The sequence below is a fragment of the Neodiprion virginianus genome, chromosome 7 (genome assembly GCF_021901495.1).
Source record: "Neodiprion virginianus isolate iyNeoVirg1 chromosome 7, iyNeoVirg1.1, whole genome shotgun sequence".
NCBI classification, from domain to species: Eukaryota; Metazoa; Arthropoda; class Insecta; order Hymenoptera; family Diprionidae; genus Neodiprion; species Neodiprion virginianus.
Window position 1 is genome coordinate 7,361,431 of NC_060883.1, and position 70,828 is coordinate 7,432,258.

General features: G+C 37.0%; 5 protein-coding genes across 10 annotated transcripts; 1 reads left to right on the forward strand and 4 right to left on the reverse strand.

Annotated features, from left to right (window-relative positions):
* Positions 1-2,369: 2,369 nt before the first annotated feature.
* LOC124309660 (uncharacterized) lies at positions 2,370-12,215 on the reverse strand. 5 transcript variants are annotated; one of them, XM_046773510.1, is made up of 5 exons: positions 11,808-12,215; positions 7,675-7,779; positions 7,158-7,463; positions 5,235-6,849; positions 2,370-3,617 (listed from the first exon to the last, which is right to left on the reverse strand). In XM_046773510.1, the coding sequence occupies exons 1-5, from the start codon at positions 11,988-11,990 to the stop codon at positions 3,487-3,489; spliced, it is 2,340 nt and encodes a 779-aa protein (XP_046629466.1). In that variant the 5' UTR covers positions 11,991-12,215; the 3' UTR covers positions 2,370-3,486. The 5 variants fall into 5 exon arrangements, with proteins under 5 accessions (XP_046629466.1, XP_046629463.1, XP_046629467.1 ...); XM_046773507.1 differs by having other exon boundaries at positions 2,370-3,586; positions 5,089-6,849; XM_046773511.1 differs by having other exon boundaries at positions 3,361-3,586.
* Positions 12,216-12,351: 136 nt separating this feature from the next.
* On the forward strand, positions 12,352-17,014 carry LOC124309661 (nurim homolog). 2 transcript variants are annotated; one of them, XM_046773513.1, is made up of 4 exons: positions 12,352-12,727; positions 15,194-15,677; positions 15,907-16,070; positions 16,602-17,014. In XM_046773513.1, the coding sequence occupies exons 1-3, from the start codon at positions 12,595-12,597 to the stop codon at positions 16,028-16,030; spliced, it is 741 nt and encodes a 246-aa protein (XP_046629469.1). In that variant the 5' UTR covers positions 12,352-12,594; the 3' UTR covers positions 16,031-16,070; positions 16,602-17,014. The 2 variants fall into 2 exon arrangements, with proteins under 2 accessions (XP_046629469.1, XP_046629468.1); XM_046773512.1 differs by having other exon boundaries at positions 15,907-17,014.
* On the reverse strand, positions 16,506-34,848 carry LOC124309659 (dynein axonemal heavy chain 6). Its single transcript, XM_046773506.1, has 51 exons — positions 34,771-34,848; positions 34,568-34,696; positions 33,806-34,486; positions 33,575-33,721; positions 33,266-33,442; positions 32,681-33,001; positions 32,501-32,611; positions 32,232-32,368; positions 31,952-32,142; positions 31,779-31,894; positions 31,526-31,671; positions 31,267-31,412; positions 31,073-31,205; positions 30,843-30,981; positions 30,623-30,700; positions 30,371-30,505; positions 30,106-30,291; positions 29,730-29,931; positions 29,344-29,525; positions 28,968-29,191; positions 28,613-28,824; positions 28,213-28,468; positions 27,905-28,096; positions 27,336-27,560; positions 27,011-27,266; positions 26,756-26,946; positions 26,430-26,602; positions 26,177-26,360; positions 25,920-26,091; positions 25,678-25,839; positions 25,394-25,570; positions 25,079-25,275; positions 24,775-25,020; positions 24,458-24,695; positions 24,073-24,375; positions 23,810-23,995; positions 23,523-23,695; positions 23,067-23,427; positions 22,764-22,997; positions 22,548-22,688; positions 22,261-22,451; positions 21,740-22,182; positions 21,459-21,659; positions 20,544-20,642; positions 20,302-20,444; positions 19,910-20,080; positions 19,346-19,525; positions 19,168-19,263; positions 18,847-19,047; positions 17,706-17,823; positions 16,506-17,388 (listed from the first exon to the last, which is right to left on the reverse strand). The coding sequence occupies exons 2-51, from the start codon at positions 34,622-34,624 to the stop codon at positions 17,159-17,161; spliced, it is 9,861 nt and encodes a 3,286-aa protein (XP_046629462.1). The 5' UTR covers positions 34,625-34,696; positions 34,771-34,848; the 3' UTR covers positions 16,506-17,158.
* On the reverse strand, positions 34,732-38,515 carry LOC124309029 (dynein axonemal heavy chain 6-like). Its single transcript, XM_046772245.1, has 13 exons — positions 38,328-38,515; positions 38,074-38,158; positions 37,756-37,885; positions 37,479-37,680; positions 37,271-37,412; positions 36,952-37,191; positions 36,695-36,856; positions 36,489-36,583; positions 36,200-36,407; positions 35,919-36,088; positions 35,450-35,851; positions 35,097-35,328; positions 34,732-34,920 (listed from the first exon to the last, which is right to left on the reverse strand). Exons 1-13 carry the CDS (start codon positions 38,513-38,515, stop codon positions 34,732-34,734), a joined length of 2,445 nt encoding a protein of 814 aa, XP_046628201.1.
* Positions 38,516-39,605: 1,090 nt separating this feature from the next.
* Positions 39,606-47,011, reverse strand: LOC124309030 (uncharacterized). The gene is made up of 11 exons (XM_046772247.1): positions 46,979-47,011; positions 46,773-46,833; positions 45,386-45,585; positions 42,645-42,749; positions 41,777-41,941; positions 41,397-41,645; positions 41,181-41,323; positions 40,700-40,846; positions 40,312-40,595; positions 39,810-39,974; positions 39,606-39,709 (listed from the first exon to the last, which is right to left on the reverse strand). The coding sequence occupies exons 1-11, from the start codon at positions 47,009-47,011 to the stop codon at positions 39,606-39,608; spliced, it is 1,656 nt and encodes a 551-aa protein (XP_046628203.1).
* Between the last annotated feature and the right edge of the window lie 23,817 nt (positions 47,012-70,828).

Genomic DNA, 70,828 nt, shown 5'->3' on the forward strand with positions numbered 1-70,828 from the left:
TAATTAGGAATACTAATGTTATGGAATACATCGAGCGCGCGTCGAATAGAATCCCATTTCGAAGTGAATAATTCTTCTCTTTTCATATAATAGCTAATCTAGTAATATAGGTAAATAGGATGGTTGGAGGTGTTCGGAAATGGTAGGACATTTCAAAAGTTAAGGCTGACACCCACTGCACCGCGGCGGACCGCGGCGGACCGCGGCGCAGTTACCGTGAGATGCGCCCACTATAGTCGCGTGACCACCCGCCGATACTGTTTCTACGAAAAAGAGATATTTATCAATTATCTGATGACCACGATTTGTCTCAGTCGTCATGGGCACACAATAAATAATCATGCATATTTGCCACTACTTCTTGATTACTCATTATGGATAGCTCAGATGAAGAAGTGTTTAACACGAAAAAAAATTACTAACAATTGTCCATCATAAATTCGATAAAAAGGAAAAAAGGATTAAAAATCAACCGACAATGCTCATCTTTCGCCAGAATTTTTGTTTCTACCTAAACTATTTCAGGTGTGGCTCGTTGGAAAATCGTGAATTTTTTTATTTTGAAACACCCTATTATACATATAATATATGTATAGTAAAAATGAAATAAATTTTAGCTCAAAATATACTCTCTCATTTCTTATGCATAAAAATTAATACGCAAAATAAAAAACAGTCTTCATGAAATCAGCATCATACCCGAACAATGAGAAAAAAATAAATTTTTTACATAAAATAATCCGTTGATCATAACTTGTTGTTCTAAAACTCACATTTACTTAAATTTCTTTAAAAATGAAGTAATTACTTGCGTAACATTTATTTAATATCCGTAGGATTTATTTAAGATGTAAAAATGAATACATTTATTTTTCGCAAGAACAGCGGAGAGAATGAAAAGAATCCTTGTAAACCATAACCATTTACATCAAAGTAACGCAGGTTTCCCTATTTTTATACTTGGGATGAATTTCGGCATCGGTCGGGTGTTCACACTAGACGACGGCGATGCGCGGCGATGCGCGGCGCACCGCCGAAATATTCCCAACGTGGAACTCGCGAAAAATTGCCGCGGTCCGCCGCCGTCTAGTGTGAACACCTAAATGGATAACTGTATGAGCGAAAATTTCGCCGCCGTCCGCCGCCGTCCGCCGCGGTCTAGTCGGCGTCAGCCTTAATTTTTCGCTGAAATTTCTCCGACTTACTCAATGCCCAGAGGAAGTGGCACAAATGTAGCGATTAAATGCCCTGTGACGCAGAGGCACACAGCGTCGATATCACAAGCAGTCAATCAAACAGTCCCTCTTTTTGGTTGACTTTCACGGCCCATTTCAAAAGTACCCAAATAGACTCCCACGAAACAAGAAAAAAAAATTGATTCCCGAAATGAGATGCGCTTGCAAACATCATAGGGTAAAGGCGAGTGATGATTAGAAATTCCAATTAATTTGGAATTTTTTCGGGCGTCATACCAACATAGGAAAAATCCTTGGGGAAACTAAGAAATTTACCGGTTGACCATTTCGTGAATTGGCGTCGAATGCCCCTTATAAATCTTCAGTTAACGCTGCAATAAAAAAGTGGAATAACAGAAAGCTGCAAAGCGACTTTATCGATGTTGATTTTCTTTTATCTGCCGAAAAATCAACTCTGAGAAATCAGAACATACAAATTTGTGCCAAGATATTTCAAACGTGTTGTTTACAATTAACTACAAACGAAGTGTTGCATTAAATATTTTATTGAATCTGCATGTCAGAGCATGTGGCGAATTATGTATATAACAGTGTAGATATATACTTGTGTATATGCGTATATATATATATATATACCATATATATATGTGTGTGTGTTTGTATGTATATGTATGTATTTGATTACTTCTATAAGATATAATATAGACTCCTATGTTACAGCCAAAATTTTATGAATCATTTTCAGAATACAAGAAAATAAAATGAAATGTAATTAAAATTGAGAAAATTATACATATAGATTTAACAAAACAGTTTACATTAATTAGTTTGCTTACTCGAAGGATCAGCTAATTCACGGTAGCTTTTTTCGAATAGAAAGCAATTCCTGAAATAAACGTAAAAAGTTGTGTCAATTTAGAACAGAATTCGTTCAATGGAACAACAAAGTTTTCTCACGTTTTCATACAGGAGAGATGTTTTGAAATCATAATTGTTGTTTCAACATTTTCATGTGATGTCACTTAATTTTCTTCATTTGTTTTACCACAACAAGAGAATCAATGAGTTTTACTTTTAAACAAAAGTAACGGTCGGCTGTTCATCGATAGATAAAATTAGCTACAATAACAGTATTAGTAGTGTACATCTACCGTATATAATAATTTTTTTTTCCTTTAATAGATTAATACGCTGTGAATATATCTATACTTCTATTTTAAAACCAGTGTTTACTATCTGTTTAATTACGCTATTCAAAGGTTTTGAATGCAAGTATTGGCTTGACTGAAAATCAACCTTGTGCCGGTGCATTGTGCAACTTAAAAGGCCTTTTCACATACGTGGTTGCGGTGGCAATTTGTTGGTGCAAACAACAGTGATACTAAAAATTGACTAAGAAGATCTGATGCAGAATACCCAGGCAGCTTGGTAAGTTCAATTACTAGGTGTATTCACGATTTATCCTAGGTATTCTGAAAATATTTTAATGTACGATTGTAGGCAATAGGTATATTATTTTCTCTAGACTATCTGGTGATTTATTATTCAATATGTATAATGGTTTTCAACAAAGATGCGTGGATACATAAAGTAAATGTTTTAATAACGTTTCTTGGCGTATAGAATTTTGACGTATGGTTCTAGTAAAAAATACATATTTTGCACTACTACTCGAAGTCTATGAAATTAATGGATCCCAAGTTATAACTTTGCATCCGGTACTGAAGTTTGTTCATTTGTTGGTGAATATGTCATTCATTTATTAAGCATATCATTTGTTCTTTTCTGTCATTTCCCCAATTTTCAACACAGCCAATGTTCACAGTTTATAATCAGTTAAAAATCCAATAAGATTATCAATATACTATGTTTACCATGCGAAAATATCTCAAATTTTAGCAATCGGCGTTCAGTTTTTATTGAAAATACTTGTCCTGCTGAAATAATACGTATGCAGATATTCGTATGCATCAAATTCTTATTTTTATCACAAAAATTGTTAGTCAAAATGATTTTTAACCAGGTACTACTACTTGATTTTTGTTTAGTGTAAGATTGCCGGTATGCGTACGTATGGTTTTCATGTTTTTTTTTTTCAAATCTTTATCGTAACATCATTCGAAAGCAATGTTTATACACATCAAAATTCGTACTAAGTTAAAAGTTTCTCATTAATACCTTATATTTATTACATATCATCATGATAATACATATTTTTTACCATTTTATTGTACCAACGCACTTATCACTCTTGACATATCGAATTTGTATTCATGAAGAAGTCGTGCGTTCAATTCAACGTTGGTGAATCCCATTTCTTCGAGAACACTGAAGTATCTTTCAATGTCCGAGCCAAGAATGCCATCATCCACATTTTCATAAGCACCTCCCTATAAGATGATATTTGATTATTTTTTCTTTCTTTGCGAGGAAAAAGGAAAAACTAAGTTACACATATTTTCACACAACAATAAATTTAGTGAAGAATAGATAATCTACTCGATCGAAACAAATCAGTCATTTTATAACCAAAGAAGAATACCACAAATAAAGGAATCAAAAATAGCAAAACTGATAATAACTATTATTGGAAAGTGAAATCGGGACACCAAAAGCAAAAATGGTAAAGCATTCGGAGGGAAAACACCATCAAGTTCGTTCTGTAACTCATTTTCAACTAGGTTGACTATGATTCAGGTCCGAATGCTCTACCACGTTTTCATACTCAGATAAAGTAAGTCAAAGCTAAGTATATCCATTTGACGATGTAATAGCAGATAGATATACATCAGCTGATATGCTTTAAAGTAATACAGACTATAATAAAACATTATCCAAAAAAAACGTACGATACTGTATTGTCAATTATATCCAGTGTTATTATTACGGTGGAAAAAAAAAAAAAAAAAAAAACACGCAGGAAGGTAGTTATTATATGTTATAATTACGAAGTGACAACCGTATTTATGGCAACCGCGTTTCGGACTATAAGAGTAAAGAAATTCAAAGTTCGCAGTAGCAGATGTGACTCCCTTGGAGTGAGAAAAGGGCAAAATTGTTAAAATGATTGAAACACGTTATAAGCAAATACCAGTAGAAAGAAAATCATACAGCAGTATTTCTGACGATTGCGGAGCAATAGAAATTCAAGAGATACTAAATTGCAAGAAAACTGTGTGTTGTAAAAAATTACTGTTTCAGAAATTTTCAAATTATCTTGTTCTGCACGTCAGAATTATTATGGATGTCGAATTGTGCACGTTTTGTTGGGTTTTGTATGCATTCTTGGAAATCCAGAAAATTCACCAAACATCGCACCACCACAATCGCAATTATAAGAGATTTGAAAATTTGATACAAAAACTAGACGTTTCAAGTGAAAATGCATGTGTAAAACACTTGGGTAGATTTCAAAACACACTGAATTGTTAAAAAAGATTTTACACCCTAGTAAATTGTCTGATCTGGAAATACTGTTGTATTTATTTCAAAAAGAAAGCGGTACTTTTTCAATTACGAATTTCTGGCTGACTGTCTATAAGAGATCTTCATAGAATAAAAAACGAGTTTCAATTACAAAAGTACAATGTATAAATTTATTGGAGGGATTAAAATCAGGTATATAAAGGATGTAAATAAAGCATAAGTTGTCCGACTTGAGTAATTCTCTGTGAGTACGCTGTTATCACTGGATTTTCGAGTTATGAAAAATGAAGTGTAGTGAATTGAAGGTTTGAGTAATTGTAGGTTTTTTTTTGTTTTTTTATACTTCATTGTCAATATCGTTAGGGGGGAAGGACCAGCCATGGGTGCATTCCATCTTGAATAGCTCAATGAGGGTTCTGGTGGAATGGGAAAATTTAAGGACATCTAATTCGTTGAGCATTATTACCGATTGCATACTGCGAATTCGATCAAAAACTCGGCGTGCGGTTGAATAAGCGCTCGATGCGACGGTTACTGCACCAGATACCAACGTCTCAGGTAAAATATGTACAGCGTCGTTAGACGCACGACCAATATCTGGAGACGACTCACGGGTTTCGTTTTCGACGCTCGACTTCTGCGATTGTTCGGTGAAAACGCAGGCTGAACCTTCGCTGGTGAATTCCCTTCGATATTTTCCGCCCGTATCGTTCGTTTGTTTATCTTCGCCTAGTTCCGATTGGCAATCCCTTACGCCAAGGTCGTTTTCGCAGGATGTATACTTGGTCTCTTCGAGACCTTTCGAAGCATTGTTATCAATGACCGTGTATTTTGGATCTGTGTGACTTGTTTGCGTCTGAACTGGCGTGAAGGTGTAAACGCCGTTACCTGTAGTGTGAGAACTGTGGGAACTGAAGCTGTGCGTAGTGTCGTTTGTCATTCCCGACGTGAACTCTGTTTGTGATTGAAAAGTGGTCTGCGATTCGGTGACAGTAGGGGCTGATTTGTCTTTCTTCGATTCGTAACTTGGATGAGAACTTTTCATGTTCAAATTCAAGTTACAACTCTCGTAGTTCGACTCACCCAAATTCGTGTCCGACTTGGACATTTGTGAAGTGTCTTTGGTGACGTGGCTCGGTAAAGTTTCATTGACGAAGGCGTAACTGCCTCCAGGGCGTTTGTTCAAATATATTTCGATTACTTCGTTTGATGCATCATCAATACTCTCTTCAAATACCTTTCCTGCCATGTCAATCACAAGCGCATTGCTCTTTTTCTCATCTTGATTCTCGTGGTTCAGATCGATAAGGTCTGCATTTGACGTTTGTTCCGATATATTCCTGCTCACATGGAAATGGTCCTCGTTTAGGCGGAGCGAGGAGTCGGAAGATGCTGGGTCGGAGAGAACCTCGTAGCTCGGAGAATCTTGATTGTTGTTACGATCGCTTTCTGCTTCACACACGACGTTGAAGTTATGCCTGTCCGCTGTTAGCGGAGCGCTGTTGTCAAATGTTTCGGGAGGTTTTGAATCCTGGGAGTCGCAAGTGTTTAATGGTTTGTCTAGTATGAAGCAGGGCGGTGTCTGTACCATCTCAAAGTTATAGTCATGCTCGGCGTCCGAAAGATTAACAGAGTTGTCGCTGTCGTACAACATGCTGATGTTGTCACTGTCGGACTCACTTTCGTACGTGTTTTCTTTGCTCGTCGGCTTCTCGAGCATTTCTTGTCCAGTTACGGAGCAATTCATTCGAGCCCTTCCCTCGCTGCAGGAAGCAATGTTCGAATCTGTCTCGCATTTCGTGGGCAGTTCATCTTTTGGCGCTGCTGAGATGACAGGTACAAAAGCGCTTTTGGGACGCTTATCGAGGTTATTATCCAGCAGAACGATATTAGGATAAGCATATTTTATCTTTTCACATTTTTTTCGCTTATTCTCAAGCGCCTTATGAAAGTTGTGTGCCAAACTTTCGATCTTCTTTAGCCTTCGAAGCACTTGAACATCCGGCTGTTGAGGAGGGTTAAACGTATCGCTTGATTCTACTTCGCCGATGGCTCGCTTTTTCTTTTTACGACGTAGTTTCTCTTCAGTATTTGACTCTTGAGAATGGCGATTGCGATGCATAGAATGGCTGCACGAGGAACATGTCTCTGAAGAACCTGCATTCAATACTCCCATTACCTCCGACATTACTTTCGTAGAGACCTCTTCGACGATCTCACGCTTCATCTGGAATGGAAAAAAAATAAATGAGGACTTGTTAAATAGTTCGAAGAAGGACGTAGATATTTGTATAGATGGTGCAGGGTGATTACAACTTCTAACTTATGTGGTGGAGAGCTGAAAAAGAGGGTGAACATTGGGAATTTATATCTTGATAATCAACAATTTAATTCAATTAAAGACTGAAATCAGATGAATCTAAATCGAATTGAATTATTGGTTGTCAAGATATAAATTCCTAACATTCACCCATTTTTTCAACCTTGTATTTGTATAGTCCTGACAGCATTATATTATGTGTGATCCAGGTTTACCGAGTCCATGTAACTTCTGAACCAAGCTGGTGGAGCGTTTTCAGGTGACGAGGATTCAAAAGAAGAGTTAGTCTTAGGCTTTTCTTCTACTTTTTCATCACTCTTGATGATCCCAGTCATGTGGATTGGAGCCATTTCGTTCTTCGTAGTTAAAGAGGGTTTTTTTGGAATAACAAACAATCCGTCGCAAGCATTAAACAGGAGGGCCTGTTTCGGATCAACTTTGTTAGACGATAATTCTTGCTTCCCTATTTTGTCAATGATCAACACAACATTCTTGTACTTCTTGCTTTGCAATCTAGCAAACTGTAAAAGTAATATGAAATGTGATGAGCCAAAAAATGTGAAATGTGATTCATAAGTCATTGCTAAAATCGACTTATTTGTATTATTTGCTACTTTTTCTTTCGAGATCAATTGACAATTACAAAGCGATTACTATAGATCTGAAGCAATCCTGTATATAAGCATAGAACACTATCTCAAGATAAATTATATCGATTAAAAATAAATTTACCTTAAGTGCTTCACGAAATTCACACTCCGAATCGATTGGTAGTTCGTCACCGTCGCTATCCACGTAGCTGATAGCTATGTCCCCTGACAAGCCTATGTTTTGGCACTATATGAAGTAAAACCAAATTAGACATTATATATTTGTGATGCAATTATCCGCACATCAACCTCGATTCCTTGTGAATTAAAAACGCCTTTCGTGTTTACATGGTTCATTCAGTACTCCAAATTCAACATGTCTTGAATAAATCCTGTTTGTATGTGGATATTTGTTAAACAGAGTGGCCACTCAATTCCGGTCACGGAATTCCCTGACATTTCCCGATTTTCCCTGACTAAAATCATTATTTTTCCCTAACAATTTGTGCAGAAATCACTAAAAACTATAGTAACCTAGGTAAAGTATGGCCAAATATATTAAAGTTATAAAAGTTTTTAAAAGTTGTTTATTCCGTTCATCATGATTTTTGAAAGTTGACAAAAAATGAAAATTTCCATTTGCTTGGTCTTGTTAAGTATATATTTAAGAAGGGGCTCCAAGAAGCGAAATATTTTTAGAGCTATTATTTGAACATTTATGCTGTTTGCAATGAAAATTGAGGTTCGAAGAATTATGACTAATTAACGAATGTGTAACTTTTTGAAAAATATACTTAAAAATTTTTTTCCAACGGGACATTTTTCTTTCAAGTGTTAAGAATACACCACAATTTATCCAAATTTTTAAATTGATATTCAATACAGCAAAACAATTATTTTATGCGGTGTACTGTCTAGACGAGGCACGTCTATGCCGTAACAGTTGCGCAGAGCCCTATGTTCAGCGTTAAATTAAAATTACTAATACTGAAGATAGAATTCCGGGTGCTCGGACTTTTTTATTGGAAATTTCCTCCTCTTTAAGAATCTTTTTAAAATTTTCGCTAGCGCTTTTACTTTTTGAGTTATTGCCAAAAAACTGAGGCTTCGTTTTTTCTAGACTATTAGGCGTCGGTGAACGTGCGTCTCCACACGCAGTGACGGCCATAGATAAATCAGACCGATGTCTGCTCGTACTACTGAATTCATATGACAATCAACAACTAAGCTTATAATCGTCAATAAGAAGAGAAGAACAATTGGGACGATGTGGTGATAGGATCTCAATTTTATGGACAAGGCTTTTGAAATCCGTGAGTTCTATAAAAAGTCCCTGACCAACCAAAAAATTCCCTGACATTTCCCTGACTTTTCCCTGACATACAAAATTCCCTGACATTTCCCGGTTTTCCCGGTTTTCCAGACGGGTGGCCACCCTGTTAAATACGTTTCTCAATAGTCATCAAAAAATAAAGATACTGGTAACAAAGTGAAAAACTGCGCAGATTCCCATCCTCAGATTTACAAACTCAACTTTTTTTTTTCTATTTTCAGTGCTTTGTTCGTATATTACGATTTGCATTAATGTGGTCAAGTTATGTGAGATGAAATCAGAGGAAGCCTGAAGTTAGAGAACGTGTAAGAGTAATTGAGTATATCCTAAACAAAACCACGATGACTTATCGACTGCTCAATGTGGAGGAAAACGTTACAGGATGTCAGGAGGTAAAAAATTGTAACTTTATTCCACGTTGGCTGGACTTTTCTCATTTCATTTTCATCTCATGCATAGGTGAAGAAAACTTGTAAAAATACTTACAGGGAAATTAAAATGAATGTCAACATATTTTTATTGTTTGACAACTCTTATTTTGAAGTTGAATTACTTTCAGCCTCTATAACTTTGCACCTATTACATTCAAGCTGCAGAAGAGACAAAATGCTATAATCAGGATCCAGCGATATATCCTAACATTCGATTTTAACGGAGGTAAAGCAGCTGCTGGACCAAGTTTTATATCACATCAGCTACTCATTTAAAGCATCTCTAATCAGGAAGGATGATTCATACGAAGCTGAAGCTAACAGCCAGAGGTTTGGGGTGAACATAATACTCGTTTGATTAAAACGAGACAGTAAACCTTAGCTATCAACATGTTGTTATTTACAGAGAAAGTCAATACCTTGATAAGATTATAGGTATACGAAAACTGTACTTTGATTTCTCGTTTAGAAAATATTTTGTCCGTTCAGCTATTTCAATTCAATTGAAATCTTAGGTTGTAAGTAATCTGTAATTCTGATAAATTTTTAAGTGATGCACAAAGTGTGATGGAAGTCAAGGCTAAATAATGCATTGATCTATATTTCCTGATAAAAAAAATATGCACCACTGGTGGCAACCGAAAACCGGGTATATTTCAGTTCCGCAGTTTTCATTATTCATCAATAATTCTTCGAGATAGTGGATATTGAAGCGACACTATTGCAAATATTCTGAAACTGTGTACGTAAGGTTGTTGACCTCTACTCAGATATAAGTGCTCAAACATAAATATTGGACGAGGTTGAAGTTAGTAACTTTATCGTAATGATTCACATTTCAGAGAAATTCACTATCTCCCAATTTTGAAAACGTCTGAAATGTGGTAAATTATAACAAGGCAAAACAAGTTGATATTTTAAAAATTTAGCCACTTTAAAGTCACTTTAAAATTGCAAAATACTAACTTTTTACCCCCAATGTTTCGTTATGCTAACGTAACTAACTTGAGCCGTGTAATATTGGTCAGTATAAGTTGTATTGTATGTTGTTATAATTTCCAAGGTATCATGTTGTTTCAATGTTGCAAAGCCGTGAGGAATGATTTTTAGAACAAATCACAAACTCCAATTATTTCGGAATCATTTTTTACAGATCACAGCTGAATAATGAGTATACTGTGCTCCATTTAAGCCACAATTGACTGTTTACTGCATTTCAATTATGTCTACGCTCACATAATAGTCATTCTTTAAGAAACTCTAATGTAACATTCATTATTAAACACTACAACCTCAGCAAAAATAGTTGTTAGGCTTTGATGCAAAGTTTATAGTTCACGTGCAAGCGTTGCAAAACTCGCTGTGCACCACAATTTATATGCGCAAAGTATGAAATGTAAAACAGGATTAAAAGCAGAGGTCGAACCTTTTGAAATTGAAGTAAGATTAGAAGTAAACATAAGTATAAACATTATACATGCATAGATGAGTAAGTATCCCAACAAGATCAAAGTTTGTATTATCGGAGCAACAAAAATAACAGTAAGAAATATTCAGTCACTCCAATTGTCAAAGATACTAGATATGCATAATAAAAAAAAAATAAACCACACTGTTCAGATATCGTACTTGACACACATTTTTGATCGCTTTTCTATTAATCTGTGATAGTTTCCAACTTGTGGGGATTAAATTTACGAAGTTGAAGTTAGTTACGAAACACAAAACAAAAACTTACTAATTCATAATAGGTTGAAGTTAGTAACGTTATCATAACGAAATATTGGGGCAAAAATCACTATTTCCTTAATTTTACAATGATTTTGAAGTAACTAAGATTTGGAAATATCAGTGTTTTGTTTCATTACGGTTTACTGAATTTCAGACAATTTCAAAATCGCGACATAACGGTTTTTCTTATCACGAATCATTACAATAACGTTACTAACTTCAACATAATTCATTCACAACCTTAGATTGACTCTGAAGGTAAGTCGGTCTATAAAATGTGTACAACATATGAATCACAGGAATGTTCTGTTTGGTTATGATTTCAACGAATTCCAAACAAACCTAAAGAATAGCGAATGAACGATGTATTACGTTACAATCGCATAGTCGTACCAACTTTTTCGCTAATCCACTTTTGTTATCCCACACAATAAACCTAACAAATTTCAACCTCGTTACCGAAACAAAATGGAGTCGAAACAAGGAAGGACGACCATGTTATTACACCTTGGTGTTATGTAAACATTGGGAGGACAGCGGTCCGTGAAAAATTATGAGTCAGCGAAGGTGACAGATCGTTACAAGGCGAAGGTTTGATAAATATGTAAATATTTTGCGGTTTGCAGCTGTACTATCAATGAGAAACTAACGAATCATCGAGCCGAGCCAAGACGGCTCTGCTTTCGAGATGGCGCCGAGACGTCGCCATCGCGCTGCGCTTTGACAGGTTGGGAAGGAACGGTGTCGTTATAGGTTCTCATCAATTTTGTATATTTTTACCAGGTATGATTTGAAGAGCCAGAGGTCGAGGCTGGGGTCGGGAGGGTCGCAGATGCCGATCCTGGCCTTGGGGTCTTGTCGCTTTGCGGAATATTTCGGCGGCCGTTTCCACTCAAGCTCGAAAATCAGTTCAGGCTGGTCTACTAACCCTGACTGCAGTCCCGTTACCGAAGACATCGCCATTACGCACCGGCCTATTTATACTCCGCGCCTCTGATCTATTCTCGGATTATTTTTATTTTCGGATATTTCGCCTCACTCCTTTTCTCTACACCACTGTCGCATCAATTGACCGGTCTAAGCTCGAAACAGCCGCGCGATGCGAAATCACATCGTCGTAACACTGGCTCTGAACGCTCTGAAGCGCTAAACAACAACCGCACGACGCACCGTGGTTCGATCAATGAAAACTACGCAGCAACCAGTCAGGAAGAGGATTACTAGTATACGGCTTTACCGCTGTGCAGCGCTGCAGTGCTTTATTTATTTTCCTGTCCCATTTCCCTTCTCCTCCCACCCGCCCCTGACGGACGTTTTAGGCTTATTCGTACCCAGGAATGTCGTTTTGTAACCTGTGAAGTTACATGTAAAGTTCGTGGTATCCGCCGTGTTTCCCCTTCTCTGTATTGCCGTACTTAAAATCCCATTACATTGTGCATTACTGAACGTGCATTTTGTCAAGTGGAGACTGTTCAAAGTACTTTGCGTATACCTATATGTACAAAGTAGCTGAATTTCATTTCTGACATTGCCAAATTTAGCAGCCTCGTATCAATTCTTGACCGAAATGATCGCAAAAGCGGTGAGCGTCGCTGTGTGCGCGTGCAGTTTCGTTTACACGTTTTATGTTGTATGTAATTTCACATATTTCTTGTCGAATCATAACGAGAATCAAAAGTCCATGCTTCGTACGGCCGAAGGTAATGTAATCATTTGATATACTAACTCGCTACAGATCGCATGAGCTTACATTGACACCGATTGTACGTATGCACAGGGCCACGGGTTATGACTCAAGCTTAAATTAGGCTCAACACACCGCATCGCATACGATATACGCAAACATGGTATATATATATATATGATATGATGCGCAATACGCGTTGCCTCGATTCTTCACACAGGCTATAAACCTGTTATAACTATAGATATAAGCTTGTGCACGCTATCTATGACTATGATACTCGTCAATACTACCCCTTACCGACCGAGTTATTTTGTGTATTGCACCAGCGACTAAAATTGTTGACGAACATCCGTGGGTATGCAATCGAAGCAAGCGACAGGGTCACGATGTGTCGAGGTATGGTGACAATGCCGTGAACTTTTACCGACTCGGTTGTGGGATTAACATTATTGATCGAGGTGGTGATGGTAGGAAATTGCCGTACCGATGCTTCCTACCCCGTAACTCGCTTACCTGCACAGAGTCGCAAAGTCTCAAACGGTCGCTTACCTCGCTTACCAAGCGTCTACCAACCTCTAGTCTCTCGTTGCATGCATTTTTCGCAATACAACAGTGTCCATAGGAGATCGATTTTAATCCGAGATTTTAATATAATGTGAAGTAAAACGATACATGACAGAACTATTTTTCTGGCGTATGTGTTGCATGAAAATAGTAATGTGAGGTATCCTTCCATTTCTTACATTATTTTAAAATCGTGGAAAGGTTTTCATCTACATGGACATAATTGCCCCAAAAATGGCAGTAAGGGTAGATGATGTAAATTAATGCATGACACGGCACTATATTAATAATGAGATATTTACGACAGGCAAAATATACAACTATTCGTAGAAATTGAACTTTGTAAACGTCTGATTCGGAAAAAGTGAAAAAAAAAAATGTTTGTTTACTGACTGCCGGGCACCCAGGGTTGTAAATTTTGCAGTTTCGCCGACGGCACGGCCAAAACCACAGGCTAAGTCTTGGGCTAAGTGCAGTGGAAACGGCGTCTGAAATAAGTTAGTTCTCCGTCAGCTATCTCAGTTTTCGGATATGCTCCAAAAATCGCTATCGCCTGTTTTCCACGATACTCCTCATTTTAAATAAATAATTTTGCTAAACAGTCTCCACTAAATTGAATTCATAGTTTTTTTTTTTTTCAATTTGGAGCCCACCATCTAATGCCATGTAACCCGTTCCGCCAACTTGCACTTTCTATTAATCCAAGGTGTCAGAGATGGTAATGAATTATTTTTTAACTTGCGACGAAAACCTTTTAAGTTTTCTATAAAATTCCCAGAAAAACATTGATACTTGAATTCCAAAAAAATTTGGAAAAATGCTTCAAATCAGGACTTTTCATAATGACCAGAGAATTTCATTTAATTTCGTATGGTAATTGAAGAAAAATCAGAATATACCATAAAATATTAGAAGAATTTCAGCCAAATTAAATGTCTGCGTCACAATTTATAAGCAATTGTAAAATAAACAGAAACATATTTAGTAGTTGACGTGATTTTACGCGACCTTATCCAAATTATAGATACGGATTTTCGGTGTCAAAGGTCAAATAACACAACTGTCAAATACTTAACAGTTCAGCCGCTTGAGGAGGAGGACTCCTCGGACCTAAAGCGTATTTACAAGACTTACAAATATATACAAACAAATGTACACTAAAGAAATTAATGTGTTACAAAAGCGGTACTCACCTACATACAAAACATACAAGCGAGAGTAAAACAAGCTCTTTATAATAAATCAAAGCTTCGAAAAACGGTTTGTGGCATTGGTCACTATTGAAAAAGTTTTTTTTTTTTTGTCAATTGCATATATTTCTACGTAAGTATCACTTTTGTAATACATCAATTTCTTCGCTGTAGATTCTTTCTAGTAACTCTGGTAAACACATTTTAACATTGAGGAGCCCTCCCCCTGCTCCCGAAAGGGCCGAAACGTCAATTATGTGACAGTTTTTATACTTGTCCTTTGGCACTAAAAATCCGCATCTTAACATTTAGTAACATTAGGAATTTCAGAAAAAATAAAAAATGTTCTTCACAACTCTGACGTTGATTTTACCATCAAAATTCTGTAACATTCTGTAAATTGGGACATTTTCCAATGAATGAATAACGAAATTCCATTGAAATCTGTTCAAAATATTAACATTGAAAGGTATGTTCCCAAAAATTTCCCCTCAACAATTCTTATTACCGCAAGTTCTCGCACGAATACATAATCCGTCCAAAAAAGAAGTAAATTGACCATGAAAATTGTAACAGCTCGTTAAAAAACATCAATATTTGAATTTCGAAAACAACCAACAGTTATTATCTCAGTCCATGTACAATATATTCGTACATAACATCTGATGTGACGAAGCCACTGCAGTAATTTTGGGTTAAAATGAGTTGTTCTTTTTATGCTGCAGAAGAATCTGTGGTCGTTGCGACAATATGGACATTGTTTATGGACACCTGCTTGCTGTGCGCATTTATGGTGCAGCATTCTGTGATGGCCAGTGACTTCGTAAAGAATATTTACCGGCGATTAGACATCGAAGAAATCGAACGGAGTGTGTATAACACTGCAGCCGCGGGTGCGATCCATTTTTTAATGAGCAATTGGCGTCCCGTGTCTTGGGCAACAATTTGGAGCATCAACACTTTCCACAGCACATCACTATGGCTGATATTTACCAGCATACACGTGATGGCCTGGCTAATAATATATGGCGGTTGTGTGGTCATGGACATATCCGAGCTTATGGGATTGAAGCAAGTTTACTATAAAATTTCCGGCAGGCAAAAACCGCTGATTATGAAGAGTGAGCAACTCCAACGTTTGTATTCGCACATGAGGCATCCAAGTTTCACAGGCTTCCTGATCATTTTCTGGATTCATCCATTCATGAGGTGAGCGAAGTTGTATTTACTGTCAGAATTAGCACTACCATTACCTCACTGAATTCAAAATATACGGGTTCGGGTTAAATAGTCTCTGTATAAGGTTTGGAGAAGTAAAGGTAACACTATCCTGTGATTATTTCGTTGTGCTTTGTTGAGTTTGTGCTTAATCAGATTATCTCCGATTGAACTTCGACCGATATTTGTTATTATTATTATCTTCAACTCCATATTACAGCGTTGACCGGTGCCTGCTGGCAGGTTTGCTCACAGCCTACATGATTCTGATGTGGACAGTTGACCAGAAGGATTATGAGTACCACAAATCGGTCATGCAGATGAAACACCGAAAACTCTTTTAATCTCCCTAATTTGAGATTTGATGGATCGGCGCACTTTACAGTAAATTGCCTGCTTAGAAAATAAACCATTCATTGTTTATGTTGATCAATACATTCATTTCCAGTACGATCAATAGACAGTACTCGAAACATATAGTTCCACTTCATGTATATGATGTAAGATTGATTGGCATTCACTTTTGTGTACCAGCATATTTAAAGTTCTTCAAACCGGCTAAAGAACTTCAGAGTCTGTCATTCTCCAACTGATCTAAGTAGTTGATTCCATGTGATGTTTCGAGGAATTTGTTCATTAATGTTTCGATTTCACCCTGTACAGCAAATCACCCACAAATACCTTAATTATAATACGCGCATAGCATTTATTTATTTATTTTTATAGACTTCTTTTATACCTAAATATTATCTCACGACATCTTTTACGAGTTTGTTAACGCCACACGCACATGCATAGTATTAAGTTTTTGCAAACTAATCTCACGAGCCAATTTAACGAACAATCACGTGTATATGCAATACAAGAGCAGAACACATTATTTTAGTTATTTTTCTTATACCTTGGTAAAAATAGGCGAATCTACTCCTTTCGTTCAGTTTGCATCTGGATGTATTCGCAACGTATGTACAGGATCCGATTGGATTCCAATAAAGACCGGAGACAAAAACTGTGCAGAATGCCAGAAAATCCCGCGTGGCACGGACGCAAATTTACGATCCGGTGCAATAACCATTTCTCAGTAGTAATTTTTCCTCATCCTAACCAAGTGTACCTTAACTTATCGTTTTTATATCATAAATTTCAACCTACCTCTAATGTTACATTATTAAGTGTGCGAAATACTTTAGTAGCAATAGTGCAAGTATTTGTCACAGCAATTTGTAACAGTAAATTATACAATGTAAAATGGGTTGAATTGAGTTTTTGTAAAACCCAGAATGTTCGCTCGTCGATTAAATGAGTACTTATGACTTGCGAATGGAATTGAATCGCAGAGGTGTTTTATTACTGTATAACCCCACTCTTATCGCGCGTGAAAAGTTGACAACGTGTTGTAAGTAACGTTACAACATTTTCAAGGAAATGCGTCAAAGTTTCCAAAGTATATTCTATGTAACGCAGGCCCTGCATTAATTCGTGATTTGAATCAAGAGTGCTGTTCCCTTTAAAATCCAGTAGGATTGTCTGCGTGCCGAATTAAGCAGAATTGATACTACGAAATTCGTGCTGTGCCCTGTTGTTGAAAGAACTCCAGCTCGTATGCTCGTCTTGTACAAGGGGCAAACGTATCGTGGATCATTTTCCGGTAATGATGATGTCGGCAGAACGTGCAAAACTGGCAAAGGAGGATTCATCTCACCTGGATCAGAATAAACATGTGGGAGTTCATTACTTAACCAAGAAATTGCTAGGACATTTGACAGTAGCATCTGGTTACTTTAAGGGGTCACACCTAGTCAGTAGGCCGAAATCATTAGTTTTTTAAGAATTTTTCAAGAATTCATTACAGTAAAAATTTACGTAAATTTGTGCATGTACTTGAATAAATGTACATTATGAAAATTAAATTTGAAGAAAATTGATTTTCGAAAAATCTTGAATAGGCATAACCCATTTCAACGAATTTCAAAGAATTTATTTCGACATACATTTTTTAATTACGAAATGTGTGCTCACCTTTGTTTGCATCGACAAGAACCATAAACTGAAAATCCCATCTACCGGCATCGAGAAATAACCCGTGAATCAGAACTCCGTCACGCGGGAGATTCACGTTACCGTATGCACTGCGTACCTGGTAAAAAATGATAATTTAATTAGTTTTATCATTGATAATGGTGTGCGTAGTTCAATCGGTGATATTCTTCAATAATTCGGGTTTCGAATGAATATTTTCCAATGACCGATTTCTGTTACAGCTAGAATAAAATTATTTGAAGGGCCTTCGAAATCTCAAGTGAAAATGCTTATTATCAGGAAACAGATTAACTACGAAATAAAGATGTACGCATTAAATTAAAACAAATATTTTTCAAAGAAAACTACAGTAACGTTGAAATTTCATTTCGACTTTTATCCGACGCAATGATATTTAGTAAATAAGTAGATTCGTGGATTCGAAAATTAAGCAGCTTTTCGTAATTACTTTCTTCGCGACAACAACTTTCAGTTTTACTTTAAAAAATATTTAGCACTGTGACACGTGCAGTTTTACAAACAGTGATTTATACTTCATTGCATATATAGGGCTGATCAGCCACTGCAATAAAATAACGAAACTCAAATCCAACACCTTTATAAAGATAAATCACACGTGGCAGCGTTTTCGTAAATCATAATTCCAGGGATTATTGTGAGGTCGCCAAAGTTCGGGTAAATCAGGATTTAGAATCGGAATTAATGTCGTAGCGAAGTGTCAATACACTGTCCGAAAAATTTAACTGAACAGAATGTCCCAGCAGGTCCACTTTATATTTTTGTTATTTCTTACATTTCTGTTAGTGAACATGACATAAATTTTTCGCGATTTTGCCATTTAAATTGTAATATCCTCATTTATTTTGTGATTTACATTTTTTTTTCACGTAGTAATACATTAAAAATGGTTAAACCAAATCAAAAATTTTAGTTGATCAGCTGGGACATTTTTTTTGTAACCGTGTAGTGGTAGAATTATGTCTGGCTTTCAAATGACTACTAGTTGATATTTAAGAAAATATTTAAAATTCAAAAAGTTTGAATACGTAGTCCAAGTGAAATTGATAGATCTTTTTGAAAGAAGGTTATAAGCTAAAATGATTGAATGAGAAATGGCTACCTCCTTATGATGTTCTCGATGAGCAGATTCTATCAATTCTTGATCCAATACAATTTTGGTAGGAGCAAAATCTAGTTTTAGATGATCTATGGGGGTGTTGTATTTCCGGGCATACGTTTGCAACATTCCAGTTATAAATCCTTGGGGAAATGACATGCCTGATATCCAGAATGAAATCGGCATTTCGTGGTACAACCAAGTCTGTTAGACATAATTGGGTAAGGAAATTGAAACACTTTATAAGGATCATAGTTTTATTCTGAATTCTGAAAAGAACTATCACGTATTTTGAAAACTCTTTACAAAAATTGTGCAACTTACGCAAATAAAGTCGGTTCGCAGTTCTAAATCTCTTATCCAGCTTCCCAAACTCTTTAACGATGGATACACGTTTACGTTATGCCACATTTGTGGAACCTGTAATTTACGGTAGTGTCGATCATCATTTACGGCCTTGTCAAAATACATGTGTTTGCTTGTTGATGATGATCGAATATACTTGATTGTTGATAAGAGCTCTGAAGACCTTCTCCAATTCATCAGACATTACAACGAATCCTCTAATCGCCCGTTGAAGATTGTCCATGGAAGAGTGAATTTTAGCCAAAAGTTTGTTGAACCTGTCGACTTCGTGTAGCAAAACTGTGGTAAGTGACGGAATTCGACCAGCCGCATCTTTCTGAACGAAGCATGTCAAAAGTTTTTGTGATAACAATAATTACTGATATTCAATTCACTGCATTCCTCTTATAGTCGTGTCAACATCGTGCAGTTATATAATGGAGTGATTATCTAACAACATCATGGTCCGTTTTCCGCTATACTTTAATGCGCATGTGCTATAATCCGATAGAATTTGTTTGTCAGGGTGACCAACAGTCGTGAACGTAGCCTCAAAAAGTTTGACATTTGTCGCTGGCAGTGTGTCCAACACTGACGGTTGGTTGTCCTGACAAATAAATGCTCTCGGATTGTAGCGCATGTGCATTACACTACATCAGCGGACGGACCATTATTTCTTTAGGTGATCACTTTGTATATAATGTGTAACGATCGGAATTACTTCAAGATGATTTGGGTTGCATTCGGACGCGTCAATCGATAAAATAATCCTCTCCATCACCATGTCGGCCAGTTCAAAGGCTAGTTCTGAGCTGGACTTGCCTTCGCCAGCTGTACTGACCCTTGGTTGTACCTCCATAATCGTGTTTAGAACAGTTTTCGTCTCTCTGAGCTGAAATTGAAGTGACAAATGGTGGTTATCTGTCAATTAAACTTTAAAAATGTCGGTATTGCGTAGTTTTCTCAAGTTACAACCATTCTGTGCAACGGTTTTGTCAAATGTGGTGAAAAAAAATTTGAAGCTTCAGATACAATTCAGTTATCAATCCATGATTTAAGCACATCGGTTCAATCGATCTATTACGTAATTTGCCACTAACTCTGTTAACTTACCTGATACGCAATATTGGCATTTTCATGCATGCCGAAAATTTCTGGATCTTCTATTATTGGAAACCCTTCTACAAAATCTTTGTATTCTTGAAGTTTTTTGTAGTTAGGGCAGTAATATGTTCCTGACAATGAGTATGTATAATCTGAAAATAGTTGTATCAGTATCTGATCTCTTTTAACCAAGGGTTACAGTAGATTCTTGGAAGAAGAAAGACAAAATGTTTAATTTTAATCATGCAAACCAGGGTCTAGCGTCATGGGCGAAAAGAACCCCTCCAGAATCGTCTTGAGACAACGTAAGTCCCAATTGTCAGTAATTCTTCCACCGTATGTTATTTCACCTTAAACGGACACAACGTAATGAAAAGACATACAAATACTTTTAATCGAGTTTAACTTATCTTATAAAATCGTTAGATTTCTATTCAGTATATAGCTATGGCCAGGTATCCATTTTTTTTGGTTTAAATTAGTGATGTAAGATTTAGCCGATCAAGACAGTTAACTCGGCTAATTAACTGAAAGTTAGCTTGCCAAAGTAATTAGCCAGTTAAAGCGGTAATTGACCGGTCTAACCTAAAAATGCAGAAAGTCAATATGTAAATGAATTTTTCACCTTTTAAAATCGAACTACTAACTAAAATAACACATGAATAGACATTTGTCACTTACAATTAGAGAAGTTTTTAAGCAAATCTATTTTTGATATTACTAATAATATACTAGCTAGAGTTGGGAAATAATACGTATTAAATTATTCCAAAATACGCGGAGCTTAGCAAGTGACTTTAAAAAGTTGACCCAAACACGTATAACGATTTCACGAACGTTAATTTTTATTCTTAGCTTAGCTGATTATTATTGATTAATCAACTTTTTAGGCACCTCAGACAATTCGATGACAATAATTCTGTGAAGTCAACATATTAAAACTTATCCTAGTTGCAAGTATGAATCTGAAAAGTGTAAAATTTATTTGCTTGTCGATCTTGAACATTTTTAGGTCCGTCTAAGCCGATTAATCGACTAACTGTTTTATTTCAATCAGCTAATTGCTTTATCCAGCTAACTTTCAGCTAATTAGCCTAGTTGACTGTCTTGACGTACAGCACTAGTTTAAATGCCAGGTATGAATATAGATGCGATAATGTACGAACCTGTAATGTACATTAGAGCGTCCCACGGAATCATTCCACTCGTACAGAACATTTGCAAGTTTAACAAGCAACATTCACGGTCATTAGTGTTGAATTCGTATAATATGTTCCATCCTAAAGGGCCAAACTTTTTTCGTTCTTGAACAATCGCATGAAAAAAACAAATCCCAAATACCATTTTCCTCCACTGTGTTCCCAATGCTGTGAAAGTAAGAAATCAGTACGTATCTAAATTTGAAATCATTTATTTTAAGGGATTACGGTGACACGTTATGAATTACCATGGTTTTCAAAGAAATCTTCTTCTAGCTCAAACAACGATCTCTTAATATTGGCCTTCAAGCCTTTGGGAGGTTCGTTCGTAACTTTAACCGAGTTTTGAAGGATGGATACGGGAAAAGAAACGCTCGGCATGGAGCTCAGAAAGAGTCGGAAGTCCTGATGTACTTCTTCAGATTCCTCCGCTATGCTGATCACCAATTTCTCCATACTGAGCATCCACGAAGTGGCCAAGTGACAATTTTGTAAAAATATCCAATAGCCTTCTTTAGTGCCTCTGATCACAAGCGCCTCGGCAACTGGACCTTGCCCTTGGCCAAGCGAAATGGATTCTATTCTATCTGTGAATCCCATTTCAGCAGCGAATTTTTGAAAAGCAGCGAAAGGATCGGATCCAGTACTTAGGACAAACACGAGTGGCGTTGTCTTGGATGTATCCGGAAAGCTGAAATATCGTAAAACTATTTCAATGATATTCGCTGGAACATTCATCCTGTCCGGTAAAAAATCACCATGCACTTACAGAAGCTGAAGAGAAATCATTGGCGATTCAATAAACTGTTGACCAAGGTTTTTTTGGACGTATGCCGTAACACCAAAGATAAGTTTTTCTTCCTTCATGGCTTTCAGTAACATTAACTTCTCCATGTCGGTCAAGATCGAATTCCAGTCATTTGCTGCTTTCGTATTGTTACTGGGAATTATATTTATTTCCTAACATTGAACCATGCGCGCATTTGAGACAAGGTAATTTTTCATATACGCCGGAACGCTGCATTTGTCGTTAAACTAAAATAAAATACACCTTACCTGCTCATTCGTACCGATTGAAATGTTTATTTTCGTGAATGCATCGTCCGTCAATTTTTTGAATTTCGCAAAATTCTGTGTCAAATAAACAATGCCATTCCACATGGGGTCGGTCAGTGTTGGGTAGTCCGGCTTTTGAGGCTATCAAACGGAACACGACGTATTAAACAGTTCAAAATCTTGAACACCAGATCGGTAAGTCCACAAAATACTAACTGCTGCAAATTGACCAGCTCCATAAAGTAAAAAATTCCATTCTTCGGGTTTGATGATCTGCGCGTTCAAATATATAGCGACGTTGAGCATGAAGCTAAATACTAGTTTATGCCTTTCGAACAGACCTCTCGAAACGTTAGTGTATATAGCCGTTGTAATTTCTTCGTAGAGAATCAGAAGTCGTTCCTGTAGGTCGGAACTCTTTGGACTGGTTTCGATGACTGTGTTAAAAACCTGAAACATTCCTGTCGTCACATCATCTAGCACACGCACCACAATGAGGACACCAAACGCGGTACTCACCTGGTTGAAATATTTCAGTGAAAATTGGTACATCGGATCTATCTCCCCCAAATTAGCCACCACGAAGTACAGTACCGATCCCCTCGTTGATACCGTCCGATATTTTTCTCTAGCAACTGTTATCTTCTGCTCGGTGGCCTCCGTTTCTATCAGACGTGTCGCTATGATTGCCGACGTTTCTTTACTGTCGTTTAGAGTTTCGATTAGTTCCTCGTTGTCCAGTATGTTATCTCCAGAACTGAACAGCAAGGACAGAATCTTGTCCTCGATTAACTGGAGTTGTCCCTTGTCGGCGTTAATCTTGGCGATCAATTCATTCCGCAATTTTTCGAGATCAGGTCTTTCGAGTCGTACGACATCTCTGAGTGAAATTCCGTCTTTGTTAGAATTTGAAAACATGGGTTTTGTGCAGATACAGGGATGCAGATGGGTGTTCATACTGTCAAAATAACTCACGCGAGCAGTTGATCCTCGAGACCTGACGGCGTGACGGTGAAGTTCACTATTGTTACCTTAATACAAATTTCCGGCAAGTAGTGCGGGTTTGCCATTTTCGTGGTAATGTATAGTTTGAAATTTGTGTCGTATTCCACCTCGCTGTCACCAATCCGAATCAACAATCGTCCACCCTAAACATTTGAAATTTAAACTGTGCGTCTTAAGTGCCTGATGCAATTCCATAATCAGCAGCTTAAGTCGGACCTTTCAAGAAGAAGAATGAGAATATAGTCGCTTATCATTACCATTATGTATACTTGCTTCAGGAGAACGGGTTCCAAACTAGGATCCAGTATCTCTCCAATTTCCTGAAGTAACATCGGTGCTCCAACCCTGATGCAAGCTTCCATAATTCGCATAAAGTTTGAATCGGTCATTTTGCATATCTTTAAATTGTTCTCACGTTCCATGTTACGAATCCACCTGTTAGCCTGAGCGTGTGATAAACGGAAAATTTTGTAAATCATCGAATCGTGCATCAGTATGTCAATTGAAATATCGAAGAAACCTGTTCTTGAGGATCGATCATCAGTGGCCATTTTCCAGCTTGTGTTACCAATATCGCATTTTCCGTACTGACTTGATCTCTCGGCAAGCCGAACCCGTTCCAGCATCGAATTTCATACGGGTCAGCCAAGACGGTGATTAAGCTGAAACCAGGGGTGATAGGCACTTCCCCCCTGATGCAACTGTCAATCCAACTGTTGAGTAACTCCTCTCTATAGACGCTGGTAAATGCTCCAAGGTATGCCAATGCTCCAGCGGCGATCAAGATATCACCAGTCAGATTCTGGATCTGTCTGTCAAAATTCTGTATTCAAAACATAAAGTCGTGAAAGTTTTCGAAGTTCATTCACGTCATGCCAAGGGAAAGGAAGTTTCCTCTTTCTCACTTTCATTAATTCTTCCCATCGGATTTGCTCGTCTGCAAGAGCCGACGTTAAACGTCCAGATCTATTTAGTCTAGCTTCGGCAAGTGCCATCTGATATTGTAGTTGCGCCAAATTGTTCACAGCCCCGTCAAACTGGGCCTGCAACTTAGCGATCTTCTTCTCGACCTCTGCCAATTGTTTCTGCTTCTGTTGCAAGACTCCTTCAATCACCCACAATTCATTTTGTGCTTGTACCAGTCTGTTATTAAAATGTAGCGGGAATCACTTCATCTTTATCAAAATCACACTGAACATACTGTTCTTAGAAAGGTGTTTACTTTATTCTTTTCGGTTCGACGATCCTGTACAGTTTCGCATAGCCGTCTATCGCCCTGACCCATATGCAGATGGATTTACAGACTTTACTTTGCTTGGCTACGAGTTCCGGTACAAACTCCGGATTTGTTACGTACTCCTGCAACTTCTTCAATAGCTTGTCGCTTATATCGTCTTTAGGATACTGCAGTAGTCTGTCTAAAAAGTGGACATCTGACAGCACTAGTTTCGCTGATGCCCAGTCAAGTCTGTGGAAGAAGAGTAATGCGGGTTGGATGTCAATTAAAATACTAATTTTGTTCATACTTTTCTCCTAGCAGCAAATCCACAGCTTCCATGACAAAGCGAACCAAATGTGGTGGCTTGTTGAAAACCTTTATCTCGTTGATATCGTTTTTATTGAGTGACTCGAGCGCTCGTTTCGCCTCCTCTAAAGCTGGTATTGCAGCTTCAAGGTCCTTTTTCGCATCGGCTTCTAATATTCCCATTGCCTCTGCTTTAGCCTAGGTATGACATAGATTTGAATGAATGTTACAGCTTATCAGTAAAGTAAAGATGATCATATTTTTTGTTCGAACGCTTGACTGTGTTAAGTAAAATCTATTTTGATGAATGAATTACTTTAGCTGTGGCCTCGTCCGCGGCAACAATATTTCTTGCTTTGTCGGCTTCTACTTGTTGCTTTTGCACGATTATAAGTAGTTTAGACACTTCTTCAGAGCTGAGCTTTAACTTGGGTGCCAAAACAAGTAGCTGGGCTTTCATGTCAGAGACGGTTTCATTCGTTTCGAACAGTTTCTACGAAATAAAATTTATTGATCCAACATGTTTATCAAAAGAAGTGGGCGAAAAAAATCTGACATATATATGGTTTCACGAGAAGATTTCTTTGATACTGTTAGTACCCTAAGTCCATTTGATATTCTGTCTTTTGTCATCAAAGTCTTCTTCTTCTTAGTATCCAATGTGGACGCGTAGAGCTTCAAGAGCTCCAAATAACTGCTAGGCGTGGTGTAATACTTGCGTCTGACTTCGTTGAAAAACCGTACAGTCATTTGTTCTACACTCTGAGAAACGATCGAGTTTCAATGAAAATCAGTGGAACGCACAATTCAAAACGTAATATACAACTCTTCAAAGAAAGTACCTCGTGCATAAATACACAAATCGTAGACAAAGCGGGAAGCATAGGAGCATCAGCCCCCATCATGGACGCAAGTGTATTTTCAGCAACCGAAAGCAAGGCTTCATCAGGCCACTTTGTGTACCAGTCGATGGTACAGCAATTAACCAGTGAAGGGAACATGCGACAACGACGCCTAAAGATCAACCGTCGATCAGCATATCATGTTACGTGACTTGCGATTATAACAATTTGGACCATCATGTAAATCTTCAGTGTACCTAAATGCGTCGCCAACAGGACTCATGCACAACATGAGATGCAAGTGATTCCTTACTCTGCCGATGAAGAATCGGTATATTTCATCCCTGGCCGTTTCTGCAATTTCAACCAGCTTAGCTGCAGGTCTGGTTGCAATTATGGCCTTTTCCAGTTCATCAGCCTCGAAGAGATTTGGGACTTCGCCTGTAACGATGTCGGTAAATAATCTAGTTCAATAATTTTTTTACCATCTTTAAACTGTCTGCAACATACCCGAATTCAGTGTGTTATTAATATCTTCCAAGAATTCTTCAACCACGATCTGAGTTTCAGTGAAAAGAAACGTTGCATCGGTAGCAAGAGAGCCCGGAGAAAAGTAGAAACGCCGCAAATCGTCGTGCCACGAGTTTATGTCGTACCCGCGGCAAACTTCTATTTGATAACACCTGAAACAGTGGAATTCATTCCGTCTATAAAATTTGAGTTGTTGTATCTTCGAAGTTGTTTCCTTTTTGAAATATACTTTCTTTCTCACCTCGATTATAAAGGCTTTGAAAGTAGCAATTGGATATCCGAGTAGAAAACAACAGTATACTAACGGATAACCATTAACATGAGACGCCAGTTTTGTAAGACTCTGCTTTCCCATGCCTCCGACACCGACTAACAGTCCATTTCCTCTCTCGGATCGCAAGATTCTGGCTAATCTACACAAATGTTCAACAGCGTCCATGAAGAATATGATATTCATCTCTTTCACTGTGGCTAAGCAGTAATCGTCCAAGTAGTCCTGTAACGTATCACCATGGTGAGTGAACCGGTGAATAAGAGATATGAAGAATGCTCGTCGTCACCTGTAGGACCACTTTCAGCTTTGCAACATCCGTGATTTCTTGGTAAATCCTGTTCTCCTTAGCAGCACCCACCAGCATGAAGTCTCCGAAAAGAATTATCGGTGGATGTTCTATGATTTCCTCCTCCGGTAATGCAACGACATCTGTTCCGAATGTGCGTTTACACATATCCGTCATTAGGCGATAGAAATAAGACTTGTCTTCTACGTTGATTAACCGATCGTGAAAAACGCGCAAGCATTCGTGGTAAAATAATCTGTCAGAAAAGGGGTTTACAATTCGTTAGAGCCTAGTTTGGACACTTCACGTGCAAATTATCACCTACCTAAGGATTTGTTTCGCTTCTCTTACATCGGATGAATCAGCCTGTAATATGCCTTGGAAGCACTTTGATAAATCGCGCAAATTAAATACGTAATGACTCTTTTCAGGTGTAGGGAGCAGATCAATTGCTATTCTGTCGTAAACTTCAACAGCAGCTGTGACTATCTTGTCCCCAACGTCCATAACGGGTGGACAAAAATCTTTCAAAAAACCTCTCATAATGGCTCTGTGGAAAAACAGTTTGTATATTCATTGGCAGGAACTCATAATATTAATAATTTTTCAGACCTCACTGTATGATATTTCATTGATTCTTGGATGCAGAATAAAGTTTTGCATTGTCAAAAAATGCTTGGACACGTTTTCTCACTCCTTTGGAACTTGCAACGAACAAATACTAAAGACGCCAGAAACTTTTTTTTGGCAGTACGATTCAAATTTTGCGTTTCGAGATCAACCAGAACCATCTAGCTTATTGTAAGTTATTTGTTTTATCAATTACCCGGAAGAATTTACACCTTTGTGCCAGATCTACCTGATAAGCTTAGATATTTTCTGATAGAAAAATACCTGAATATTGCTTTTAAAGATCCTTCCGTTGGGGCTGGGATGACTAGCATTCCAAAGTGTCTGACGAACCTTGGAGTCAAAATATTCCTTCCACCACCAGGAGGGGCACATGCGCATGACAATACTACGTCCTCTATTACTTTCCAAAATAACTTTTCCCTATCATACAGACCTCCAAAGTCAAGAAATTGTCTGTGAGAATAACAAGTTCTTTAGCATATAAATGACTCTAGTAAATTGATTACATTTTGACTGGCAGCAATCGAAGTATCACTAAAGAAATGGTGAACACTTAAAAAAAATCGTACCGGAGGAGTTCAATCGGTGGTTGCGATCCGTAAGTGTCCAGCTTCGGCATATTCACATCATCGACGAACACGCAAACGCGTTTTCCCACGGGAGCTCCTAAAAGAGCTTTCTTTTTCTTCTCCAGTTTAAGTTCAAGAATCTCTTGAGTACGACTGCTACTTGTTTGTGCTGAGAAATTCAGTATAACTGGAACCCACGATTCAGTTTTCTGCAAATTATTCAGCACCAGTTTCGCGATTACTGATTTTCCAATACCTGAAAAATTGTGAGCTCACTTGAAATTGAATTCGCTCGTTATTGGGATCATCTCAAATATTAAAATTTGATTGAAAATAAAATCGAAATTAAACGGAAAATGACGAAAATAATCTATAAAAATGGATATCTAAAAGTACCAACCAGTACCGCCGGTGAATAGAACGGCCTTGTTGGTTTCCAACAGTTTTTGCATGATGTAAGAGAATCGAACTGTATCTATTGTGGGTACTAGAATTTCGAAAAATGGTTGTTCCGGATTGTAATTGAATACGGGTAATAGTTTTACCCATAAATCCATTCGGCGACCTTGAACATTTATATAGAGGCTCCAAAGATCCCCACTTGCTGGTAGTCTAAAATTATTTCAACACGAGAGTGAGAGATGCATGCAAAAATTTGTCTATTAGAATTGGGTCTGGGGAGACAACTTTTTATGTTCAAGCGGCAGCGGCAACTGCCTATTATACCCACTGATACTTCGAAAGCTGTACATTACCGTGCATCAGGATTTTCATCGAACTGCTCTTTTACGAATGTTTCGAATATTTCTCTCGAAGTGTCTATAAGATTTCCACCAACAGACCAAATAAAAGAGAAGATGAAGGCTTGCGTGAGGAAATTTTTGGTCCGTGATTTTTCAACTGTTCTGTCGATTGAGCCTGGCTCGTTTAAAATGCTTTCCATCAGAGCACATAGCATGTTAGCCTTGCTTATGTCAACCTGTTGAATATATTAAAATTATATTAGAATGTCCGTAGTTTAAGATTTAACGTGATATCATGTTGAAAATGGTGAAAGACTGGACAATATGCAATTTTGTTGATTCATCATGTACGGTCTAGCCAATATTCTACTTTCTGAGATTGATTCACCTGATGAATAGCGTGCTCACAATTTTTCTTAAAAAACGCTAATCCAGGATCCATATAAGTGGTGAATAGTTCGAGAATTTGATCTTTAATATCATCGTTGACTATTCTCCAAGGAAGCTTAGAAACCCAGGTCTTAACGTATGGTAGCCACCGAAGCTCGGACGGATCGAGATACACCATGCCTATAAATAATATTCGTATCAGCATAAGCCACCCAGCATTTGAAACTTGAATAAATTTGAATCAAGTTATTTCAGCACGAATCACGTCGTATGTTGTACCCCTACTTGGTGTATGATAGTGTTTTCTTTTTTTGCTACCCGAGTTCAAAATACCTAGAATGTTCACAATAAACATTCATTCGAGTATCTTTATAAGACGCCTACCGCATCTGCTGACTGTTGCGGGAGAAGCCTGAGCCAGATCCATAACTTCGAATACCATGTGCACATATGGAGTAAATTTTATTCGTTCCGAATTAGCAAGGCAAAGCATCTTGTTATCGTCTAATACTGTATTCATGTTCTCTATCCACACGGCGTCTACTGGTCCATCGCAAACTACCCACTGATGGTCCTCGTTTTGGGCCTAAGACCCAATAAAAGTTGAGAAACATTCGATGGTTACTCTGTATCTCGACTACATTTTTAATACGAATTGTGTTGTTAGAATTAAAATAATCTAGTAGAAAATGAAAAGTTCAAATGCTCAGATAAAGGTACAAATAGATCTTTGATCTTCTTTAAAATGGCTTCTACTAACCGAGCACGCACTGCGAACGATAATTCCTAGCAATCCGTCGTGCCACTCGTTCGATAAGGTATTCACTTCCCCATACAATTCACCAATTGTCACAGACTTGGGGTTCAAGGTGTACATGTGCACTGGTTGAAAGTGTTGCCCAATAACGCCATTTTGGTAGAGTCGTGTCAACGTGTCGCATAACGTCTAAACAGACGTTAGGGCGTTGGAAAGGAAGCAGAATGGTCACGAGTAAAACCAAAACCCAAACCGTCATTTCATTTACTTTTAAAACAGTTGTCTTCCCGCCACCCGTCGGTCCCACCAACATAACTCCATGTCTTACTATCATAGTCTCGTGTAGTTGGATAACTTTCTTTATCGAGCAAAGTTCAGGTTGAAGTCGAGCTTCTAACATTACCTTCGGAAAAACAACGGGATCAGAATCTTATCTGAGTTTACCACTCTAGCAGAATTCCGGAAGTAATCCAAGAAAAATATTAAAAAGTAATTCACTTTAACAATACATCACACGTACTCTTATGGTTGTTTGCTGGAATACGCCATAGTCCTCTTCTGGTATAACGACACCGGGAAAGAGGTCACCAAGTATGCCCTACAATGAGACGAGACCTCTGATATTTCATCAGGAATACAGGTTGAAATGGATAGAGTTTTGAAAATCTCGATATTATTTTCTATTATTCAATAAACCAGAAAAATATTCTACGATTATTGATCCAAGGTAAAATAATTGCCTGAAATAGCTCGGCATCATCGGCTAAAAATTTCGGAAGGTTGCTGTCTCGCAAAGCTCTTATTAACACGACATCTTCTTGTTTGTCTGGGTTTTCTCGTTTCAGACTTCCAGCCATCACAAGGACACTTTTTACAGCTCTTGAAACATTACATACAATGCATAGTGACTTGAAGACAGTACTAGGATATGTACTGACATTCGAATGCTTTGGGACAGTGCCGTGCTTACCTCATTCCAAAATCGTAGTGATCCTGTTGGGAAAGTTGCTCGCTACAAAGCGTGTACATCAGTGTCATTTTTTTAGACAGTGATTTCGATGACTCGAAACCCTCGGAATACAATGTCACCTCCGCAATTAGTTCTATAAATGTATGAAAACTACAGTTATTCTGTTGAGAATGATTCAAGGATTAGTAATTTACTGTAGTCTGGAACCATCATGGATATGGGACGGAACAAAGATTTCAGATTGTCCGGCAATTCCGTACGGCCAGCATACCCCGGATTCATGGTTATAAAAGCGGCACATGACATGACTAGCTTTATTTTTCGTCCTTCAAATAGAAATCTGAAAAAAATCAATATGCATTTTACTTCACGTTCTTATCAGTATTTGATGTTTTGTGCCTTGACAATGAAACAAAGTTACCATTGGATTGACCGTTTATAATTCAAACTTACTCTTTGGCTCTAGCTACCTTCGCATTTCTTATAGTGATCAACTGTTGCGCTATTACCGAAAGTACTTCGATGTCAATTCGATTGAATTCGTCGAAACAACACCATGCACCGGATGTCGCAAGCCCAGAGAAGAATCTGCCCATCATCTGTCTCGTTGAAGAAAATTTTTGAAAAAAATTGTAATTCAAAATCTCTTTTTGCAGTTACAATTATTGCGGAGGTCTAACAAAAAGAAATATAAACGGCACTTTACGCGGTAATCAAGTCCCTCTGAACAGTTGAAGACTACACACTGGATAGCAAGAGCTTTTGCCAAGTCCTTGGTGGTCTCAGTTTTTCCAGTACCCGCAGGTCCAGCCGGAGCTCCACCTAGAAACGATTCATAATTCGCTCGTTGTCGGATTCAGAAAATTAAATCCTATTCACCGAGATCCAATTGAAGAGCCCCCATAAGGCAGAGATAACATTTGTCTGTCAGCGGGGTGATCACAAGCCTTCTCTGCGCCCCGAGGTATTCATACCCGTACAGATATTCCGCGCTGCTCATTCTCGCCAAGCAATTATCTACTTCGTCGTCCCAGTAGTACCGGAGTGCTTTCATCCATTCGAAATTCGTGCTGATTAAGGATAATCGACTAAGCGTATCAGAATTCACCGATCATGTCCGTAGTGTTCAATTGGAGAGTTTCAAATGACTTGGACATACCTGCTGCTCACTTTATTTTCAACCAGAATCGTTATGGTGTCCCTTGCGTGAACATCAACAGTTATCAGATTGATGATTACTTCACGTACCAGCCTCGGCAATTCCCCTCTTACCATAGCTGCTAGTTGATTCAAGTCCTAGCATGGAATTTACGGTTAAATTATACAAGTCGGGAGTGGCTGACAAAATTCCACTGCATAAGACTTGCGACACTTCTTCTTCTAGCGTTGAAAAAACGTTTGAATAAGCGTTAGTTCACCTTAACTTACCGAGTAAGATTTTTGTTCGAACGATTGCATAGCATTTTCAACGTTGACTTTACCATCGAGAATTAAGTGAACGTTTCGAGCCCAGAATATTTGTGATACTGTCAAAACGATCTGAAATAATGTACGTTACACAGATGTTGAAGCAGGCGGATCTTTCTCCGGGATTATCAATGGTGTAACCTGTGAAGGATGTGCAACCAAGAACATTTCTCTTCCTCTGTGATGAAGATCGCTTATTGCCGCTTTCATCCTTCTCTTTAGCGATAAAAACATGGATGCCTCAACCTTTCCTAACCAGTCTTCCACATTGCCGCGTGCTTTTAATCCCTTTCCCAACTGAACTCTTTCTCCTTCGGGAGATATCATCGCGTTGATGTCTGTAGTCAGTATAGTGTCACTTGTCTCGGCACCATCTTCAGGTGGAGCCGTAGCAAACTCCAAACGATAAATTGCGTCGAAGCATTTCTGCAAGTGTCTTTGTACTGCGTGGGGATTTCTGGTCTGGATTCAGAGAGTGAGTGGGTAATCAATTGGGATACATTTATCTTCATCGATTGTGACATTGAATCCTATATTTTAGAATATCGATGTTCGACAATTTTCGAATGGCACATACAATGCATTCTGAACATACTCGTAATAAGTAATATCTATATCTAGACTATATCAGCAAGGATTTACCTGATTATAATCAACTAACATGGTTGCTTCAAACAACTTTCCATTCATACATTTGTAATATGGTTGCTTCAATCTACTTCATACCTGTGCTAATATTTCAAGCAGTTCATCATTCGACAGGAAAAAGAAACGTGGAAATGCGATACGCTTTGTTTCAAGATAAGCTTCGAGACATTTTAAGATCTGATCCAAGTTTCTGTTATTCTCCAGGAACTTCTCGTACAAACCCGGCTGGCAACACGATTCAAGCGCCAATGGCATCTGCAATGAACGATTACTAATCGGTTGGGTTACTTGATCGTTAACGACAATGTTGTACAAGCATAAGTTCAAGGGTGTATTTATGACAACTGAATTATGCTAAACGCGTACTCATTCGTTGGAGTTCAATACCTTGGCTGTTTTTCTCATTATGTCTTTCCACGATTTGTCAACTACAATGAAAAGCTTCGATTCAACGGGGAGTTGGCGTTGAATGTCTGGAGCTGAGAATATAGACTCTAAATAGAGCCATTGCTGCTGACAGTACTGCCAAGCATCCTAGAATACAGTATAGCAGCATAGTTTGTAAAATTTAAATTGAAAGAAGGAGAATACGGAGATGGATAATTATTGTAAACATACCAGTGTCTTCCAAAATAGATCCAGTTGCTTGACCCAGTCTTCCACTCGTGACTTAATCGGACCAACGTGACGTGACGCGACGATAGTCTGAATATTGATGTTACTTTCTTCGAGAATAGCCTGGACTTCTTCTAAGGATCCGAGTATAAACACATCCTTGGATTCCTTGTGCGGAACGACGAGAAATTCTAAAGTCTTCCAGGATTCTTCAACCCTTTTTAACAGTATTTCTAAACCGAATTCCGAACTGGCCGCCGCGGCAATTTCCATCAGTTCGGCGGGATACGAAAAAACATTCAGTTTTTCGAGAAGAGTCAGTGTGACCTCTTCATCTGCTGTGAATTTGTAGTTGAGTAAGCTTTCTATTTTCTGCCAATGACGAGTCTTTAGGTTTGGGTTTCTGAGGAAGCCTATAACTGGCAGCTTGTCCTTTATTACTTCAACATCTTCCTTCAGCTTTGGCACGATGTTGTTCGGTGGCAGGCCTTTTTCCAGCATTGCGATATTTTTCACGTTACGCGAAGTAAACGACGTCATTTCATCGATATTCAGTGTGTCGAATGGTACTATGTGCCACTCTTCAACCGCTGCCGCCCACGTATCAACGGTTTCCCACAGTAGTGTGCGCAGTTTCACTTCATTCGTTACTTGCTCAAGCATATCAAATCTCGTCACTTCCACCTGCATTATCACGCGCAGGATAACAAATTACTCGTATCTTTGGTTGCACGAATTGAGGAGACCAAAACAATGTTTCAGTACCTTAAACGCCTTCTGGTGATTTCGGTAGGTGTTTGCAATGCTTGCACATTCAGTCATTCGTGCATTGAGATTACGCAGAGTTGCAAGACAGTGCGCAGTGTTGCTTTCCGCGTCGAGTAGCCAACCTTGCTGTCGAGTAAGAATATCACTATGCTTTTCAAACTTCATTTCGTTGGAAGGAAAATTTTATACGAAAGACTTACAACAACTTCGTCATTGATTTCCGAAATTTTGTCGATCAGTTCGTTGATGTCAGACTGAAGCTGCGCGTTGAAGCTTGCTATCAGGTTATCTCTGGCCACAAGTCGTTTCTCAACAGCTAAACGTAAACTCGTAAACTGTACATTAATACCCTGCGAGGAAGACATGAATATGAATTAGTGGTGAGTTAGCGACGTCTGCGCATAATCTAAATTCTTAGTATAATACGTGCACGTTAATTCATATTCTTGGCGGTTGTGTACGGTACGCATAACTTGATTATCCTCAGCCTGAGCTTCGTATCAGAGTCTAGCAGCTCAAGACTTACCAGATAATTGGCCATGTCTTCGACAGGGACGGTAATCCGATACTCTTCCATGATATCGTAGATTTCTTTTGCGTATTCAAGCTGGGTCTCCATACTGTCTATTTTCGTTTGCGACTTGTCGAGGAATTTAATGTACGCCACAAAGTCGTCCGTCGATACCGGATCAGCCTCAAGATAATTTATCGCGTCAATTGCCTCCATTAGAACACTGTCCACTTTGGTTTTTCCGATTCTGAAAATACGGAAGATATAATAAACCGTAATTTCGTTGCGGGCAGCTGAATGCACTTCGCAGTCAAGCGAACACAATGGCTAGCGATTAGTGAATGTGAGAAGTCGAAGTTTCTACTAACGAAGGCAACACTGATTCTAGCACGGCTATTTTTTTGTTGGGTGCGACTAAGGCCATTTCCTTGAATCTGCTTAACGTCACGTGGAAAAAGCCCAAATTTTGATGTTCCGCAACTTTGCTGATGGTTTCAATCTCTGCCGTGTAGCGTATGAACCATTTGCGAAACTGTTCACACAGAGTTTCTCTCCGCATAATTTGATCGTCAGAGGTCATGTCATCTTGGTAAAACTCTTCGATTGGTTTCAACCGTTTCCAGTACAGTTTTACAGCTTCCATATGCTGCCGAAGGACCTGATTGAATTCCTTTTTCACAACCCCTATACCAGGATCTTGTTTCAAGACCGTCAAAATTTCTGGTGGCTTGCCGCAAAGTCGTTCTTCAATTTTGTGATTAATCATTGGCCTGGAATCCGTATACCAAACAGAAAAATTTATAGATATTGGTGGTAAGATTATCGCACAGTTCTCACCTCGTGAAAGGATAGAAAAACGGATCGGAGAGAAGCGGCTTTATCGCATCTAAATTCTCTTCCCACAGGTCGCACACTGTTTGCAACACAAAGTAAAATATCTCTTCAGAAGGATCAATGTTTAGCCCGGTTTCGATTGATACGGTTAAACTTGTAACGAAAAATGGGCACTGAAAGAGAATTGAATTCGATACAGTAGACATATAACAAATAGCACCATATGATTTGAGTGGAATTTTGTCTCACTGAATGTTTTAAGTCTTTTATATTATAATTTGTACCTGAGGCAACGTTCCATTAAAATTTGGTAACTCTAGAATAGCTTCAGTATCGGAAGACTCCAAAAATTCTTTGGATGGTAAAAACTGATCGTACACACTCAGCACGGTGACTATTTCTTTGTAGGTATTATGAAGCAGAACTTGCATCATATTTGTTTGCATGTAGTCGATCAAATGGATGAAACTTCTCGGTGGTAAGAATATCTTGCTTAAAATTTAATTTTCCAAGCATGAATTGTAATGAATCCGCATACTTACCACGAGAGACGGTAACATTTTTGTCTCTTACGAGCCTGTTCTATGTAGCTCATTTTCAAAACTCCGTCCTTCGGGATTTTGAATTTCGCCCCGCTGAACTGACCTTCCGAAATCACCAAAAATATCCTATTACCAGGATATTGTACGCAAAACATTCCTTACTGAACACTTGAAGAATATTGATCATACTACGCTTGTGTTGAATTATGGTACCTGTGCTGTAAGCGATCAGTTTACGTTACCAAGTTTCCCGTAAGCTGTCTGTTCTATGGTAACATTCGAATCTTCAGGCGTGTATCCCTCCTTCAAAAGAGCGCCAAGGCATGCGTTGTTTACTATATTTACAGCCAGCATCCTGAATTCGTCCAATTTACCCCGTATGGATTCTAGTTTCGCGAACTGAAAATGTTTCACGATTGAGTCCAGTATATTCAGTGCAACGTTCGATTGCCCCGACTCTTAAAAACTTTCGAAACTTGAGGCTACTGTATCACCTGTGCTTCGATGAACATGAAGAGAGGAATTTTCTCAATTGCGGAAAAGTCGTTGAATGACGAGTCCAAGAAGACCGCGCACATTGCTTTCACTTCAAGGAGTGCTTTGCTCAAAATTGGATCAGATATGAACAGGTTTTGCTCCATGTAGCCTCTAGCCTCGAGGAATTTCGTCCATGTTACTGTCTTTCTCCAAACGTAGAGCGCTTTCCATGTTCGGTATGTTGTGAATGTCCTTATCTGCAGGAAAAGACACCATTGCTTACTCGTTTCGAAGGGAGGGCCTTGAAGGCGGGTTTCTCGAAGCACTTCAACTCGCCCTCATCAGCTTCAAGTAAAACCGATACTCCCTCTCCCACAGTTCCATCGGTGTAAACGACATTTCATCGGGGCTATACTGCGTCACGCCGTTCACACTTATCGTCATGTAGGTACGCTTGAGTTGGCCGTATGGGACAATCCTGAAAAAAGATTACACGCATGACTGAACGTCCGTCGAAGGTATTTCCACGCATGGCTTGGCTTACTTCAACGCGTATGGGGTGAAGAACTCGGAACATCGGTCAACGGCGTAAACCATGTAAAAGAAACCGAGTTTAGGGTCATTTCGCAAGTTGCTGATTAGCTCAAGCTGGTCGGCCACTTCTGGCGGTTGACTCAACGGACTCTTCTTTCTAAACTCCGCATCATCCGCCTCTTCGACGACCTTACCGACTGGCCTCACATCGACTGAAATGTATCATCGTCACCAGACGTTAGGTCAGGATGACATTTTTCTTACCACTAACGAACGTTTCACCCTACTTTTTACGGTCTTCAGGACAAGAGTACTGCCGTCAGGTGTGCTGCTAGGTTTTCGTTCCACTTCTGGTACATCCACATACGGTAAGCATACTCTTTGAAAGATCGCTTTCTGCTGATATCTGAACCCGGTCTGGAACAGGTTTTTTACGGTTGTAATGCAAGTCAAGGATACTAAGACCTTTACAATTTCTGCTTTCAATTTTCAAAGCATGCCCGTGGAAAGAATTTAAAAAATGTGAAACCCTAATTCGTCGTAGTAGGAGGAGGTCCAACACCTGTGCTTTGCTTAATGCGTTCGATAAATATCAAAAATCTTACAAGGGGTTCTGGTATTTCTCGCTTGTGTTCGATCTTTTCCAGTACTTTCTTATGGGGAATGTGGAATGGTATTTCGCCTTGCCCTCTGAAATAATTTTTATGAGAATATAGTTGTTGCAAAAACAGATTTAAGCATCGTTATCCAGTCGGATTCGGATATCAGAAATAAAGTCTCTTAGCTTAGCTGCGACATATTTTGACGCTATTGTGACACGTTACGATGTACATCTTTCATGGTCGAAATTTCTTCTCACCTTTTGTAACTCTTCGGGGGCTTGAAAATCAGGTGATTCACCATGCTCTCAGGTTCAACATTATCCGGAACATTCACTAGTCGGCTGCTAAGGTGAGATAGACCGGATGAATCTGACGATAATTCTGAAGAATTAGATATTCTACGGAAGCTGTCGTCAACCGGTATGTTTTTCTTGCTTTCCTGCATCTTTGAAGAGTTCAAACTTCTTCGGGAAGTTACAAAATATCACTCTTTTTAGTCGTATCACTCTCTATTCTCTGCCGTACAAAAGCTGTGTTTATACGAAGTGAGTAATTAACCTAAAATAAAAACAATTCAATTATGCCGTGTTCATGTTGCAGAGGAATATAATTGCAAACGTGGGCACAATGTTACACATAAATTCCACTCCAAGAAGTTTGCAGCGAGAAAATTGCTTCGAGAGCTTTTATGCAGTATGGAAAAGTTATTGCTCAGTTTTCACGCTAGCTTTGTAGTTGATGTACTCAACGTGAAATTTTGAGCTTTTTCTGTATCTAGCTGCTGTTGTTGAATAATTGCCACTGATGGTAAGACCGAAACCCGATGAACAACTTGATTTTCGGTTACCTGCTATTTGCTAACTGAACTAAATACGGTGCTACTCTTCATGACTTGTGAAATAAAAGTCTTCCGAGTCGATAGAGGCTAATCGAACAATAGATTGGTATGGGTATTGATTTAACAGATGAGCACGAACATTCGATAACTTCTTTTTAAAGTTGGAAGACCATTTCATAGGGCTGGTAATATTTTTTTTTTCTCCATTAGTGAATGACAATTCATCGTAAAAATGTTTCAGGTTAATTTAATGTTCTTTTTTTTCCGTCTAGCTTGTGAAAACATAGCCAACGTGATTGAAAGTAAAAAGAGTTTTTTATTCGACATGTACATTTGTGCACAAAAATTATTGCCCGGAAGCCCACAAGCGACGATGTAACGCATGCAATTGATATGCATACATGGTCTGACTTCACGAGCCTGCTGACCACCTTGGTGAATAATCACATTCCACGTGTACAATAAAGTTGATAAATAAAGATTAGAAGCTGGTTTCGTTTAAATTTTACTTTTGGAATTCGCGTTCACCCCACCGTCATATAGATTTTTGAATTGCGCAAAACTAGTATTTAGTATTCGTTTTTTGTTGGTTTATTTTATCCACCCCGAGGTGAATAAGTGAATAAAATTTCCAGGGCACACATTTTGTACACGTATATTGGAAGCAGATATGCGACTGCTGTCAGCCGTAGATGAATTATTCGGGCTTGAGATTTGCCTCGACAATTTGTCTGCTACGCAGTTTGACGTCGGTTCGAGTTAGAATTGATGCATCGACGACTTCGTGTTCGACGAAAAAGCCTGATAAACACAGAAGACGAAGGATAAGCAAAGAACGTTTACGAGCCGGTGTATTTTGAATACGATAGCGCGAATTCTCTCCATGGTTGTCATCGCTCACCTGATACCTCAGCCTCCTTGCCGTATTTCAGCTTCGATTTGTACTCAGAGATATAAGTTTGGTACATGTCCCTCGCTCTTTCCTTCCGATCCTTATCGAGGTCCGGGCCTCCGGCTCCAGAGAGCATTCCCACCTTTTGGCTCACCTTCGAAAGCAGGGCTAAACCTGCAAGTTTGTCATTTTATATGGCTCACTGTCACTACTAGGTTGAACTCCCACCTAAACCAAATACCTCTGGATAAAATTTCCCCAAATAAATAAATAAATAACCGTACGAACACTAATAAACGTATGATAATATTTGTGAAGGAGAATTTTGTCAAGGGAGGATTTTCGCTAGGGAAATTTTTCCAGGAGGAATTTTGAAAAAGAAGATTCTGGATGGGAATCGATGTATCACTAGTATTTCATGCAAATAGATCCAGCCATTACTGCACAAAATAGCTATTAAACAGTAAAAAAAAAAAAGTTCGTTTTGAAGATCGTGTTTAATGAAAATTACCGTTTGTTTCGGTTTTTCCTATTTCCGGTTCGTCGGCATCCTGTAACTCATCTTCGATGCGCTGTTCTTCGGACAGTTTTCCCTTTTTGTCATCATCAGACTTCTGCGATTTGCTCTTTATCGTTCTCGATTTAACGCAAGTCAGCATTTCGTTCATGTTCTGCAAAGCTGCTCTTATGTTCATCAGCAGTTCGCCCCTGACTTTTCTCAGATTCTTGAAATCGATTTCCCGTTTCCTCTGCACCTCAAGTTCCTCCAGCATCTCTTTTTTCACCGCTTTGTACCTGTTGCACACCTATTCATGTAAGCCTGGGTATGTACGATGAATAAACTACATCCAGCTAGTACATAACGGGAAAAAATGTTATTTATAGGATATTTTACCTACCGTGCAGTTGTCGATATCATGCTGTGCTCAAGGGTCGCGAGAATCAGAGTGGCGTGGTTTTTTTTGTTTAGAAACGAGTCACGTTCCCTCACGTTGTGATTGAACTGTTTTATCAGACGTTCCTTCTGTTTCATTTGTTCCTCAAACCTATCGATGCACAATATCGTCATTTCCCAAACAGCACAAAACCGAAAGTCGTCAAAAAGACGTTTAAGAGATGATCTACGACCCGTTTTCTGACCTCGAAAAGGCATCTTCATGCCCGAAATATGTCTTTTGTAACTCATAGACGTTAAAACACGGGTTATAAGACATTATTCAGACATCGTTTTCATGACTTTTGGTTTTGCCTTGTGCGGCTTGTCGATCATGTCCGACATCTTCGAAGAAAGTATTTATTTATGACATTAATTGGTGCAAATGTTGAATTTGCTTCGTTAAAAAAAAAAAAAAAAAAAAATCGTGAAACACAGTTACTAACCTGGGAAATATTTCATCGTACGAACGTACAAGCATGGACTCTTTGATATTTTCAAATACTTGTTCCAAGTCCTTCATCTCCTGTTGAAGAATCATTTCGCTGCTGGTCACAGCCGCATTTGCTACGGTGAAGTTTACTTCGCTCTGCGAGGAAAAATAAACGTTGGCGAGAAGTTAACGACGCCAAGTTTTGCCCGATTTGCGGAAGACAGTTTACCTCGGTTCTGACTAGTGACCGAAGGTACGACCATAGATCGTCGACCTGGAATCTAACGATGGTCAGAGTGCGTTCACGCTCTTTCATATTCACACAGACGTCATTCTCCAAGCGTTTGTACCGCGATCTCGTGTCGTCCAAATTTTCGGTCACGAGTTGACCCATTTCAGTCGCTTTTATCAGCACTTTGCATTGCGACTTTTGATCCTCGACGAGAGCATCGAGAACTGCGTTGAAATACACCGAGTCCTGTGAGGAAAATTCAATTATGTTCATTCAAAGTATTTTCCGCCCTAATATCGACTTTTATATTCTCCTAATTGCTTCGGTTCAAGGCGAAGAATTTTATCACAGGCATAACACATCGAATCGCGGTATACCTTTTTCAATATGTCCAATATGTAGCTGTAAGTTCGCCTGATTGCTGCAGCCGCACTTTGCTTTGCCATGGAATTTTGAAACTGATTTGTTAGATGCTGATGATCGTAGTCCGGCACGTATTGCTGTTCCTGCTCGTATTTGTCCTTGAGTAACGCGCATTCCAACTGAATGATTTGATAACAAAATCCGTCAGAATCTTGTCGTGTTATAAATTACACAGGCCTGTGATGCCCCCCCCCCCCCCCCCCCCCCCCTATAAAACTGAGTAGTAATTTCGGTAGGTACTAGATACGAATCTATGAGAAAAATTATATGACAAATTTTATCACGTAAATTTTCTTTTGTTCTGTTTTCTTCGTATTACTAAAGTTGACTTTCCATTTCTGTATTAAAGATGTATATCTATTGATGGTAGTATTGATATTTAAATATTCATTTACGCTCCTTAGTTGTTCTTTATGATGATTTTAAGTATATTTAAAGCTACGTAAGTACAAGAGAAAAAGATTGAACAGGAGTTTTGAAGAAAGTAGAAAAAGTTATCGTAAATCATTTCGATTTATCTTGGCTCGTAAGTCTTGTTTAAAATTAATGCTGTTCATTTTATACCTAAGCATTCAGTTTTATATTTATTATATTTATTTTTTTCGTCAAAGTTGTTCAGAAATCTGTGAATATGCGTAAATTGTATAAAAATAATTCTCCATGTGATGTAATTTTTTACTATTTTTTACTAGTGGTATATTTTAATTCAACATACCTAAATGCCTATAAAAAGCATTATCGGGTACTTAAGAAGGGAGTTAAAAGTTATATATTTCACAGGCCTGTGTTACTAAACTTCTAGTCCAGCTTAGGATAATTTACCTTCAGGTCAAAAAATTCTTTCATCCTCTTTTTCTTCAGGTAATACAACTTGTCGAGTTGCCTGCGATTCACGTCGTTTCGATGGTAAATTGCTCCGTAGGCATCCTGAATGTAAATGGAAAATCTTTACACACGGTCATGGAAATAATAATTCATATGTTTACAGAGTATAGAGATGAACTTGTATTGTTGTATTTACTAGCACCAGAACTTTTTTCAATTATAATTTATCCAGGCTGAGCAATATTGGACTTTGGCACTGAAAGATCTCGTAGTAGCTAACCGTTCGAAATAACTTTAATCAGTTACGTAAAACTGGTTATGAAATTAGTTTCATTTATCAAAGAAATTTTCCAAATACACTGTACAAAACATCAATAACCTCTTCCAAAACAATCGTTATAAAAATTACATTCCAATCCATCGACAAAGAAGGGAATCAACTTAAACCTGAAGTTGCGAAAAACTGCTGTATTTACAAAATTTGGGGCAAATGAACGAGATTATTGTAGAGCTTCTTTGTGGGAAATATAAAATCTGAAAAACACCTTAAAAACATGGTAAAAACGATATTTTATTTGATTTTCCGCGTCAATTTTGCACGTTCGAACAGCATTTTACTGAAAATAAGAACCCGACGTATACACCCATAGGCACAGTTAGACATATCGATATGCGAGTGTGAATATATAATCGGGTGCACACGGAAATCTTATTTCATATCGTGGAAGTCGGATATTTTCCAGGTGACTCGATATCAAGGCGCGTTATACGAGTATATATATATAATTCCGGATTAGATGTTGAGGGTTGGCTTGGAACCGAATCTCGAGAGGTATTGAAATCGATGATCCGCATGAGCGAGAGATTTTCGCGCCATATGTCGGAAGTGTAATTACAGAATTCATGAAATTAATGTCACTTTATTGCGGAAAAAACAAAAAAAAAAAAAAAATAGTAGCATAAAATCAATTTTTTGCATTACATAGTGAAAATAGTCGCCCAAAAATTAAATTGATTTAACCATACTTGTATTCACGAAATATCGATATTAGCTTCGTAATAAAATTCTTTCGTGAAAATTGTGAATTCGTTTGTACATAAATTTGGTTCTTAGGTTAGGTTAGGTCGAAACAATTAACAAGTTTTCGAGCTTATTGAGCGCAAATCGAAATTGAAATATAAAGCTATGGTAGTAAATATTTTTGCTGTAAAAATAATAAAATTTTTCTCATGAGAAACTACGATCCAGCTCGCCGCTAACTCAATAGTCAATGGCTATGCAACCTGTAGCCCTCATCAAACTGTGCAGCTGCAGGTGAACGTCGCGGCGATACGGGAAGGTGAAATTACCGAGGTGGAAAATGAAATTTTGCTGGAAGGTAGCCGGAGGCATGTACGTACGTATATATACAGGGTGGGGCATTTAAAGTGGCAAGGGCGATTTTTTCGAAAATGAAGCGAAATATCAAAAAAAGTTTCATGTGAGAGGTGTAGGGTTCTGAAGGGAACGGAACACAGCGCGTTGGAATTTTTATTAAGAGGATGCGCCAAAGAGATACGAAGGTCAACTTCGGTTTTTTAAATTGGATGGTGTATTTTTTATTTAGAAAATGAAAAGAGTATTCAATTTCGTGGATAAAAGTAAAACCAGTTTCTTAAAATTGCCACTGAATAGGATATTTCAAAAATAAGAAAAAGATACAACGACGAACAACATCGACGAATGACATTCGTCTACAACTTTGTATTTCAACTGATGACTCTTGGTTCGATTTCAACTTTTTACTTTACACGGGAAAAACAATGCCTCTAAGTTTTGTAAGATGTAAACAATTTTTTCAGGCATTAGATGCTTAATGCTACCTTTGAAAATCGAACCAAGAGTTATCAGTCAGAACACAAACTTGTAGACGAATGTTATTCATTGATCGTTATTGAAAGTATTCACATCACGTCGTAGAAATTTCCTCGGTAGTAACATTCAGAATTCCTATTATCGTAATTATTATATTTGAAAAATGGATCGGTATACGGTTGCCGAGAAGATCGATATGATTTACATTTATGGCGAGACGCATAAAAACGCTAGTGCAGCTTGTAATTTACACGGAGAACGATACCCCGAAAGAAGTCAACCATCCCGCAGAACTTTTGATCGAGTCATACGGTTGTTTTCAGAAACCGCAAGTGTCGCAACGAAAAAAGGGAATCAAAGTGTGTTGAAGTTAATGGCCATCATTTCGAACATTTGCTTTGATAAAATTGTAAATTAATCCGCGTAAAGTGGAGAACGAACATGTTTTTCTTATTTTTGAAATATCCTATTGAGTGTCAATTTTAGGAAACTGGTGTACTTATACTTTTATACTCGAAATTGAATACTCTTTTCATTTTCAGAATAAAAATTATACCATCCTGTTTAAACAACCAAAGCTGACCTTCGTATCTCTTTGACGCATCCACTTAATAAAAATTTGAACGCGCTGTGTTCCGTCCCCTTCAAAACCCTACAGCTCTCGTCTGAAACTTTTTTTGAGATTTTGCTTCGTTTTCGAGAAAGTCACCCTGGTCACGTTAAATGCCCCACCCTGTATAATATACAGGTATATAACAACTTTTCGCATGATATCTGCAACATAGCGAATTTTTCAGGTCAACGGGCGAACGCAGCTTTTCAGCTGCTGACAATGAGGTAGAATAATGGTAATAAATAACGGCTGTTACGTTATCATACGTACGTCGGGTTTCATGTCTTGAAAAGCCAATTGGTAGTCCCGATGATGCTGCATGATTGTTCGCAATTGCCGCTTGTTACCGTCCGCCATGTCGTTCGTAATTTCCCGATAATTTTGCACATCTTTAGTCAACGCTTTCAGGTCACGCGAAACTTTCTTCTTAACCCTCGAGGCGTTTATCACTTGTAATTTTTTCTCTCGGGCTGTGAAATTAGGCCAATGAACAAGAGTTTGAAAGTTGTAAAGTTGCGCGAAGAACCATGTTTCGAATAATTAGAGACCGGCTAGTCGGTTGAAAAAGAGGTAATGAAAAAACTCGTGAAATCGTTCGAAATACCGAAACATCGTAACTTATCACGTGAGCCAAGAAAATCGAGTTCTTTAAAGATTTTGCCTGTTCAGAAATTCAACCGAATTCGAATTTTCACTCTTTAATAGTCGACCGAAATTTTGATCGTTCGGAATTTTGACTTCATCAGAAAAATTGCGGTGAAATAAAAATGCTAGGTATATTCGATAAACTATCTCACATATGTATAATTGTTCGTGTTTCGTTTCGATAGTGAATTAAAATGAAATTTGATTACACGTTAGTTCAAAAGTTGGGGGGGGGGGGGGGGGGGGGGGAAACAATCTTCCAGTTCCGTGATAAAATATGGACGACTCATTTGGAATTCAAGAAATATTAAGATAAATATTCGAATAAGAATTGTCTTTGTGATGAGCCTGTATTTTGGTAGTTTTTTCACTTATCTAACCTTCTGCGACATTTGCCAGAATCCGTACAGTAAATGTGAAATTAGGCAGCCATATTGCGATGTAGAAAAAGTAAATTGAAACTCTCAAGTATTAGATTGAATTCGTCCCGGGATTCCATATAATAATTACAGGATATTCTTTAGAAGTTTCAAAGGGCTCGATAAAGTCGGTTAGCATAGTACGTTATAACGCCCTTTTTTACAGCATTAAATTTGAAGAAGGTACAAGCCTGCGAAGACCCCGGTTATATAACACGGTTATACATCAAAAGACAAGTAAATCATGGTGATAAAATTGCGTTATGAAGAAATTCCCTCGAGAGGTCAGAGTTCTTGAAAATTCTCTCGTTTTAATGCTGATATACCTGCACCGCCCGGAATAAAATATCCGGCGGCCAAAAAGCCCGAGGTTCATGCAAATACGGTATCGAATCGTAAATAACCGAGGGATTCGAGTCCTACAATATTTTCCGTGAACGGAATGATAATTCTTCATCCGTTACGCAAAAACTATGGAGTTCCTGACGATTATGAGAAAGGATTTACTTCTTCGTCGATTAATAACGAACAGCAATGAGGAATAAGATAAATTATGTTTGGTTAAATTTTTTCAAAACGTTCGGTGCATTCACCGTACAACTTAAGGATCCCGCGATACTGTTGCAGCTTGTCTCGAATCGTCCATCTTTCGTCCTTCATCCCATGAATTTTGATATTCTTCGTACTCAACATTTTTCCAATCTTTTATCATTAAAGCAAAAACTTAGATTGTATAAATATATATGGATGTGTAAGACGTGCGTTAACTCGAAATACTGAGGTTGAAGTTAGACGTCACTTGAACTCTCACCGGTGTGAAGAACGTCATCATTCACCATCACGGATCGATAACAGCGCGCTTATCGAGCTTCTGGATTCTGAACACGTTTTTCTCATTTCACCGTTTCGCTAATTTGATAACACGTAAATGGTGGGTGTAAATATTAGGTTCACAGTTGAATAAATTCAACTACAAGGCAATGAAATGTTAACTTATACTCGACGTAATTCGAATTATAAAGTGAAAATCAAATCCTGCGATATTTTCAACTTGATTTTCATTACGAAACAATCATTTGTCACTGATCGGAAGATAGAACCTTCGAATTCATGTTCAATGCTAGACGAGAATTGAACTGATGATGTCTACGAAGTCCCCAGAGCTTATCACAGTACCTGAAGTTCTTCGATTGCGAGAGAAATAAGCGCCCTGCGACACCTCGTGGCGATCAGCGATACCATTTCCAACAAATTTAACAAACAGATTGGACGTTGCGATAACCAGAAAATATAGCCAATACTGACAACCGCCATTGCACTAAAAAGTCACTCGTATCAAATTTTTCTGAACTTCCAACAATATTCGAACCGTTATTGTACAGATTTAGCCATTCAACTGAAATTTTCTAGTAACTGTAGAGTTTGACCTTCGTAATACAAACATCTCGGGTGATCCTGATTTGGCTGACAGGTTTGTTACCATAAATTAAAACAAATAAGTCGATGTCAATGTCTGGTACTTGCGAAGCTTAATGTGAGTTGAGACAATGCCTGGCATAAATCTTGGTGAAGTTGACAGGGGCAGCCGGAGGCGTGACGTCATGTCAGTCGGGCTCTTTGGTGTTACACAGTTGGATCCTGGGTGGCGTCGGAGGTTCACATCGCCGCCTATCTTGTTATTCAAACTTTGATTAAGGACTCCGCTCTTTCTCTTCCGGTACAAGATTAATAACAAACTCGTTAGATCGGGTTGATATATATATACATATATATATATATGTATGTATACACATAATATGAAAACTTTTTCCAGAGTGTCAGCAGTTCGTTACTTCATCTCAATGCTGTGTCGCTTACAAAGGGAAACGAACATTTTTTCCATCACACCCAGAACGACTTTTAAACAATTTCTTATTATTCGGTAATTCCAAATTCGGTAACGCCCAATGTTTTCCCATCTTCTTTGCCTTTCACGGATTGCACGACACGACAATTGAAATTTTGCTGGATCCAGAAGATCGATTAATAATCAGTTGCATGCAGAAATTGTCTTTTACAATTGGATCGAGATAGTTGTTTCGAATGCTCAAATGAAAGCGACGGGACTCCTACTAAAATATTCGTGACGCAGTGTCTTTGTATACAAGAGTGAATTCCTAACAACTGGACGGTCCGTTGTCTGCTACAATTTAAAGAACACGCGTTAGAATCCAAGAACGGCTGTTTGCCAGGGCGACCAACTGTCATAAGTTTAGACGACAGTTCGCCGCGATCTACGTAACCTCAAAAATTTTGACAGTTGTTGTAGGTGGCAGTTGGGCTCTATTCGTAACTGACAAAATTTGTGAGGTTAGAGACAGTCTGTTGCCCTGGCCAATAATAAATTGCTCTCCGATTGTAGCGCACGTGTATTGAAGTTTAGCAGACGACGGATCGTGCGGTCGTTAGGGATTCACTCTGTACAGGCGTCAACCGTGACGCCGACATTTGAAGTGGCCGATGTATCGAAATTGAGATTATTAATCAGTCTGTTGAATATTATGCTATAATTGCTTGTAATAACTATTTTTGTTTCCTCAGTTTTTTTTTATTTTTTTTTTTTTTTTTGTTTTTATGCGGGATAATGATATGTTTTTGTTTCTAGTGATATTCTATGATTTGAAGTATCCATCTTTCGATTTACCGTAATTATAAAGGAGCAGTTCACGTTGAGTAGATTCTTATCAATTACCAGCTGTTTTTTATTGATCATTCTTAATAATCTGCTTCGAAAACTTATATTCTAATACAAGTAAAAATCGAACTAATATTTTGATTAAGACTCGCGGTTTTCAATGTTTTCTCCATACCAAAGTAACAGTTAAATTGAGTTATCGATTTCAAGCCTCTGTTCGCGTTTTGACAGTTTTATGACCGTACTGTACGGCTAATACATCCTTAATTGGAGTTTTCGAGTTTTCTACAAATTTCCCGTGGAACTTCTGTATGGGATTCACTTACACGAAGAATAACGCTTCGACGCTGGTGAATTCCATCCAACTTATACGCAATGAGTAGAATGGCAGTGAGAAAAACGAGGAGGGATAAGCCGTGGCATAATGTAGTATAAAACTTGGTTGCAATAAAGCTTGAGCACTTTCACAATCTGAAAATAAAGAAAAAGAAGATTTCCCTTCTCCCCCCCTTCTGTTAAGTAGTGGATGGAGACGGAAACAAACGAAGTTCCCGCCGGAGGCGACGTCGCGACGCCCTTTAATACGCAGGGAAACCGAGACGCTGCCCTCAGGCTTACTGAGTGGAACTCGATTGCCGCAAACTGGTTACAGAGAGAGAGAGAGAGAGAAAGTTTTCCATTTTTCTTCGACAAAAACGAGGATCGGCGAAAAAATAATTTTCATTCTCAATGTGTAAACACAAAAGTACGTTCTAGGATATTCATTCAAGCAGCTGCCACTTACGGTCGGAAATAGAAGTGAACTTTTCACTTTCCTACTTGCGAGTCAACAAAAGAATGTTAATAAAGTCCTTGAATAACTTTTGAAAGAGTAGATTTATCACAACGTGATAGGAGATCTTTTTTGTAAAGCGTTCAATTCCCTACAAAAACATCCTTCTGGTATTATCAGTACACTAAAGCACTGAAAAGTTAGAAAATTCCAAAGCAAAAACAAAAAAAAACTTCTGGCCTATCTTATTTAAATGGGAAATAGAAAATCGCGATGAGGCACCTTTCAATTTTAAGAACTGATACTTGGACAGCATCGTTTTTTTTTCTCGTCATTTCGAACAATATTTTCGACTTGCATCTTGAAATAGAATAGTCGATTTTTATGACGTAGTCTGGTATATATTATACATACATATAGATATATTTAATATATTCGTAAGCTACGATGATGTATTGAAAAATTGAAAAACAGGAAATACAGAAATTCTAAACAAAAGCTTAGATATCGATGCTTTGTTTCAAATCGGTTCAAAATTGATTGAAATCTAGTAGATTCGTTCGATAAATGGTAATATTGAATTGATAGTTGAAAAATGAGAGAATCTGTTTCAGTCACTTTGTAGAAAATAGTCTCATGAATAAACGGACCGTTGTAGAATAGCTGAATTAAACCAATCAACTAGATTTTCGACCATACCGTAAGCTTTTGTTGATAAGTAAATGAAGTAATTTTATTTTTGTATCTTTGAACAGATCGTCGCAGTTTACAAAAATACATTGATTAGAATAATACCGTACAAGTGACCGTCTCGTAATAAAACAAAAAAGTATGATTGATTTTTGACTTACCAATTAAATTCTAAACGACAATTTTCATACCCAAAGCAGAATATTACATAAAATTTCGTGCACTCGTTCCTGAAACATAAAATACATATATATATATGTATATATTATTCGTCGAATCTAAAAAATGTATAATTATTCCGTTGGAATTGTTTCGCGAAAGATTTTGGATATATAAATCAAACTTTCAGTACACAGAACCGTTCTTACAATAAACATAAATAATGTGCCGTACAGTTTTCGCATCCTCACAAGTATTTCCAAAGAATCGAAAGACGGCAGCAATCGGTAAGATTGAAAAAATTTGCGAAAGCGAATTCTGCCTAATTTCCGTCTTTCAGATGATTAAAAATCGCAAAGTAACAAGTGTAAGGGTGAAATATTTTCTTCGAAATTTTCCGTCACGCTAATTTCCAGATTTAAACAAGATGCGATATTTTCACACTCTCGATAATATAATAAATCACCGTACGGACCCGCGGGAGTTTTCAAAGACATATTTGCAGCCTTTCGTGTCACCACCGAGGGAGCGATAAGGCTTCGTTAATTTCCCTGATTTTAGCAATAACTCAGAAAGCTCCGGTCTTGAAAGTTCAATCAATTCCTGCAACCCGCGTTCGGTGCAGAACTAATGCTCCACCCTCCCCCCCTCCCACCCCCACCCCCTCACTCGCTCCGCCATAATTTACCCGAGACATCTCTTTTTCGGATCCCTCCTAGGTTTCCGCGTCTCGCGCACAGCTTAGAGTCTTTCTTTAGAGTCATTCAGCATCGAACGATCTGAAACTGCCGGGTTTCAGACTCTGGATTCTTCAGTTTTTTTTCCCCTTTTATTGTCCGTTCGTCAAATGCGTTCTGGATTTGTGTGCGGGTGTGTGTGAGAAATTTTGTGAAACAGATATAGGTTTTTTTTTTTTTTTCTAGCCGGGTGAGTTTAGCGTATAGGAAAAATATTCGGAGGTTTCAAGATGTTGTCAAGGAACGGAAAATAAGATGAAATAATTTAGTAAGTAGCAACTACGAGTGAAATTAAGACGAGAGAAAATTGAAAAAAAAAAAAAACAAAGTATCTTTGCATGACAAAATCAAATTTTCAGAATAGTAAAAGTAACCAGATGTAAATGTATGCATGTGGTTTATTTTACTAAAAACAGGGTATCTACCGCTTCTTAAATATCCTTAAATCTGAAAATTATCCTGGGGTAATCAAAAAATGCTTCTCAATCCCTTGAAAAGTCCTGGAATATTTTGATTCATCCTGGAGAAGCTGACATAATACATTTTTTATTGGAAAACTGCGACAGCAATTTACTCTATTATATAAACTACTGCATAAGTTTTTTGATTCAACTCCTAACCAACTAATCCCATTGTTAATAATCGATAAAAAAACAAAATTAAGCTCCTGAAATCAAAATTCGCAATTGCAGTAGACACCCTGGAAAAGTACCATTATTCTCTGCAATTGACCTGACGTCAATTTTTACCAGTATTAATTGTTATTTCTACTCTGTAAGTAATTTGAATATTAAGTTTTTGCGAACAACCGAAGAGCTGAGTAAAAAAAATTCATTCGTGAAGCAAATCGACTGTAACTAATGAAATTCGAATGAATAATATGTAAAGATTTTGCCGTCGGTAAAACAGATTCGATAATTCAATCGCATGGAATTGTTGTTGTCCAATGATCGAGCTTTTGTAATTGAAATTCGTAAATCCCAAGTGTTTCTGTGCGTTGAAAAAATATTGGTTCAATTGAACTGAAGTCGATTATCTACTTACACAGTTTCTCAATATTTACTGGCCAATGATACTTTTAGTTTCATACATTCAGTGTTGGGCAAAATTGTAATAAAAAATTAACAATTACAAATCACTAAGGATAATTTTTAATGACATCAAATTCCATTGAAATTATTTTCAGTAATAATAATTGAATCGGAGTTCAGTGAAATTACTTTTGATAATTGTAATTGACTCAGAGTCCATCGAAATTATTTCCAGTAATTGTAATTGAATTGGATTTCATTAAAATTACATTGAGTAATTTGAATTTAATCAAAGTTTATCAAAATTACTTTCAGTGATTGGAATTTAATCAGAAATCATTTCAATTATCCTCAGTGATTGTAATTAAATCAGACATTATTAAAATTCTTTTGAGTAATTGTAAACCACACGATGTGGTCCAATTGAATTTTTTTCTCTAACGTTATTCCTGTGAAATAATAACAAATAGACAAATAAATTTACTCCGTTTTTGGAGTATTCAAATGGTGTGATCGGAACGAGTGTTTTACAGTCAATATGTGAATGGGCTATGGTTACCAAAGTTTTTTGGGTAGCTGATCAAGGATTTCACATTACTTTGAAAAATTAATTTGTTTAAATAATTTGCTTGACCAGTCAATGTGAATATGTAAGCTCCATGAAGTTCCCGATGTTTTCGGAATTTGAAATTATGTTGAGAATTCGACATTACGTTTCCAAAGGTAATTTGTTTAAATAAATTATGAAAAACAATTGAAATTTGAAAAAAAAACATAATCATTTCCATTAAATGTAATGGATAACAGAAAAATTACAATTGTTCCAAGTAATTGTAATTAATAGCAAAAAAATTACAATTTTTCCAAGTAATTTTAATTGACAACAAAAAAATTACAATTATTTCGAGTAATTGTAGTTGATAATCATAAAATTACAATTGTTTATACTAACTGTAATTGATAAATCAAAATTGATAATTATTTCCCGCAATTGTAATTAGTTACTAAATATTACAGTTATTCACAGTAATTGTAATTTACGGGTAATGAAATGACGAAAGTAATTTCTGCTGCCCAATCCTGTCATACATACATGGATTTATTCATTCATATACTTTCAAATCTCCACCTCAATAAATTTACTGATATAACTTGATTTCTTTTATTTATTTTTTTTTTTTAATTTTTTGCTTTGTAATAACGTGTTTCAAAGTCCCTGATTTCACAAAAGTTTCATCGATTTTAAAAATCTAAATTTTCATGCCAAGGATGTGTCTTCACTTCATGACGTCGCCAGACTTTTACTAAATAGTGGAAGAATTTGAAAAATTTCGGAGTATTATTTTTGACCAAAACAAACAAAAACGTCTATAGCTGATCAGAATCTCAGGAGGTCAGGCCGATGATCATTTGGTCTGACGTGGAATGCTCTATATGTAGGTACACTGAGAAAAATTTCATTTGTTAAAGTGACTAGAAAAAATTCAGTAAAACATGTATCGTTAAAAAAAACTGTTTGAATATTGTTGGAATCACGAAAAACGAGGTACGCGTAAACATTTTGCGCTATTGTCGATACTTTTTTGGTTATTGCAACGCAAAATCAGTTTCAGAGGTTTGCTATACTTTTTTAGTTAAACAAGGCTTTGACGTCAATTTATTGTTGCACAAGCATTAAATTTTCGCAACAGTTGCAAGAAAATATAAGCAACAGTGATCGTAATGAGAAAGAATAGTAACGGACACTAGACTTTCCGATAACAGCTGGAAAAGTAATTTCCATTTTCTACCTAAAACTATATTTTTCGATTGTGGTAAAAAATGAAAATAAATAAGGACTGACCGGTAACCGGAAAAAAAAAATTTCTCCTAGTGTATCGAAAACGCGGGATGATCGAAAAAAATATTGTATACACAGAAATTACTTGGGTAATTTGTACGGACTGATGGATGGGGGGGATCCATGACGTACGCGAATACCGGTGTATATATATCCGGCAATCATTAATCAATCACCCCCATTCACCCTTGTCACGTGCCGCAGAGAGACAACAACGGGGTTAGGACAGTAATGATAACGCCGATATCACTGCCGCCTGTAGAACGCACGTGACTCGTATCGCCCGCCAATTTGCAGTTTGGAATTTCTAATTTGCATTCGTATACGTGTGTCGTGTAACGTATGTATCAAACACGATACGCCTAATGTGCAACGCTAGGTATCCGTTATCCGCTATCCACCCATGCACCGACCGTTCAATCACCGATGACAACTAGTATCGCCATGCGATTACATTCTTTGTCCATTCTCTGTCCGCGGTAACGAGATTGCTGAATTTACCATTTATCAGCTGACGAAAACTAGATTTTTTTATTCATTTTTTGCTGCAGATTTCGAGTAATACGATCAGGTTTGATTATACTCTAATTTTCTCTAATTTTCGACCGTTGATTATTATTTTTTTTTTTTTTTTTTTGTAGTATTTTCTGTGACTCGTTTTAACTGCAAATCAACCTATTGAGTAATCTTTTCATTTTAGAGTCAACTAAGAGGGAATTGAACTTATTTTACATCAAATTTTATTAAGAAATATTTGAAATAAACAAAGATATGGGCCTTGACTAATCGTTGTACGATAGAAAAGGGCGATGTATTAAAAAAGATTTTGTATATTTAACGATCTTCTTTCTTTAACTGTAGTAATTATTATAAATTTTGAAATCGGCCACGTATAACGATAGCTACGTTTGTGTAGATATTCATGAAATTTTATTTTTTATCTTCAGACAACCCTTCACCGAGATTTTTTTACGAGTCGTTGAGTCAAAACCGATATTTTTGTTTCATAAGGATGTATGTAAAACCAGTTTAACGTACATTCAATAAAATACCAACAATCCGATCTCTTTATTAATTAGTTATCCCTGTGAAAAAAAAGGTCTTAAAAATCGGTTATTTTTTCAGCCGTCACAGTGGCCTTTCCCCTTAAAACAGACCATCTTTGTTGGCAGTGGTTGATATTCAGCGAATGGCTTCATAAATTTTGTCCTTGCGTTTGAATTTAGATCTTATCCTCTCTAAAAACTCCGATTTATAATGTATAAATTTAAGGGGGTAGTCTGCTTTAGAGGCTTCAAAAAATCGATTTTTTTTTTTTGCATAAATGTCTTCCTAAACTATCCAAGGATGTGTCCCTAAAATTTCAGAAGCAAATTCGAAATATTTTCGGAGTTACAGAAGAAATAGTGAGCAAGCGTCGAGCAGGTATACGAGCGGTTTTTTGAAGTTTTCAACCAGTTTTTTGAAGAGTCTGAACCAGTTTTTTGAAGTTTTGAACCAGTTTTTTGAAGAGTCTGAAGGGCAACTCTATGGACCAGGAATCGCTGATTAGCATATTAATGCGGTAAGTTCAAGAAAATTACGATTTTTTATGTACGAAAACTTTAAAGCCCATTTTCTCGAGTTTTCATTATCACAAGTTTTAGGAAACGGTGCCGGCGATAGCAAAAAAATATATGTCCGATCGAAAAAAATCAAAGTGATCTAGCTTCAGTATTAAATTATCTTCTATTTGAACTAAAAAAGTTGGACAAAAGTAATATTTTAATTACTTGTCTTGCAACTTGAAGTGAATTTTTTTTTTCAAGAAAGTGAATTTTTTTTTCAAGCTTCGAAAAAATTTGGAATTTCATCATTTCTTGGGTATTTTTTTAGTTCATACAGAAAAGGAACTAAAAAAAACTAAAAAAAAATTTGGTTCGACTGTTTCAGATGCATCGCACGACCTCCACCACCGGCACGGATTTAAAAGTGCAGACTTCAGGCGCCCAGAAAAATTGTTATAACTTTTAAAAATTTCAATATTCTTTAATAATAAAAATTGTTCTTTAAAGCTTAAATATCATACACTATCATCTCAAAATTTCGTTTTACCGCAATCATTTCCTTCCCGTTCAAAAAAATTTCTGAAAAAACGCTTTTTTTCGGCTTCTAAAGCAGACTACCCCGTTAAACGCGGTTCTTTAAGGAGAAGAAAACTTACGTCGAACAAAGTTCGTTGAAATTTACGAAAATTTTTATAAATAGTAATTCAATTCGAGGTATCGGCAACCGTGGGAATTGGGAATTAAACAAGTAAGGAGTAATTTCGCGAGGATTTTAGTTTTCAACTGTGCACTGGCTTGAGCAGGAATAAATTGGGCGAAGTGAAGTAATTCAACGCGGAAACTTGGATCCGACATTTCCGAGTTTCGCGTCGCAACTAATTTATTTATAACATATACATAGTCTTATATATTCAAATGGGGAGACCTTCTGAAATAATGAACGTATACTCTCCGTCAACGCACTGCCAAGATATCTATGGATTTGTAGGACCCCATAAGTATAAAACAACGCGACTAAATATAGTTGTTGGAATAATGCATTCGAATAATAAAATTCGTGAATTTTAAGAATATTTTGGCTTATAGTTTACTATAGTTTTTATTAATAAAGCTCTGTCCATAGTTTTTCATTTGACTACCGTTGTCGTCGGATACAATAGATTTCTCTCTATCAAAAATGAACGTGTTATTACTAACTTTTCGATTATTGGTAATAGATCAATCCAGTTTGTGCTAAAATACGATTCACGATATTCAAATTTCGCGCCATGTCATCGGATCCCGGACGCGACATTTCTAACCTATACATCTTCGTGTTTATCATTAAAAATGTTTTTCTAAACTGTGGGCAACGTCTACTTTTCAACGTATCGTTGGAAAGGTCATTATTCCAACAACCACGATCTCGTTTTTGTCAAGTTGTATGGATTTAATGAAACAACTGTGATAGCATTTCCGTTGATGAATTCGAAACGGCCATAAGCGCTGTGTTGAAAATCCAATGTCGAAAAAGCTCGTTTTTGCGTTTTTCGGCCGTTAATCTGGTCTAATATTCAACGAGACGAGTTTTGAATCTTACAGTTTTCAAACTGTGGTTCAGTCCTTTATTTGTTTCGTTCTATTTCCTTTTCTCGAACGACCGTTTTTAAATTATTGATCTCTAAACCTTTTTGAGAAATGTTTCTTTTTCTAAATTCTGCAAAATGTTTCCAAAAACAGCCTTCTCTTATTCTGATCATTCAAAAGTTAGCCTCTGCAACGAAATAATTTGCATTCTCAAACCGTCAAAAATTCCAACCTGCTCTGTGGAAGTGTGGTTGAAAAATGAACTCGTCGGATGAACATAGAGGATTGATCTTAAATGATCGAATCATAAAGTGCAATTTTTTCAAATTGAACTAGAATTTTATAACTGAATGAGTTATAAAATATTCGGAACATTGACTAATAAAATACGGTTGTACAAAAATGAAAAAATAAATTAATGAAAAAACCAATGAAATAACAAAATAAAAATAAAAAAAAAAAAAAAACCACTGTGCAGACTGAGAAAGATTAAATGAAATATGAAGAGGTTTCAAAACTTGGCGATTTAACATATATGGAATGGTATCAGAAACCGATTCATAGTTTGTTTCACGTTTATTCGGTAACAGAAATTTTCCTGCCCCTACTATATTGAAAAAACAATTTTGTATTAAAAATGTGTCAGAAATTTGAAATTTTCTTGGAAATTTTTCCAGTGATTACGTTTACACAGAATTCAGGTACAAACGAGGGGTTTAATCACTGCTGTAATCTGGTGTACAGAGGTTTCTGTCATCTCATATATTCTTTGTAATCTTCTACACCTTCTTTTGTCTTCTTGTAATCTCCATGCAATCTCAGGAAATCTCTGTAATCTCGCTCAATCATTGTAATCTTTGTAATCTCTGTAATCTTTCCGCAGTCCCAGTAATCCTTTACAATGCGTGCAATTTTTGTAATTTTTTCTAATTTTTTGTAATACATGTAATCGCTTGTAATATTTTGTAATCGCTCTGTAGTCTTTGCAACCTTTCTGTAATCCTTGAAATTTTTGTGATTTTTCACGATCTTTGCAACAGCTGTAATCGTTTGTAAACTTTTCGTAATCCTTGTAATAATTCCAATCAATTTTTTGATCTTTGTAATTGTAATCAGTGTACGCGATTTTGCTGAGCCATTAAGCTCTCGGGTATGTATGATTCAGATACATGTAATCGCTTGTAATATTTTGTAATCGCTCTGTAATCTTTGCAACCCTTCTGTAATCCTTGAAATTTTTGTAATTTTTCACGATCTTTGCAACATCTGTAATCGTTTGTAAACTTTTCGTAATCCTTGTAATAATTCCAATCAATTTTTTGATCTTTGTAATTGTAATCAGTGTACGCGATTTTGCTGAGCCATTAAGCTCTCGGGTGTGTATGATTCGGATCTACGAATACAACAGCGGTATGAAATCTGGAATTAATCGAGTGAGTATGATCATCGTTGAATATTTAGATACTCGATTCGCGATTTCCCCTCGTAGCCCGGAGCTCGCCAATCGCCATTCCATTTCGCAAAGTCCCCTCCAGACATCAGTGACGGTAGGTATAATTTATCCAATCGTCTAAAATCGTTCAGCTCGTCGTTTCTCTCCTTTCAGTTGCAGAGCTTTGGATATTCAGGTTGGACAGTTTAGCAATAAATCTATAGGGCTGCTGAAATAGCTGGGGTGTTATTCTACTTTTCTTTTCAAGGGCTCTGCAACGGAGCTGAGAACCGTTTACGAGCTGCGGGGCTATCAAATCGAATTCTGAAGGAAAGGAAGGAAGAAGAAACAAAGAGGAGCAAATACATTCGGGAAATCTTCAACGGAATTTTATCACATCGCGGATTTTCAATACTTTAGCGAAAAAATCTGCGCTTCCGAGGTCAGTTGAAAATCCTTTGGGTGGATTGAAATTCGGCCAATTCTTTTCACATTTTTCATTCTTTCGGGTGAATCGGTTTGTTTCGGTAAACAATTCGAAATAATGTCTGAAACGATCGTCCAAACGACGCACTAAAGTCAAATTTGATTTTTCAGATATGTCCACAAAGCAAGAAAGAAAGGATTTGAAACAAACCATTTTTACTCTATAAATGTCCATTTATGAAAAATAAACGTTTCATGAGATATTTATTTGTGTTTTTTTATTCTTGCCAGTCAATTGACTAAACATCGTCAATGATGAAATTTTTTGGATGACTCCTTATTTACTCAGACTGAAGCGTTTTATGGAAAATTTATATGGTAAGAATAAATGACCCATAATTAAGAAACAATCAATTCTAGAGAGGCGATTTAAAGAGAATTATCGAAATAATCCCGGATGTGTTGAAGTTGGAAAATAAAATGAAGAACAATTGAGAATTGATTATCCTAATTCATCTTCATTCATCTCCATGTTTAGCATAGATTCTTTATTTCAATTTTTGTAAAAGAACGACAGCTGTGTAAAAATTAAGCAAATGAAAATTAAAAATAACAAGGAAAAAAACCAGAGATTGGATAATTTAGATCGTTATATAATAATTCTGATCAAGTGTATTGAGAATTGAAGAAAAACAAGTCCGGACATAAAGATCCTGAAGGCCAAGTAAAATTATTATTCCGAGTGTATTGCAACGATGAAAGTTAAATATTGTATGTACAAAGTTGAAAGAACAAGATTTGAATATTAATATCCGTATTTCATCCGCTTGTTTTCTTTTTATTCTTCCGTCATTCTTTTGACGATGAATTTTTCTTTACACACTCTTAAATATGTCGTCTTTTGTTTTGCGGATAAAAGTTACCCCTGAAGACTTTCGAGTGAACGAATGAAGCTAACAAGACCCTCGAAAAGTTCGATTCTTATTATCATTTCATTTTCGGTACGATGTGTTGCCAAAATGCTTGTGAAATCGAGTGTAACCTGTTTTGTTCGTTCCTTGGTGAACTCCGTAGACATCCTGCATGTTGAAGGCAGCTTAGATTGCAATCGATGATCGCGTTGCCATTGTTAGTTGAGCCAAAGCCGTTATGGATTTGATCCAGGTTATACCTACCTGCTTTTTCCCGGAAATTGTATTTCGAGATATCAATCAATTTACGGCCAATAAAAACTCCCCATTATACCAAATGGGATCGTAAAATTCATCGAATCATGCAGTTGGCCATTTTCGTGACACATATCAATACACAGTTCAAAATTTGTTCACATTCCTGAATTTTCCATAGATAAAAACGTTTCAGGTGTGCATTTACTGTTACTAATTTCCAAATTTCTCAAAATGTTCAAGTCATTGTCCATTATTTACGAGGATAAGTAAAAAAAGAGTAAGAAGCTTGAAAATAATCGAAGAGTTATAATTTTGAGACTCAAGGACGCGAATATTTGGATTCAGAAGTTGTTGCACTGTAATTATGAGAAAAGTTAATTTTATGAAATTCCCAACTTTCAACTATTTCTTAACTTCATTTGATGTGGAGAAACATTTTCTTGTAACTACTAATTAGAAATAGTTAATTCCTTCATCAAAATGAAAAGGTCATCAAAACTTAGAGAACACAGCTTGAACTACAGACAATGAGTAAACATTTTCTCTCTTAACAACACTTTTTTTCCTTAGACGATACGAACAATTATTTTAGCACCAATATCCACAAAAATCTCGCAGTTACAGACTGTAAGAAAAAAAATATTTTACTCCTACGATAAAATATATACTGAGATCATATTGTGCAGCCCAAGTGGTCGTGTTTATTTTTTGTCCGTAATCTAGCTATGTTTAATGAAAACTTGCAATACTCTACTTAAGTACGTACTAGTCTGGTAATATTTTTTTATGTGATATACTACAAGTAGGTAATGAATTTTGTACCGGACCAGCGCACGGTTTCCATGAATGCTGGTTAAAACGACAGGGAAATAACTCGAGATTTGAGTGACACGAAAATTTTCCAAATTGGATTAACTTAAATCAATAGATGCAATTGAAGTTAATTTTTTTTAATTCAAGTAGATTTCTTCAATTCAACTTAATTCAAATCAGTTCATTAATTTCAATTTTTTCCTTTCAAGTCAGTGAAAAATTTCAATTAATTTTTTTGTGTTTCCTGTTAAATTTAAATTGTTATTTTTCTAATTCAACTCAATTTCTTATTTCAATTCAATCTTTTTAATTCGGACAAAATTTTTTTAATTCGATTTGACTCATTCTGATTTAAGAATTTCAATTCTTTATCGATAATTAACTATAATTGAAGTATTTTTTTGATTCAACTTTATTTCATACTTTAATTTTCTTTTTTCCTCTGTATACAGATAATTCTGGCACGAATCCAAAATAATCCAAATCAATTTGACTTAATTTTCCATAATTCGGTTATTTTGCATTGATTCAGTTAATTATAATTAATTCACAAAACTATTGACACGTCAATTCATACAGTTGTTTTCCCCTCGGATTAATAGGAGCTTAAAGATACTAACTTCAATTAAGCTAATACTGTCAAAATTTTCTGGTAATAATAAATTCAATTCAATTCAATTCAATTCAATTCAATTCAATTCAATTCAATTCAATTCAATTCAATTCAATTCAATTCAATTCAATTCAATTCAATTCAATTCAATTCAATTCAATTCAATTCAATTCAATTCAATTCAATTCAATTCAATTCAATTCAATTCAATTCAATTCAATTCAATTCAATTCAATTCAATTCAATTCAATTCAATTCAATTCAATTCAATTCAATTCAATTCAATTCAATTCAATTCAATTCAATTCAATTCAATTCAATTCAATTCAATTCAATTCAATTCAAATTCAATTCAATTCAATTCAATTCAAATTCAATTCAATTCAATTCAATTCAATTCAATTCAAATTCAATTCAAATTCAATTCAAATTCAATTCAATTCAATAAAGCTGAAACACGTATATAATTTTAGATGGAGAAATCCACCCTGTTCTTGAAAGAGGTCAGAGTCGAGATAAAAATGTCGAAAAAATAGGGAATTGTTTTTGAATTGATTACTTGAAACTGCTTTGAGAGGTGAATGAAAAAAAAAAAATCATTCGAGTCCTCAATAAGCATCACCCTGACAGGCATTTACAGTTCTATCAAGGAAGATCATTCGAGACCTGCATGATACCAAGTTGAGAATTATTTTGCCGATTGTGTCTGCAGGTATGCGATGATACATGTAGCTCGGAAGATGGTGAGTTTAACACGAGAGCATATGATCAGATATACTTATGAATTATGGGGAACGCGTCTATCGCAGACATTGATACCCTGAGTCATTGTGTATGTATAAGCGGTGAGATATAGAACGGCGGTAGGATTCCCGACATCGAGTTCATCCCGTCGTGTTCTCTCTTCTCCCGCGGGATATCTCTGCTCACTCCGATAAGCTTCAATAGCAGTGGCGCATATTTTTTTACCTCGCAGCGGCGCCCGATGCTTCTTAAGAACTGCTTCTCCGCTCTCCGCAGATAATATGCAAATTCTCAAAGCGTCTAGAGGAGATGTTGATAAATTATATGTATACAACCGGCTGCGATGTTAAACCGAGATGCGAGATACAAGTTGGTTCATCCGAGTAACTCAGCCACACGATCATGCCTTGTTTTCGCAGATTTGCCAAATTCCTATTTTTTCATATTGCCGAAAATTTGACGTACATGAAACGTCGCCGATTGATCGGCTTATATTTTTCTGTTGTTTAAATATTGATTTTTCTTGTTAATTTAAATATTGATGTAATTCGACTGAAATAGTTTGATCAGATTAGATATAGACAAAACTTGGATCGAATTAGATCTGTTGATTTTTTACCGAGTTGTCACAGCGGGAAAATCTCGCACGATCTTCTCGAGCGATTTTTATCAAAATCCGATCGATTCTAAAAATTAATTGAATCTACGTGTTGAGCTGAAGGACCAAAGTACGGAAGTAGCGAAATCGAGTTCTGCTCATCCAAAACATATTTGACATTACATGTAATTCAGAAATAAGTTTATCGATTTCGTTCGAAATCTAATCGGAGCTAAGTAGGGATTAATATTGATTTTAGGGTTGCCTTTTTATCTTGGGAATCCAGAATATCATGGAAAATACAGGAAATTCTGTCGAATATTGAGAAAAACCAAAATACGAAACTAAAAGTTATGTCACGTCAAATATTTTAGGTTTCTAATTGAGGTATGACTTTCTGCGACGTGAGAATTGATTCAGATCACTAATATTCTTTCGGGAATGATTGGAAAACCTAAAAATGGATTTAGATGACATTCCGTTCATTTGTTTGGTTTCGTTTAACTTACAATTGATAATTTTTTGTTACTATATTAGGTTTTAAAAAGTTTTCGAAAAATTATTGACCTTTTTCTGTTCTTTTGAGCCTGTCAATTTCTTCTGCTTCTTCATATCGGACTTGAATTTCGTATGGTTTCAATTTTTTTCATTCTGACAATCGATCGGTTATACAAAAATTCTGAACCTTCAAGAAAAACACATTTGCATAGTTCAAACAAGTCGGGCAAGTTTTTATCACCCATAGCTGATTAGCTAATAAGGTTCAACCAATTCAATGAATATTTTTTTCAATTCCTTCGACGCGAGCTAGCTGATTTCTGAAAAATTGCGGTTAGCAAAAAATCTTTCAAAATTTGTGTTAAAGGAAACAATACGTCAAAAGTGAAAAAAACGAAAATGCAAAAATCCGATGGAATTTGAGTAAAAGGAAAAAAAAAATAAAATGGCGGGCCTTACAACTCAAAGATCGAAAAATTCATGAAGCCGCGTGAGTCGCGAAACGATCCTTAACATTGGTAATTTTTTTTTACCGTTCAAAAGCGTTTTATTATTCGAATAACATCGAGTAGGGAAGGAGTTTGGTATGCAGGAAAGCTACACGGATGCGGCAAATTTATTCTATAAAAAAGGGGTTACGCGGGTATACGTGCCGGGGCGTGAAACGTGCGAGGGAGAAAATCATGAAAATTAAAGTTGATAACGGCGGTTATCCTTGCGGTATAGAGGGATTCAACATTTTAAAACGATTCTCGGAAACGATGAGCAGTGATTGGACTCTTCACACTGACTGTAATAGATGAGACAACAGAAATTTGTACCTAATGAAAAAAAAAAAAAAAAAAAACGATATTGTTACCGTACGCCCGAAAGAAATATTTACGGTTTGAGTGAAAAATCCAATAACTATTCGGACGATCTGCAATCTAAAAATGATCTAAAAATGATCTAAAAATGAAGAGTACTTTGATTCGTATGAAAAAGTGAAACTCGTTACCAATCGAGTAAGTCGGAAATTTGTCCTTGAAAAAAGTCGTTAAAGCATTTTTAACAGTGAAATAAAATTGTTTTTCTTGAAGAGGTTGACGTTTCATTCATCGAAGGATGGGAAAAAAAATACTATCATTAAAAGCTGAAGTGATTAAACATTGATCTTTCATTCAATTTTTTGAGAAATTCGTCGTAAATTACGAAAGTAGTAGAAAAATTTTCATTTTGACGGTCACTACGTAGTCCATAACTATTTTCATTTATCAGTAACCAAGAAATATAGTTACAGGTACAAAATGAAAATAAGCGTATACAAATGTAACAGGAATATATTGTTATTTTTCTTTTTTTTTTCTTTTGTCACTACAATACTACAGTAAAAATTTCGTGCAAGAATAAATAGATGTTGAGGTCTTATTGAACTGAAAAAAATGCAATTCATTAAACAGAGAGATTTGACGCTTTTACAGGTCAAATAATTTAGTAGTAGTTTTTTGTAGTTAAAAAATTGTTACGTAAACCGTTGTTGCAGTACCCATTTCACCAGAATTTTCTAGTACATATAATAACGAGCGAAATTTTTCTCATTGCAGAATCGGCAGAACAGTAATTGCAATATATTCGTAAAACTTCAGGCTATTTACGATACCATTTGGTGGTTGAATTTTCGAATATATTTGCAGCCGTGGAATTCGCCGGGCAATAAAGTTTCACAGAAAATTCAACAGCTGCACAGGCGTTACATTTTATTAAAAACAAAAATAATCACCGCGAAAGCTCGTCGCGATATAATAGATAACGATCAACGCTCGAAATTCGGGTTGTTGTAGGTTATGACGGTGGGTAATAATAATATATGAAGGTGGCAGGGGTTTTGGAATACGAAATGCCGATGGATCCGACGCAAACTTCACTCTGCGCGAAATTCAACTTGCTGCCGACCATTCATTTGTAATATTAAGGTCATGTAGTAGCCCTACCTTTACCGATCGAGCAAACTACCCTTTCTCTTCCTATATTGAAACTGTCGAAATTTGAATCCTTTTCGTTCGTTTGTTTATTTAATGTAAGTAGCAAACGGGTGAGTTTGCTCGGTCGGTAAAGGTGGGTGTACTACATGATCTTATCGGCGAACACGCGATTTCGTAACTTTGGGCAATCTTCTAGGTAGACAATTCCATATGCTTTCGAAAGATTTCGCGAAATCCGAATCTCCCAGATTCTACATCACATAAAAGTTAAATTTCACATTTCAAGCGATTTTGCTTAATTTCTAGCAAATTATATCAGATTTCGCTATTCTTTACATCATTTTTGCGATTTAAAGTCGGATTTCGATTTTCCTTTGCTGTGATTTTGAGTGATTTAATTTCATTTGCGACATCTTTTTGCATGTTTTTATTCTTCTTTTTAAATGCTTTGAAAATACTTCAAATTTTTCTACTCTTCTCGAAAGAATTCGGAGGATTTCAAGTTCGATTGTGTTTTTGTTTAGCCGATTTCTGGAGCGAAATAAAATTATTTCGACAAATACGAGTAATATTTGACTATCTTAAATTCAGTTTCTCGATAATTTTCTGTCGATTTTAAGTGATTTTATAAATTTCCGGCACAATATAGACGTCTAATGTGCATTGATTTCATAAGTACGATTATCGATCTTCTTTACTGATTTCAAATCACCGATAGTTTATAATTTTTTTTAATGTTTCACTTGTGATTGTCCCAGAAGTTTAATGGATAAATGAAGAATATAAACGAAACAAATTAAGAAGTCGTTAGCAGTAGTGGTGATTTTTCCCCAAAATGAAACTCAAGGCTGTTCTGTTGCTACATAAGCTTTCAAATTCCACAACTATTGATTAAAAAATTCCTAATAACAGAATGACGAAATTTTCGACGCGTTAAAAAGGTTCTAAAGTCGAACCCACAAAGAGATTAAAATCAGAATGTAATTTCGTGGAAACAAATTCGTTTTAACAGCGGCAGGATTAAAAAAGAGTCATAAAGAAAATCAATCGAAAATGAATTTCACGTATAAATAACACCCACGCACATTTAATTAAAAAATTCTGTAGCGCTCGTGTACGAAAGCTTCGAGTCCCGGCCCGTATTCATAATACATTCAATTGTTTATTTATCAATAATAATTTTTTTCTCATTTTCGTGTAAAACCGTCATGAACAGCAGCGTTTCGTCGCGTTCGTCGATGCCGCGGAACTTTTTAATTGCTTTTCAAGCTCGTGCGAGATTCATCGGTATAACATGATGCGGGGCTCGGAGAAATTCACTGAATCTCGGTGATATTTTAGAAGAGATTCCGAGTATTGCTGGAGATCCCTTAGGGCGGGAGCTCGTGTATCCATTTACGTCAGAAATCCCCAAAAACCATACTAATACAAGACCCTGATTTAAATTCAGAGAGGGTCCCGCCTTGTTTACTTTCTTTCCTTTCAATTTCGTTGTTATCGTTTCTTATACGTATATTATACATAATACATATACCTATTTTAAATTAGCACAAGTATATACGCTGTATACATATATCTATACCCATAGGTACACATACATACATACATAATACATATCTACGCGTATTCGCCCGATCGGAATACGATATTGGGGATTCTTTCGGGGGACTTGATCCGCGATACGAAATTCATTTTTCACTCAATTCCCAGTCAGATGATTAAAGCTTTCGACGTTTTCGTTTGAAAAGCTCTTGATCAAACACCGAGGTAGATGAAAGTCAATCTACGAACGGCGAGTTAATTGAATTGCACATGTATGTAAGATTCGAAAAATCCTTAATTTTTAGTTTTTTGAAATGACAATATCTTTCACTATGCTGAATTCTTTTCTCGATGTGATTTTTTTTTTTTATTTCTTGCATACATGCAAATATTGTCCAAGTACTTGTTCTCTAATTTCAAATTGATTTTCAACACTTTCACTTTTGAAACAATATGTTCCTAGTTATTTTGGCCTGCTCCGATCATTCAAGTTTCAAGATATTTTCATGACTATGAAAATCCATAGATACTTATGAAAGATAGTTATTCGAAATTCAACATCTTGAATATTCATTTGTTACAATAAATACATGTAAAAGTCTCGTTTCGTCGAAATTTGTAGCATTGACACAATTTTTTCAATACATTGGAATGTACATGTACGTTGAAAATATGTAGCATCGAAATTTCCAATGGTAAAATAGAGTGGGGGTAAAAATATAAAAAGATCAGATAACAGAAGGGTCGCAATGCTAAATTTTCAAAGCATGTGAAATTGTTTTGCAGTTTCTCAAAATGCAGTAATTCGAAGTATAGAAAAGTCATATCGTAGAAAGGTCAAAATACAGAAAGAAAAACTATCGAATCATCAGAATGGATGAGCATTACATAGGTAATGAAAATATAGAACGTAGTAGAATATTGAAGATTCTACATCTTGACTTTTCCATACTTCGTCGTTCTACGTTTGAAATTTTATAAAACAAGCCTTCGCCTATCTACTTCCTGATCTTTCTAAATTTCTTACTTTACCCAAAGTGCAGAATGCCTGCATAACACAGAATCCTCAGAATTACTAAGAATATAGCAAAATTTTACCGATTCCACGTTTTGGTTTCCTATACTTCACGTTCTCCGTTTCGACTTCTCTATAATATTCTAACTTTCTGCCTATCGAAATCCCACGTAAAAAAAATCTTCGCGTCTTTGAGGTTTAAATATTCCGATCCTTCCATCCATTTTCCAATCCTTCTACATATAAATTTCAACTAATCCCCGCACTCAATTTTTCATATCGATGATTTTCCAACGTTGACACGTACTCAAAGTGTCCCTCAAGAGATTCCGAAGGGTGCCAGTCGGCTATGACCACTCAAAGATAATAATTAATTTAACAAGTTACAAGGTTGTTCACCCCCGCAATAAACAATCGAGTCTACCGAGAGAAATACCGTACATTCGCACATCGTCTCGGATTAATACCAACACTACTGGACGGAAAAACCCGCCCACATTGTATTCATATTTGAAGTGCGCAGGATTAATTAAACCTTTTCCCCGTCCCGTTGCGGCGCGTTCTCGTTTACAACACCTTGCGCATCTCATCTCTGCCTACAGATACAAAAATATCAAGTCCTTCTGACGTATGCTCGCTTATAACTCCAGAGCTACTGAACCGATTTTCATTTTCCTTTTCGCTGTGGACAGCTACAAACTATGGCCAGGTTTTAGGTTATATTAGGTTACAACTGGATCAACAATTTTCGAGATATAACGATATTTGTAAGCCGAGCCTAAGCGGCATCACACATCTGTGCGACACTGACTGAAATCTCACGGATAGAAGTTAGGTCAGGTTAGGTCAGGTCGAGTTAGGTTAGGTTTAATGGGGTTGAGTAAGGCTAGGTTAGATATCATGAATCATCGTTCAAATTTTCTCAAGTGTAAGGAAGATTGTTTTTATCTAAATAGTGTTTACATTTTATCACAAGGTTGAAGTTAGTAACGGTATAGTGAGTACCGAAACATTGGGGAAAAAAATCATCATTTCCTTGATTTTATAGTGATTATTAATAAACTGAGATTTCGAAATATAAATTGTTTTTTTTTTTTGTTTCATTACGGTTTACTGAATTTCAAACAATTCCAAAATCGTGAAACAACGCTGTTTTCTCAAAATGAATCCTAACCTCATACAAGCTAACCTAACCTAACCTAACCTAACGATTTTTCCTCAGCATAAATCGTTGCGATAACTTTACCAATTTCAATACGATATTTCATTACATTGAATTTGGGTGCGGGCGGAGCCGCAACGGGCTGCTCGTAATACATCTGAACACGGATTAAAAACGTCTGGTTGGAATCGTTGTTACTTCCAGACGACGCTCGAATGCCCATATTTGGTCATTAAATAAAAATGTATTCAAGCAAAGCCGGGGTGCATCGCGCCCCTTCGCTCTGCGGGTGAGTTACCGACGGGGGTTGAGTGCAGGTGTCTATTGTCACATTCCTACCCCGAGCTTTCGCTCTCCGGTTCTTCGGCACTGATCCCCTGGTCCCCGGCTCGAGTCCCCTTCATCGTTTGCACAAAGCGCGGCTCGCAATATCCATGGGAAAGTACACGGTAAATGAAAGCTCGCCGAGCTTCAACCCCCTCCCCCCTCCCCCCCCCCTCTCTCTCTCCCCACGCGTAACGCGAAGAAGCTCCTGTTCGCGCCTGCTGCACGCTGCCATTGAAACCGATCCTGAATTCCCTATTCTCCGAATCCCATCGCGGTTTCAATGCCACCCTCTGAAACTTCAGCCCGCGTCGATGATTCGACCGTCGCGACGAATTATTTTCAACGTTGCCAACGTTACGAATATTCTGTATAATATGCGCACGCATATGTCATGTTTATTCATATTTTCACGGTGACTAGCTATTTTTTTTTTTTTTTTTTTGGAACCAAAACTGAAACGGGTCTTCTTTGCACATAAATATCACGTGTCTATGATCAACGTATCGCTTGTTTCTCCCGTCACTTGCGTCGCTAGTCATTGGCGCATAAAGTTTGATCAGAATGGGATCTTGGTCCAGTTTTTATTCCAAAAAAAAAAAAAAAAATAGTTAGCCACTGGTAAGTGACCAGGCCCGGTGATTTGTAGATTTTTTAGGTACGGAGTTGGTTATAAAAGTGGGCACAGAAGGGGATTGTTCATTTACTCCATCTCAGTTACACGGTAATTTAATGAAACAATTTTCCAGTAAAAGCAAGAGTAGCTTGAAGTTCAGTACTTAACTTATTCACGATGAAGGCTCGATTGGATTCTGTCACCATTTTTTCCCAAACGTAAAGGATCGCTGTGTGAATCAATCCAAATACCATTGTTTATCTAAGATCTGAGTTTTCTACCTCTGTAAAATAAAAACAATGTACATACTGCAGTGCCCGATGACGCTGGTATGAATGGAATAATCCTCGAAAAAAAAGAAATCAATTTTCAATGCCATGCAAATGGGTAATAGGTATATTTTATAGACATAGATACGCAGAAAGTTTGACACAATCAAACTACCGACTCAATAATAATCTTCGAAATTTTCTAATTTCATTGCATCCAACTACTCGCCTACCAATAATCTCTAATCACTAGATGGACGTGTTTCGCTACTTTTCCCAGGTACGGAAACTCCATAAACAACATGCATCAAGTACGGTTTACTCCATACTGATTTTGAGGAGGGATTTTTTGGCGCTTACCTATTTTTGCCGTGAATTTTCTGAATTCATGTCTCTCGTCGAGTATTGGATTGAGGATGAATCCGTTCGAGAGAGAGTTGGAGAAATTTAA

What these genes read in the sequence shown, in the direction of transcription:
- LOC124309660 (XM_046773507.1), bottom strand. Translation starts at nt 11,990, where the DNA reads ATGGCGATGTCTTCGGTAACGGGACTGCAGTCAGGGTTAGTAGACCAG. An exon ending in AATTTCGTGAAGCACTTAAG is followed by an intron (nt 7,464 to 7,674) that starts GTAAATTTATTT and finishes TTACTTTTACAG; the next exon opens with TTTGCTAGATTGCAAAGCAA. An exon ending in TCAGAAGTTACATGGACTCG is followed by an intron (nt 6,850 to 7,157) that starts GTAAACCTGGAT and finishes TTTCCATTCCAG; the next exon opens with ATGAAGCGTGAGATCGTCGA.
- LOC124309661 (XM_046773512.1), top strand. Translation starts at nt 12,595, where the DNA reads ATGATCGCAAAAGCGGTGAGCGTCGCTGTGTGCGCGTGCAGTTTCGTT. An exon ending in CATGCTTCGTACGGCCGAAG is followed by an intron (nt 12,728 to 15,193) that starts GTAATGTAATCA and finishes TTTATGCTGCAG; the next exon opens with AAGAATCTGTGGTCGTTGCG. An exon ending in TGGATTCATCCATTCATGAG is followed by an intron (nt 15,678 to 15,906) that starts GTGAGCGAAGTT and finishes TCCATATTACAG; the next exon opens with CGTTGACCGGTGCCTGCTGG.
- LOC124309659 (XM_046773506.1), bottom strand. Translation starts at nt 34,624, where the DNA reads ATGACTGAATGTGCAAGCATTGCAAACACCTACCGAAATCACCAGAAG. An exon ending in CGGACGAGGCCACAGCTAAA is followed by an intron (nt 25,276 to 25,393) that starts GTAATTCATTCA and finishes TGTCATACCTAG; the next exon opens with GCTAAAGCAGAGGCAATGGG. An exon ending in TGCGAACCGACTTTATTTGC is followed by an intron (nt 19,048 to 19,167) that starts GTAAGTTGCACA and finishes TATGTCTAACAG; the next exon opens with ACTTGGTTGTACCACGAAAT.
- LOC124309029 (XM_046772245.1), bottom strand. Translation starts at nt 38,515, where the DNA reads ATGCAGGAAAGCAAGAAAAACATACCGGTTGACGACAGCTTCCGTAGA. An exon ending in TGTCCTGAAGACCGTAAAAA is followed by an intron (nt 37,681 to 37,755) that starts GTAGGGTGAAAC and finishes GATACATTTCAG; the next exon opens with TCGATGTGAGGCCAGTCGGT. An exon ending in AAGACATGGCCAATTATCTG is followed by an intron (nt 34,921 to 35,096) that starts GTAAGTCTTGAG and finishes TCTTCCTCGCAG; the next exon opens with GGTATTAATGTACAGTTTAC.
- LOC124309030 (XM_046772247.1), bottom strand. Translation starts at nt 47,011, where the DNA reads ATGATGACGTTCTTCACACCGGTGAGAGTTCAA. An exon ending in AAGAATTTTTTGACCTGAAG is followed by an intron (nt 41,942 to 42,644) that starts GTAAATTATCCT and finishes CAAATCATTCAG; the next exon opens with TTGGAATGCGCGTTACTCAA. An exon ending in TATTGGACATATTGAAAAAG is followed by an intron (nt 41,646 to 41,776) that starts GTATACCGCGAT and finishes TTTTCCTCACAG; the next exon opens with GACTCGGTGTATTTCAACGC.